Here is a 72,089-nt window from a genome sequence, read left to right as displayed (position 1 = left end):
GAGCAGAATGGAGCAACCTAGGGGTATGTGGGGACCAGAAGGTATTATTAATAGGTACAATTCCATTTGGGGTGACAGCTATATTCTGGAGCTACACAGGAGTGAATGTGCTGCATGTCATGGAACATCATACTTTAAAATGATTAAAACAATAAATTTATGATACATATTTTATCACAACCAAAAGTAAATAAATAAATAAAATCGAAAAGAAAGCAAGCCAAGTCCCTGCCGCATAGGTCACCACTGTATGACACTTTATAACAGTTTCTACCATTAAGGGATGTTGCTTCAGACAGCCCACTTAGTGGCTCTTCTGTGCTATTCAATGGCTGTTGTGACCACCATGAAAATGTCAAGCCAATAAGGCAGGGTTGAGAGACGGCGGCCGTGTGAAGTCTATCTGAAAATGAGAGGATCTCTGGTGACTTGTCAGATGTTTCAGCAGCAACCAAGATTTCACCAAACATCAGGCTCTGGGCTCCAGAAGCTTTATGCTGTTTTAAAGTGTGCTTGGAGAACTGGGAGTCTCCTTATTCACCCATGACCCAGAGGATGCCTTGCCTCCAATGTTTTCTCTAGCTGCCTAAACCTACTGGCCACAACCTATGCAATGACCCAGTTAGTAGACACATAGTAAAACAATAAAAACATCACCAATGAGAAGTAATATGTAGAATTTTATTTATTTCACAAGCATGTGTCCGTTTTACCTGTTTGTTTCCTTTTAGTTATCTTCAAAAATAACTAAAAACATTCAAAGATATCCGAAGTTCCTCAGAATGACTGTCCTTTATAAAATATCCATCCCATACTTTAAAAAAATGCTATTACATTTCATGCAAAGCCCTAAGGATCTGGCTTCGTGGCAGTGTGTGCTCTAAATGGGACCCAGAGGAAGATGGAGCTGTGGATGCAGAGGAAGATGGAGCTGTGGATGCAGAGGAAGATGGAGCTGTGGATGCAGAGGAAGATGGAGCTGTGGATGCAGAGGAAGATGGAGCTGTGAATGCAGAGGAAGATGGAGCTGTGGATGCAGAGGAAGATGGAGCTGTGGATGCAGAGGAAGATGGAGCTGTGGATGCAGAGGAAGATGGAGCTGTGAATGCAGAGGAAGATGGAGCTGTGGATGCAGAGGAAGATGGAGCTGTGGATGCAGAGGAAGATGGAGCTGTGGATGCAGAGGAAGATGGAGCTGTGGATGCAGAAAGAGATCACTGCTAGCTCTGCTCCTACCTTCTGCCAGCCCATTTTCCCGGCAGTTAGCCAATGCTGGTAACAGTGCCCACTCCCTGTAATCTTGCTTCATGAGTCCGAGCTGTAGGCAGCAACTGCCACTCTGAACCATTTCTTCAGACAAGATGAAGATGTTGTTACATGTAGACAGAACACAATTTTCAAATTATTAATTTTAAAAGCTGAAAACTGCCTGGAGCAGATCTGAAACAGGAACATGCAGAAAGACACAACTTCTAGGGGAGGTTTTGCCAAAGATTCTGAAGTCTTCAGAAGATTCAGGATCTGTGGGGTGAATAAAACTTTATATAACTGATAGTGCTCTCAGCAAGTGGACTACATATGTGAAATACACCTGAGCGTGCACACACATCAAAAATGGTTTTGTTTTTGTTTTTGTTTTTTGTTTTGTTTTTTGATTTGCACTTGTTAATATCCAAGCTTTCAATCCCTGAACCACAGTTTCGAGCGTTTTCTACCTGTCCTTCCACTAACATTACATTATTATGTTAACCCATGGGTCACTGCAAACGTGTTTACCTGCTGTCGTGTGCTCTTCCTCTCATATGGACCTCACCATTCTTGGCTTACAGCTTACAGCATCCTTCCTCTTTGGCCCAAGCCCTTCATACTCAAAATAGAAGTCCCTAAAGATGAACACGTGAGAACTGAAGGAGATGCTAACTGGAACTTGTTTTGTTCTCTGGTTTCATTTATTGCAGGCTGGCCTCGAACTCACCATGTAGCTGACGGTAACTTTGAACTCATAGTCGTCCTACTTTCACCTCCCAACTGCTGGGATGGCATGTGTGTACTACCATGTATATGTTCTGCACTGCCTCTATCAGGGCAGCTGTGGGCTGTGGAAAGCCAGTTCCTACTGCTGTCTTCAGTCTTACTAATACTTTCTAATCAATGTTGGTTATTAGCTGTTTTAATATCCCATTCTCAAGTCTGTCTTTAGGGTCTTAACGTCCACATAGACCAGAGCCTCTTTTTAGAGTATGTTCCGTGCCACTTTGAGAAGCATGGCAAGTGCTAGGATTTCAGGGATTCTCCCACCATAAAATTCCCCTTTACAAGATGGAATGTTATAATTTTATAGCTGGCTGTTTGTTGGAGTCTTCATATGGAAAAGCGACCCTAAAACACAAGGGCACTTTAGTACTGTACTATAAATGTTTTCTAGGCTAAGGAAAGCAAAAGGAACTGTTAAAATGAAAGTGTCCGTGCACATATGTGTGAGTGTGCATGAGCATGTGCAAGTGTATGTATGTGTTTGTGCCTAAGTGTGTTTGTGTGTGTGCATGAGTGAGTGTGTGCATGACTGTGTGTGTCAGTGTGTGCAAGAGTGTGTATGAGTGGGTGCATGAGTGTATGTGTGCATGAGTGTGTGTTTGTGTGTCTTGGGTTTGGTTTTGTGGATGTGAGGAAGGAAGAATAGATAAAAAAAAAAGTCGTTCCACATTCCAGACAAATATTCATCATCTAACACTACCTGGCTCTACGGTTTTCCATTCTTTCTAAACTATACACTATGGTCTCTGTGGAACTTCCTACAAGCCATTGCATCTGAGTTGCTCTTGAATTGGGCCATCCAAACTCTTACAAGATAAATTAGAAAAAGGTTAATTTTTTTAAAGGTGGGAGGGGGACTAAAGAAGAATGTTAATTGGCACTAAAGCGATTAGAACAGAGCTTGCTATTCATCTCAGAACCCATCAATATAAATTCGCTCTCCATAGGCTCATAGCACACCCATGACTTTGAGCCAGAATATTTTGCCTCATCCTGAATTTCCTGAGCTAGTAGTCTCTCTCTCTCTCTTTTTTTTTTTTTCTAATATCTGGTCTTTGTCGTCTCTGTCCTGGACACTTGTTTTTGAAATTGTTGCTGCCCCTGTTGTTTCTTTCTCAAATTTATTTATTTATCAGAAGTCATAATTACAGCATTTCAGCCTTCCCTTTCTTTTCCCTGAGTCCTCCTGTATATTCCCTCTGCTCTATTTCAATCATGGCCTTTCCCCATTAGTTGTTGTTACATAATGCATGTATATACATGTATACTTCTAGATACATGACTACTACCTGCACAGTCTGCACAATGCTACTTTGTATATGTTCTCAGGGTGTAGCTTCTGACACATCTCACAGCAAACTCCCTGATCCTCTGGCTCTCACAATCATTCTGCTTGCTCTTCTGCAGTGATCCCTGAGCCCTGGGTTTGGAAGTTGAGGGACTAGGCTCCACAGCCCTGCATTGGTTATTGGTACTTTTTAGTAATTTTTAAATTTAATTAAAATATATTCATATTGTTTCCCCCTCCCTTTTCCTCCAGTGTCCTCTCTTTCAATCCTTCAGGTTTGAAAGAGAAGGTTCCATTTAGGAGAATCCTTCAATGTTCAGAGCTGAGCAATCTGTCTACCTAGGTTTTAGGGGTTCACTCCAAACCACTTTGGTGTTAGAAACAGATGTAATAATCACCTCCAAATATATCTCCTAGGACTAGACACTCTGGGCTTGGTGGAAGGTCCCAAAGAATGTAGCTCAGGGCTGGGCCAACAGTCTACTCCTGAATATCACTAGATTGGAGCTTCCTGTTCCCCAGAGAATCTTGGACACTCCCAGCCTGCAGATGGCTTCCATATATGAATAAATTAGTGGCTGATGAAATTCACCTGTCCATAGCCAATCTCTCTATAGGTCTCCAGGTGAACCCTCTTCTACTTGAATTTGGAAGATATTTTGATTGTATGAATTAATGTTGACACAACTATTCAAATTAATTTCTGGAAGAGTAGAGACTGCTGCTTACATTCATTAAGCTTAAAAGGTTCCAGTAAGGTTCAGTTCCTTAAAATTGTAGCCTGTAGTTTCATGCATAAGAAAGATTTAATTTGCTTAAGAATAAATTACATTGGTGAGTTTGTGATTCTTATTAGAATAAATTAATCTCTAACTGTAATAAATGTCACCTTATGAGTGAAGCAAATTACTTTAGTACCTTGTTAACCCCAAATCTTACTTTTCTAGCTTTGCAGGAAATCTGGAGAGGGCTGGAAACCTTCCAGCCTGTGCACCACTCCCCATTCAGAAGACCAGCGTCGGATCTGCTAAATACCAGGTTGGAACCCGAGAACCTGCATTGGTGACACGTTCCCCCAGAGACTTCTTATATGTGGACAACTTAAGCATTATTCAGAGACAATTCGGTTCCCTGGCATCAAACCATGTGTGAGTCTATGCCTTGAAATTAATAGAATCGCTAGTTAAAAGAAACTGTATATGTTTCTCCTGGCCCTCAGCACCTGTATCTAATTTCCATCCCAGTGCAAAACAGTGTTATCTTTCCTCCACATTTCTACATTCTAGAACTACTATACACCAATTTGGATAAAATACCTTGTTGCCTCATAAAGTCGTAATAGAAAGTGCACTGAGTTGGGGATACAGGACCGGGGCTTGCATCCCAGCCCTGGGCTGGCTTATTAGCTCTACACTTATTGTTGATGTCTTAACTTTGGTTTCAGACAGTATCTTATTCTTCAGGACAAGGGAACTGAGCATTCCCCATTTGCAGAGAATTTTAAGACTCCAATGAGAAGTAGAGAGAATGGAGCCTGAGGTTTTAGCAGTGATCTGTAAGCAGATTGAGTCCAAGCTTTGAATCTCCTATATTCCTGCAGAAGGGGCCTGAGCCTGAGTTTCCTACTCTGACGACATCAGTGTCCTCATTGGTAGCAGAGTCAGAGTCCCTGTCATGTGGAATGCTGGGAGAGAGTTCACATCTCTGAATGGCTCAAGCATAAGGCCTGGGACCTGTGTCAGTAAAATTAAAACAAGACTCCAAGGATGACAAGTTTCCTATAAAAAGGCTAACCAAATAGAAAGAGTTAAGAAAAAAATGTTATTAATAACCCTTCTCCAAAGCCCAGAGAAAGCCACGATGCTCTTCAAACGTCTCTGAAGTCATGACAGAGAGCTTGGGAATCCGTTCTCGGAGTCATCAATTATCCCTTCCACTGTCATAATTAATTCCTATTGTTACACTTAATAATGGCCAACATCATCATCTTGGGGATTATTGTTTTAGTCTATTAAGCTACTTCATTACTCTCGAACAGACTAAGGGAATGTACGTAATTGACTTGTGAAAATTATTCAATTTGCCAAAGAAAATCTTCCAACCTGTAAGAGAGCTGGGTCACAGAAAAAGCCACACTAACTAAATCATGAGGCTCTGCACTTCCTCCTCCCTCTCTCTTAAGGAACTTTTAAAATAAATCGGCTGAATAGACAAGAAAAACATAATTGGATTTCCTCCAGAGTTCGGAGGTTGCCTCATTTATAAAGATGCCCTCCTGTTTTCCGAAGCAGAATCATGACATCTGGGCTGAAGACTCTGAGTGGTTGGGGACAGAAGGCCGAGAGAGGGGCAGACAGCCAGGGGCAGCGTCTGCTCATCCCGACAGGACCTGGGCTGAAAATGGCCTCGCATGAGCAGGGACCACGCTGGTGTGGTGTTGTCCCTTTACCAAGCCTCCTGCTCCATCCGCAGCAGAAATTGGAGGCCCAGGAGAAAGTTTTCTAGTGGTAGAGCAAAAAGAAACTCTACTTCTGGTTCATGAAACTTACAAAATGTTAACAGAGTCCAAGATGTATGGCATTACCAGCACAATCCTTTGTAGGGCTCAGGACAAGCCTGTGGGGTAGATGGCACGTTCTACTCTCCAATTATATGGATAACATGAAATATTCACAGACTAGGAAAATACACTGTGCATCCACAAGGAAGGATGGGAAGACCGTGGGGATGAGGGAACACTATCAGATTGTTGCTTATGGTGTCTCCGATGTGTATGAATGTTAGTTGGATTAACTCCCCTCCTTAAATAAATAGTTTCTCTACATAATTCCAATCTTTAAATAAATATTCAATGATCAAATGAGCCCAAAACTAAGGTGGCCATTCACTTCTTTTCTTGTATGTATATACATGTGGTGTGTGCATGTGTGTTGGGGTGCATATGTGTAAGGATGTGTGTGTGTGTGTGTGTGCGTGTGTGTGCACATGCATGTGCCTGAAAAGCCTGCACTGCAAGTCTTCCTCAGTTGTTCTCCATCTTATTTATGGAGGACACCTCTCAGATACCCAAATATGCCTAGCTGGGTGGCCAGCTTGCTCTAGATCCTCTGTCTCCACTTGCTGAGAGCTAGACTTGTGAGGGCCTGGCACTGCCTCTGCATTCATGTGGATTCTAAGGATGCAGACTCTGGCTCCCATGCTTGCACATCAAGTACCTTAGCCTCTAAAACACACACACACACATCACATACACACACACACACACATCACATCACATCACATCACATCATATCACATCACATCACATACACACATGCACACACACACACACAAATTACATACACACATGCACACACACACACACAAACACACAGGCACACATGGCAAGCCCGACAGTCCAGTTTTTTAATGTATATTTTTCATCTTCATGAGACAATGGCAGAAGTTTATCCATTTAGTCCTTCTCTTGAGTGTTGGATATATATGTGAAAGTAGGGGGAGGGAAGAAAGGAGGGGGAGGGAGGGAGGGAGGGAGGGAGGGAGAGAGAGAGAGAGAGAGAGAGAGAGAGAGAGAGAGAGAGAGAGAATGAGCCTTTTAAAGGTTTCTCAGGCTCTGAGTTCAGTGTTGCCTATTTTTCAGGTTCAGGTCCTGGGAAGAGGCAATGGGATCATTGCAAGAAGGAATCTCAAAGCACAAAACAAAACAAAACAAAACAAAAAACCTAGCATCAGGCGAGCTCCATAGGGGGGGCCTTGAGTTCTATCCAGGATTCTGGGTCCTGAAGGCATTCAGTGTTATCACGTAAGGGGCCTAATGGATCCACCATCAGAGTGACTACAGGCAGTCTTTGCTGCCAGTATCTTGTTTCTGTCTTTTATGTCATCACAAGACGCGGGACCATGAATTCTGCTTTACAGTGAACAAAGCTCGTTTATTGTTTTGTGTCATATGTAATTGTTTTTCTCTAGGACAGTGAAATATGGAGGTGCTTTAGTGTACGATCTTTGTGGTTGGCCTATATTCCTATCCTGGCATCACACACTCCAGCTGCAGCACTGACTGACCACTGTGAGCAGACAGTTGAGCCTTCCCTGCCTCAGATCATTGCCTGGGACCATCAGCTATGCATGTAGAGCTTTCTGAGCCCTCCTAGGGAAAGTCTGACAGTTTAAGGACTAGAAAATCTAGCTTACTTTCCTAAAAATCATGTATTATTGGCCCTCCAGATCACCTGAGGTTAAATTCAGGGCAGACTCACCCAGCTCCCCACATTTCCTTGTTTCTGTGGTGCTCTATGATCGATCCTTCACTCTTAAAGCTCATCTGAGAGAAATCTTTCAACCGTTGCTTAAGAGTCAGCACCTGGAGCTCTGTTCGAGGAAACTGGACTTAAAATACTGTTTTAGTTTAGGTAAATAGAGACTTTCCAGAAACAGCAAGTGCCTTTAAGCACAGAGGGCACAGTAGTGGCACATATACATCGGCAGTAACCAATAGCTCTCTACTTGAACTTAAAAACAACTCAGCGTGGTACTCAGCTCTCTACTCAGTGCTAGTGAAGTCATGGTCATTGGAGGAGAATTTACAACCATGAATTTACTAGTTAGAAATATCCCTAACACAATCTATAATCATTTGTCTTTATACCTATGAATAAATGTAGTCCTCATCCCTCATCAAGGAAACTTCTCTATTCATCAGACAGAGACCATGACAGAAAACTACAGGCAATCAGCATGCAAAGGTGTGCCCCAATAGTCACATCTACACAACACTCCCACAGCTAAGACTCATGGAACATTGCAGAAGAGATGTGTGTGTGTGTGTGTGTGTGTGTGTGTGTGTGTGTGAGAGAGAGAGAGAGAGAGAGAGAGAGAGATTTTATGAATCAGATGATCAGGGAGTCTCCTAGGAATGTCAGAGACCGTACCCATCCAGTCTCACCAACATGACTGCCCGAACATGAGTAGAACAAGGTTGACACTTGTAGACATGCCAAAGTGTTTTGGGAAAAGCCCACGAGGCCTCAGCTCTACACAAAGAACTATAGGCAACAAAGAAAAGCTGAGAGCAGGAGAGGTGGTCTTCCCCAGGGAAAAGCAGACCGATTGGTTGTCCAGTGCCCAACTGTAATCCCTGACAGCATACACACAAATAATGTTACACAGAATGGGTTACATTTAGGAATGCAAGTGTATGTGCATATCCTTATGAGCATGCAATAACAGAAAGAAAAGAAGTCGTTTGAAAGGAGAGCAGGAGGGATATGTGGGATGGTTTAGAAGGAAGGAAAGAGAGAAAGGGAAGACAGAAATGTAATTAAATTATAAGCTCAAAAAAGATTTTTTTATCTATTAAAATAAATCCCACTACACATATCCCATTGATTTATTAATTCATTAACCCATAGGTAGTCACCTATTCATGAAGACAGAGTCACCATGATTCTACAGTAGTCCCTATGTCTGAACAGTATCAGCATATGCCTTTTGGGGACTAAGTTTCCTATGAAACATTTCCCAAAGAGATAGAACCAACCCACGGCAGGTACCTGAGACTTCATCTGGAGGAGGCTGGGGCAGCATAATAGAAGGCAGGAATTCACTGTGGTTGCATGGAGTGGACATGGAGTGGTCACATAGACCTTGCGACAACTTTCAGGTAAAGTGTGATTTTGCTGTTCAGATGGTCCATTGAAAGTGTCCTGAATTTTTTTGGAGCCCCCCAAGAAGCACCAGATGTAAAGCGCTACCATCTGTCACCCTTCAGATACCCCAGCTCCCCCTTCCCATCCCTGTTCCTACTGTGTGAATAACTACACAGGATGGGTAGTGTGTATGGAATACATGACATGAGGAGGTCTTTACATTTCTTCTGCTAAAGCAAGAAGAAATTCCAGTCAACACGCCACAGACATATTTATACATCAATGCTTAATGTAGCCCTTTTCACAGTAGTTAAAGTTATAGCCAACCCAGGTGTTTAACAACAGAGGAATGAATAAAGAAGCTGGGTTATATACATGATGTATGCTTATTCCAGCCATAAAGAATGGAGCTAGGTCATTTGTAGGAAAATGGTTGCAGCTGGAGATATTCATGCTAAGCGAATTAAATCAGAAGAACAAATATCATGTGTTCTCTCACTTGGGTCCTGGATTATATATAGTTATACACATACATGCATGCATACATACATACATATACATACACACATACATATACATATATACATACACATATATACATGTACATACACACACACATATATATACGTAGACAGACATACATACACATATATACATATATACATGCACATATATACACACACATAGATGACATGAAAGTAGATGTGAAACTGTCTAGGGAACAAAAAGGGAAGGAGGCAGGAGAGGACAGCAGCATTTGAGGGATGTGTTAGAAGTCCACTACATACTTGCATCAAAATGGCCTGATGTACCCAGTGTAAAATGTTATTTTTAAAGAAAGAATTTCACACAGTCTCTTAAGCTTCTTAACAAATCCAGCTTTGTTCTTTGTTCTGCTTTGGGTCATTTCTGTGACCTTAGATGAGTCATCAACTAAAACCTTGGGAGTCTCAGCTTCCTCATCTAGAAAATGGGTGAGTGGAGGAGACCAGTGGGATGTAAAAAAAAAAAAAAAAAAAAAAAAAACCCGGGGAGGGGGAGAGATGGGCAAATTGCATCCCACCACATTAATCACAAATAGAAGACTTTTATTACCGTGAGAACCACCTGTGCAAAGATGTAAGCTCACCCGGTGCATGTATCATGCTGCTCACATTCTTTCACACAGGGTTACAAAAATCACAGATTTACCAAGTGCAAGAAGAAAAGAAAAAACTCTCATGACTGATATGCACAGGTAATCTGAGCCTCTTGACAGCACTGCTCATTTTGTCACACTGCATCTGTGGCTAAGGTGTCAGCCTGAGGAATCTCACCATTACACTTAGGAGCCTTGGTGAGTTATGGCTGTCTTCTCCCTGTGAAAACCCAGCTCCCTGGAGAAATGTAATCCAACTTGTCTCCCTTTGCTGAGCATACTCTTTTGCTAGACAAAGTAGTTTTCCTCCTGGGCGAGAAAGAGGCGTGAAGACAGGTTAATGGTTCCTGTTGCTAACCACATGTGCATGTGGCCACGGGAAAGCTCAACACACAGCGGTCTCACTAAGGTCACGCATGAATCATCTCTTCCATCACCTCCAGATATCTGACTCCTTGGTGCACAGCAGGCTGACCAACAATTCATGTTTCAAAACCTTTCCCAGGAGTTCTGTTTTCTTCAAACTGGAAGTTGGGTTTTAGTTTACTTCCCTCTTCAATGTGGTCTCTGTTGAATGGTTTGGTAAGGATCCTTGGGGCATGGAGAAGACTTTAGCGCTGAGTAATCATAGTAGGATGTTCTAACACAAACAAAAACAAAACACTGATGCCAATCATCGGGGAAGTCTTGGACTACACGCCAGTCAAGGCTCTCTTCCACCCAAACTTTCTAGATTATGTTTGCACCCGGATAGCCACAGTGTGGTGAGTGGTGAGCTTTTGACACAGAACCACAATCCTGCAGAACTCCTGGAATTAATTTCACGGATTCTCCCCAGCAGTTAATTAGGCATTATTTGCCGATTTGACCAGCAAGCACTATTGATCATCTATCTCTTCAGGTTACTGTGCTCAGAACAGGGTGCATAGAGTTAAATAAGACAATCTCCTTTTTCTGGCTGACATTCAAAATCTCCTGGAGGAAGAATATGTAAAGAAAAGAGCAGAGCCAAAATAGGACATATATTAAAGGAGAGAAGTAATTCTCCTGGGTAAAAATCAGAAAAGGCTTCACAATGGAGGTGATGTTTGAGGAGGCCTTAGAGGGTGTATAGGAGTCTTCAAGATAAAACAAAAGGAGACTGGCATTCCAGAAAAGAGAAGCAACAAGGACCTCTGCAAATGACATAGGAGTGCATGGAAACTGAGAGGGGAGGCAATATGGGTGATTATGAAAGGAAAGGACATGAGGAACAGCCCTATATGCCGAGACAAGGACTTTGAGTTTAATGTTGCAAGCCATTGTCATATACACTTCAGTAGGATCTTCTTTTCTTTTTTTAAGTTTGTGAGAGATGAGATTGAATCTAAGTTTTAACAAGAACGTGTCGAGAGCTTCTCAGAGACGAGCCGTCTGAGGAATGTCTGAATACAAGAATGAGGTGGGAAAGCATTTCCGTAGCTTTAGACGAGAGCAGATGAGCCTTGAGATTAGGAGCATGATTGCGGAATGAGCCACTTGGGTGATGCTAAATATGTCCTTAACGATGCTCCCAAAGCTCCTTGCTTACTTCAACACAATCCTCACCCTGTTGAGAAACCTGGAACTTCTACAAAGAACCTTCAGTGAGAGGAATTCAGTAAGACATGAGTCATAAGCAAACTGTTGGTTTACAGATGGAAAAAAAAATCATGAAAGTTGATAAGCCCAGGAGAGACCAACTAAAAAGAGAAGGTAATTGAAAAGTACTTAGGGAGCCAACACTAAAAGACAGGCAAACAAAGGTCCAGAAAAGTGTATCCCGAGTAAGCCTGGAATATGAGGGTGAGCATTCCACTGATACTGGAAAGAGAAGGGGACCTTCTGTGTGGGTAAGGTGGTCAAGGTTTGATCCAAAATGCTATCATAAACAGCTGCATTCATCTCAATATTCATTCCAGTTCTTCCATAGTACTTTAATTTTATCCTGGGCATACAATATCCCAGAATAAAAGCTACATTTCAAGACTTGTCATTGAGGGAAATCAGGGTGAGAATGCAAGCAAAGAACCTGGAGGGATGCAGGTACCAACATGGAGCCAATGGAGGCGTGCTGCTTAGTGCCTATTCTTCATAGCTCGCTTAACCTGATTTCTTTTTCTTGAAGATGTATTTTATGTATTATTTTATTTATTTATTTATTTATTTATTTATTTATTTATTTATTTAATGTATGGGCTCTCTGCTGCATGTACATCTGCACTCCAGAAGAGGGTATCATATCCTGTTATAGATGGTCATGAGACACCATGTGGTTTCTGGGAATTGAATTCAGGACCCCTGGAAGAACAGCCAATACTCTTAACTGATGAGCCATCTCTCCAGGGTGCTTTTTTATACACCCTGGCACCACCCAGTGATTGATGCCACCCACAGAGGACTAGATCCTTCCACATCAATCACCAATCAAGAAGATGTCCCACCAGGGGTTTGCCAACAGGCCCCTCATGGGAGCATTTTCTCAACTGAGGTTTCTTTTAATCAAATACCTTTAGCTTCTGTCAAGATGTCAAAATACAAACAAATGTATGAGAATTCTTTAGCATCTGTTACTATAAAATTTCATAGTTATCAAATATCAAGGGTGCCCTCTTTGAAGAACCAGAGTTCATACATGCTGATGGGAATTGAAGATCTTCCTTGCTTTCTCAGATTCTGAGTTCATGAAAAATAAGTGTAAAACACAGAGGTCAAAGTACTATAGTTATTATTGGTAGAACAGATGCAAAGGAATTTATGTTCTATGTCTATGGTAAGTGAGCTTTTAAAACCCAAATTAAATACCAAATTAAAAATTAAGTATAATTTTCCAGCCATCACAAATACACCTGGTTCACTGTAGATCTATTCCATGAACCCCTCTAAGATTGTTACACCAGCAAAGCTCCCTCCACAGATAAGATATAATAGGGCTGAGAAAGACCATTAGCCCCTAACATCACAGATCCAAGCTCACTATAACTGGGTTCCGTCAGAAAAATATTAGTGACACTGGATCTAAAAAGGCCAGATGTTGTTCAGAATTCAAAGTCAATACTAAACCAAGATTGATGGCAAGACAGTAAATGCCCTGGTCCATTCTGCATAAGCTTATCACGGTCTCTCTAGACTATGGAAGTGGGAGAACAGCCTGTTTCTATGGTCCTTCTACTCTTGTATTGAAGAAAAGACCAACCTTCCTACAGGACTGAATCTTCACCTGTCTGTCATTCCATGAGGAAGGACCAAAGTCAAAACCAAGACTGTTTCACATGTAGCTCATGAGTCGATGTGATACCAAAGAGAGGACATGTAGAGCTCTCCACCCACGTGTCAATATAGCAAGTGAGTGATGCTCAACCAAAGGGCTCCATGGATACTCAGAAATGACTGTGGCTTGTACTGGTATATCCTATACAGTGACCCTAGTTCTGCATAGGGTATTTCCATATTAGGATGTCTTATAGCACATAGGCCACGTCCACTTAACAAATGTCTTACCAAAAAATGTTAATTATACTAGTATGTGTGGACTGGAACTTGTATTTCATCCTTCATTCCACAAGAGAGATAAAAACCAAACAGAGCCCAGATTCCATTTTGCACAGCCGTCTTCTCAGTGTGCATCTTACCATGGAGTTCCCCACAGTAATGAGAAAGTTTGGAGGCCAAGACTTCAATTGTTCTTCAGTTGGCAATTCAGCATTTCTGAATAAATCTTGATATGCTTATCTGTTATTCATATAAAAGAATAAATAGTATTGGGCAACTACTGATTCAGACACTGTTCTCAGTCCTAGAGGAGTAGTGATTAAAAACACTAACCTACTCCACTTAGTATTTTACTGGGGAAGGGTGTGAAGAACAATTACAAAATTCTTCTTTATGTCTGAATGAAGAATCTAAGAATCTCAGGAAAGATATTTGTAAAAACAACCCCTTCACCTTCATTTTATACATGGGGAAACTGAAGCTCAATGGGTACAGTGGCAGGACTGGGGCCTGTGTCACTCAAAAGTCAACTCTAGCTGTCCCAATATTGTGCTGTTCTGGATTGCCATCCCTTGTTAAGGAGTTAACAGCCATGAGGTAGGAGTGGAAGTCACATCACCCTTGGTTCGTGAAGCTCGGGTTTGCTTCCTACTAATCTTCAAACTGACCCTAGCCAGTTGGGAAAAATAGTGGACAAACTGGAAGGTGAAGCTCATAGCTCAGGCTTTAAAAATATCTTAATCCATTTGAACAAGTATTTCTTGACCATCTACGGTGTGCCCAGTCAATGCTATGAGCAGTTGGAGATTTCTCGATGAATAGACTAGACATCCTCCCCTCAGGAAAGTTACTGTGTGCTGAAAGAGACAGATGGCATACAACTACAGTACAGATAGAATATGATAAATGCCATAATAAAATTACAAATGCCTGTGGGAGCAGAGAGAGAAATGAATGCCAGCTCCTCCATAAAACGTTGCCTAATTTCCCCAAATGGAATCTGCAGTGAAACTTGAAAGATGGATGGAATGTTAACGGAAGGGGAAAGAAGGGCCTCTCCTCCATGGTGACAGATTTCCTGAAGGTCAAAGGGGAAAACATCCAAGATCCGAAGAAGACAAAGTATTGCAAGATGAGCTTCTTGGTCACTGGACAGTTTTATTCCTGATACACCAGCAGGGGGCATCTCTGTAGCAGGATGGATCAGAGTCCTAGAAATCACAGAAAGATAGCACAGCAGTCACCTTTGCTAAAGTGGGTGTGACACACCGGAAACAGGATCATTCACATGCACACAGTATCTCATGACAGCCCTTTGAAGTATGCTCGACCAGAGAAGGTGGTATTGTTGAGGGGATATGCAACATGCCTGGGATCACACTGATTGATCATGAGGGACAGGATTTGCTGTCTCCATCAATATCCTTGTACATGGTGGTATGATTGTTTCTTTTCTTTGGAGTTGAGAAATTCATTCTAATCAGCATGATTTAAAGAATAAGATGTGCCATCTCTTTAAAAGGTGTGTTTAGGCAACTTGGGTCAGCAAGACTGGGCACTTGCCACACAGACTTGTGTTCCCGTGCTACCCTCGCTGTCCCCTCCAAGGGATTTTAGCTGTGCTTGTTTGCTCAGCCATCCATTAGCTCTTTCAGATTTATTCAAGTTAATCCCCAAGATGCTAAGGACTACTACCTACTGTCTCTAAGGTCAGAAAAGAATCCAATCAACCTCTCAGGAAATCTGTCCTAATCATACTTCTCTTCACCAACCTACTTTTAATGTCTATGTAGCATGTCTTCACATTCTGCATGCTGTGTGAAGAATCCTATCTTGCCATCATCATCATCATCAACAGCATCATCATAGAGAACACATGCCACAGAAACCCACCCTAAATTTCCCTTCCCCAAAGGAAAAAGAAAGACTTACTGACTGATGCCTACCCAGAGGTAAAGATAGTTAATGTTAGCTACTAACTCCTGAGAGTCAGGCATGTTGGACTCAACTTCTACCTCCACTCATGGCATATGGAAGATGTAAGGTCAAAGTCCAACAGGTCTTTTCCATGTTCTATATTCTGAGTTCCATGTTCCATGTTCCGTGTTCCGTGTTCTGTGTTCTGTGGTGTACTCAACTTTTCTGGCCTGCCCTACCTTGGGAGTACAGAGATGTTTGGTATCTGGCTAGGTTCAGGAAGGAGGTGAGACCTGCTACTTCTCATTCTAGCTGCATCATTAAAATGGTGACAGTGAGGTGGATCTCTACATGACTCTGCATATGATCTCAACTGATGGGTGTTTTTACCTCCTGTCCATTTTCAATATGCCCCACAAGTGGACATGGTTTCTCCTACCTACAAGAAGTGTCTAGAATGTGGTAGTGTAGACTAGCGGAAAGGACTGTGGACATGGATGCAGTAGACTCGGTTCTAGGCCAGGTTCTGCTTGAGAAGGTCACTAACACTTTTCAGCTCCATCTCTTTGTGAGATGTAAAAGATGCTGTTAGCCTGCTCATGTTCATCTCATGGGAGAACCATTAAGGCCAGAGTAACCCTAGACGTGAGAGCACAGTATGAAGCACTGTAAATAGCAAAGACTCACTCTTACTGCCATCATTATCATCGTAATGGACACATTTTATTGCTACTGGAAAAGGGTGTTACCACTGGGTAGACATCAATCTGTGTTAGATACTTTTCCCAGCACCCCAGTCCAAGGCACCCAAACCTTGCTGCCAATTGGCACCACGCAGGCATCTACATGAAATCCTGATGTATAGCTCCAATCCCAGAAGTCTGGCTTAGTAAGCACAATGTGAGGTCAGGAATTGGGGGAGCCTGTTAAAGATTCCCAGGGATAAGAAAAGACAATAAAGGTGGATGCTGTAGCCACAGTCTCTCTAACCAATGGAGGAAAGTTTGGAAGAACTCAGAACTAAGGAATCAGTTCTCACCTTCTAAGGAAAAACACCTTCTGGTAGTTCCTTACTCTGCAAAGTACATAGTGCCCAGGTGGGCTGTCACGAACATGGTGATGGGCATTTGCCCTGAGGTGGAGGACAGTGTTCTCTGAATATCCAGGAGATCCAACTGCTGGTCTATTGCTTGGCATAGAACAAACAGGAATGGAAAGGAAATGGGTGTCTTTTTAACAAGCATTACAGCCTTCTAGGTGATATTGGAGTCACTGATTCTGTGAGAGGTGGATCATTTGTGAGTTCAAATATAATGTCAATTCAATACTCCTAAGTCTTGGGCTCCCTAATTGAGAATGTCAGAGCCCCACTGAGACCAACTCCATGTTTCTTTCCTTCTCTGGCCTCGGCCTCCTTTTCCTCCAGTTTAATTTGATTCATTAGAAGATGAGATTAGACATATTCCACTTAAAAATAAAATACAGAACCCTTTCTTTTATGAGGTTCCTTAAGCATTTTCCTGTAAAATCTCCTGACTCGATAGCTTCATGAGTTCAAACCCACTCACTTCTTTTTAACTTGGTTTTCTAAAGAATTTTGAGTGATGAACTCTACAAATGCGACAGTTTCTCTTTCCAGCTGCAGACTGGCACCCACTAATATGGCCTTGACACTTCACATATCTGTCCCCATAGGAAACAGGGGACCAGCACAATAGCCTAGATTCCTAAAGGATGTGGGTATAAGTAGGGACACCTTTTATTTTTCTTTTTTTAATAAATAAATAATTTTTTATTTTAACCCAGAGAATTATCTGGATAATAAAATTAATACATCTTATTTTATTTTTTTTACTGAATATTTTCTTTATTTACCTTTTGAATGTTTTCCCCTTTTCAAGTCTCCTATTCAGACACCCCTACCCTATCCCCCCTGCCTCTATGAGGGTGCTCCCCCTGACTCCAGTCTTCCAGCCCTGGCATTCCTCTACACTGGGGCATTGATCACTCTCAGGCCTAAGGGCCTCTCTTCCCACTGATGCCAACAAGGCCATCCTCTATCACATATGCAGTCGGAGCCATGGGTCCCTCCATGTGTGCTCTTTGGTTGGTGGTCCAGTCCCCAGGAGCTCCAGGGGAGTCTGGCTGGTTGACACCGTTGCTCCATCCGTGGGGTTGCAAACCCCCTCAGTTCCTTCAGTCCCTTCTCCAACTCCTACATTGGGGACCCTGAGCTCAGTCCAAAGGTTGCAAGGGATGCTTTTTCTAATATTAAAGATAGAACAAGTACTGGAGAGGTGGCACAGCAGTTAAGAACACACTATGTGTTCTTGCAAAGGACGCAAATTCAGTTCCCAGTACCCATGTGGGGTAGGTCACAACCATCTATAATCCCAGCTCCGGAGGATCTGATGCCCTTTCCTGACCTCTGCAAGACATTGCTGCTCATGTACACATTCCTATACCATCACAGACACTTACATATACTTGTAATGCAAAATTAAAAGAAAATTTCATATAGGAAAACTGAAGACCAGGCTAGTAGTATACCCTACAGTATCCTGAGATTCAAATCTTGTAGGCTTGTGTTTTTCAAAATCTACTTTAATAAATGTACTTAAATACTTTAACCTCCCTTCTAGCCCACCGCTCACCAGAAGTAGTAGAAAGAAAAAGTTATTAGGGAAAAGAAGGATGCAGACCTGTTTAGAAATAGTTCATTGGGGTGAATCCAATCTGCCTTGACAGGATATCAGCGGTTCAGTTCACAGGAATTAGTGGTAGCTTGATCAACTCACTCACACCATTCATGAATCAGCAATGGCAGTTGGACCCAGAAGAAACTGTGAGACTCTTCCAATCTGTTAGAGTCCACAGAAGTGGCAAGAAACTGCCAGAACACCACCAGAAGTTCTTGGGTGCATTTCTATGATGTCATGACCAAAAATGATCAGCAGAGTGGCAAGGTGAACCAATACCACACAGCATCATCAGCAAAGACTATCGTAGCACAGCCCAACAATGACCAGTAAAGAGTGGCAAAGTGAACCAATATCACACAGTGTCATCCACTGTCTGTTGGTTGTATTTATACACTTTCCAAATATCACATGTTCTCTCAAGCGTCTGCTCTAGCAAAATATCACATGTCCCTTTTCCAGGCTGCTTCCAGAAAAACACCACATGTCTACTGTCAGCAAAACATCTTCCCAAGTGTCTGCATTAGTCAAAACATCCTCTCATAAGACAGTTTCCAGAATAACATCACATGACACAGCTGAGTCTCCAAAGAAACCAGAAACTTCCACTTCCAAATCTAGTTTGCCTGGCTCCCATAATCCATGCAACATCAACCCCTAAGACTTTTCTCAGAACACTAAGGAAGCACACAGCATGTTAGGTTGCCCATACTTCCTTCTTTAAGCCAGACCTTGTCTGCATCTATTTGGTGTTTGACAGTACAACATCCACGTGGTATGTGGTGAGAGTTACATAAATGGGAAAAGTTAGCAACATTAGTTGATTTCCTAACCTGATCAGTCTTATGTCTGATGTCTGTCCAGTCAGTAGATTCTTGACACTCTAGGGGAGCTTGTGTGGGCCAGAATCGCACTAGGTACAAGGGTCCACGGCGCAGACACTTGCCTGGGAGACAGTCTCCTGGAAGCCATCAGTTGGGTTGCCAGGATGTCCATTTTTCCTAGCCCACATAAACCTCAACCCAATGTCCTCATAAACAATACCAGTCCATCAAGAGCAGCATCAAGTACCCCTGTGTACACCGGGCAGCCTATAAGCTGCCCTCAGACTGGTTTAATTTCTAGAATGAAAAGAAGATGAAATCTTGAGGGTTTTTTTTTCCCTAGTTTGAATACAAATAAATAAATAAGGAGAAGAAAAATAAGAACCACAAAAAGAAACCTGAAGTGTCCTTTGATGTCCACTCTGGCTTAATTAGCAGGCTTTTCTCTTGGCCAGTCAGCAACCCCTGGTCTTAAAAGTCCTCCTCTGTAGATAAGTTGGCTTTGAATGGGTTTCTTTTCTCATAAGGAAGAATCCTCAAAACTTTTTTTTTTCTAGTTTTTTGAGACAGGGTTTCTCTGTGTAGCCCTGGCTGCCCTGGAACTTACTCTGTAGACCAGGCTGGCCTTGAATTCAGAAATCCATCTGCCTCTGCCTCCCAAGTGCTGGGATTAAAGGAATGCACCACCACTGCCTGGCTTTCAAAAACTTTTCTCACTCAGATATCCAAAGCAAAGCCGCCGTGCAATTTTCTCACTAGGAAGCAAGAGTCGGACGGAGATCTTGTCCAGGCAGAGAAGGAGCATGCTTACGGATAACTTCAGATAAACACAACCAGAGTGCTGTGAATGGAGAACCACGAACCATAGGACCCTTCTCCACTAACTTCCATAGCTAGGGAAAAACTGCCCAGTCCTCTCTAGTCTACCTTTACAGCATTGTCAGGCTGATGTTGTATCTATGTAGTGATATGTTTCAGCTGTGTACAAGCCTTTATTTCTAAATATGAAGGTTATACAGAAGTGAACTGCTGGAAGCAGAATGCCCGCTGGTACTTGACGCTGCTCTGGCATCATCTCTCCTAATTTAGTCTGGTACCATACCACAGCCCATTTTACAGATGAGGAAATCCAGCTGCTCAGAATGCTTCAGGCTGAGCTGAGATGGCACCTGTCAGAGGCAGCTCAATGAATCACACTGTGTGTGTGTGTGTGTGTGTGTGTGTGTGTGTGTGTGTGTGTGTGAGTGTGTGTGTGTGTGTGTGTGTGCGCGCGCGCCTGTGCATGCACACTACAGAGGTTCCACCACTCATTGTGCCTCATCAGGAAGGATTTAGTTATGCTTAGAGAAACACCATCACTTACTGAACAAATCAAGGACATTTCCCTCTCTGGGAAAGCCACACTCTCTCTTTGCGATACATACTCCCTGACCCAGCTCAGACTATGTATGAATATAGTGCTGTCTCAAGCAGTCCTCTGAGCCACTACCTATTGTTGCTGATCCAAACCAAGTATCCTGTCTCAGTGCCAACTCCTTTCCCAGGCTTGTTTTGAATGACTTTACAGATGTAAAAGTCAAGTCCCATCGTCCATCTGACACAAGTCCTTGTAGATACTTAAGAAGACACTGCCTAGCGCCTCCAGATTCACCAAAAGCATTTCCAGCAACCAGGATTCCACGGGGCTACCAATGCTGCCTTGAAGCTAACTTCATTCATTTGCCCACCACTTTATTGTGCTTTTCAATATTAGTTTTACAATCTTATATTTGTGCCTTCAGGGAATTGCAAACTCCCCCGTGTAGTGCCTAAGGGATTACTATCCTATTCTATTATGAAGGGTAATGCATTATAGAGCTTGGAACATATTACCTTCCTTTAACCAAGCAATTCTTTGTAGATAGTTCTTGGACTCAGTGACTCCCCAGACTTCAGGGCTGGGGGCTGAGTGTTGCTTAGCGATGTGTTCTTGCCTCATTGTTTTTCTGAGGCATGCATACCTTGTGATGGAATATCAAAAGTACAATCTTCTTTAAGTTGGATCCTGGCACGTCTCTGATGTCAGGAACTAGGAGGACCTTGAGGAAAAGACCCACTTTCTGCATTGTCACCTCCTCCTAAGAACAAGAAGAAGGAAATGGAAGGAAGACCAAGATGTTGTGAGCTTGCAGTGTCTGAAACATGAAATTAACACATCTGTGCCTTTCCTCGGTGCCAGAATTTAGGAAATAACAATACGTATACAAAGTGTAGTGGTTTCTTTAGCAGCAATTTGCCAAGTAGTTCTGATTTCTCCTTGATGGCCAGCTGAAGTAAGCATGGGTTTGTTTTATCTTGGCTAAATATTAATTCTTATATCCGCTGTCACATATCCTGCCTGCCTGCCTGTCTGTCTGTGTGGCAGAATGCTTACAGAGAGTTAAAGAGACCTCAGAAGACTTCACGATGATTTGAAGAGTCTTAACTAAGAGGCACAAGCAAAGGGTGACAGAGGGGCTGGAGAGATGACTTGGCAGTTAAGATCCTCATGTCCTGCTCTTCGAGAGAGCCTGGGTTCAATTCCCAGTACCCACGTGATGGCTTATAAATGTAAGTAAGGGATCTGATGCCCTTTTTTGGCATCCATGGGCACCAGGATGCACATGGAATATGAAAACAAAATGCCTACCCATACATAAAAATAAATAAGTAAAAGATGATGGAGAAGCAAAGAGTCTCCGTGGGAATGGTATGGAGGGTGTGTGACAGACAGTCCTCTGTCTGCCAGGGAGGTGGTTGCTATAGCACCAAGCCCAGGCTTCCAGATGAGCTGAAGAAGCTCAGTGGGGGACGATGGAGGCAAAAGAAGAACTGGATCCAGATAAGCATGTGGACAGACAGCAACTCAAGGGGCCTGCAGCACTGGCAAGGACCAGCAGTTCAAGGGGATCGCAGCACTGGCAAGGACCAAGCTCACCTGAAGCCCCCAGGCAGATGGGAGTTTTCTGCCTGTCGGTCCCTTGATACACACAGTGGGTGGTCCCATGGGAGGTCTACGGGTCCACTGTCATTACAGTGTTAGGTGCCCTCCTCTTTATGGGCTCCAGGTGAGAGTTGTTCTGCTCTAGAGTATTTGACAAGTTCTTGGCCCTGGTGTTTTCTGACCTGGTTTGAATGTGCCCCTGTGTTCCCACAGTCCCAACTTGCTGGGACAAATGTATAGGGTGGTGCCCTTTGCGTTTTTAGGAAGGACTGTTTCTGTCAGTCTGTGCCTTGTGGGTTATGTTTGATGGTGCCCTACATATGTGCACCAAGGTGCAGATTCAGATAACCTGGCATTCACACTCAAAATGGAGTCAGTCTCTCAAGAAAAAAGACAGCCGCCCCCCCCCAAAAAAACCCTGCATGTACAAAATGAAGTTATGCAGAACAGAGCAGAGTCTGTTCTGAACACAAGAAAAGACCTCAAGATTTCTTGAAGGTCTCCCTGGTAATATGATCTTTTGCTCACTTTTACCCATCAAAGAGGATAACTAGCCTTCGGTAGATCCTGCTCCCATACAACATGAAAATCTCTAACAGAACCCTGGACTCACCAAAGCTGAAGATACACGAGTTGATTAAGATTAATTTCCCCATTTAAAAAAAATTTTTTGGTGGAGCAGGAGAGGGCACTTCAGTCGTTGTCACCTCAGCACACACCCAAGCCCCAAGCGTGAATGGTTTGATTGCAATCTGGAGCCCCATTGGGCCACATTGCTACAGCTCAGGGGAGCTGGTGAGAGCCGGGCCATAGGGTTCATATCGCCACACCACCATTTCCACCCTATTGTTATACTGTCTGCCTGAGAAGATGAAAATTGTCATTAAGTTTGAGACTGAAGACCAGCTCTCGCTCTACTCCTTTTCTGAGATGACCCCGCTGGCCCTATGACCACTAGAGCAGCAAGAAACATCTGCATTTCCAAAGAAACGTAAGCCAGCGCGGTCCCCAGATTAAAGGGCAATAGACTTCCTGAGACAGGAGATCCTTCCCTCTTGCGGGGGAGGGGGGGGGAGGGGGGCTGGCTGCTGAAGCATGCCGCAGTTTCCTCTCTAGCCCTTGCTGTCCTGTCCAGGCCCAATGTGCAGAGCACCAGCAAGATGAGTGACTGCCTGTGCCCAGTAGCTCCCTCCTAAGACCCAGCACAGAACAGAGCTGTCTAGACACTGATCAGGCCGTTCCTGGGGCTTCCCTTAGCAAAGCCCGGGAGACAGATGCAGCGAGGACAGCAGCTGCAGTGCTGCCTTGTTCGTGACAAATGGGCCTGTCACTCTTCCTATTGATTAACAATATTATGACATTTCCCTTCAAAAAGCGCAGATGTGGCGTGGCTAGTGACAAGGCCTCGTGGCTGGCTCCGGGTGGAAAGGAGGGCTGGCTATTGTTGACACTTCTCCCTATGTGTGGGTTCGGCTTGCAAGGGATTAAGAAACTGAGCATCCTGGAACATTCACAGGTTTTCTTTTCAGTAACCACCAGGTACCCTTTTGAAAACGGGGGGTGGGGGGTGGGGGGGGCAAGAGCATGTGGCAAACGCTTCAGATATCCTGTGGGCCCTTCCTCTGTCTCAGCAGAGCCGCCCTTGAGGCTTCTGACCACATACACCAAGGGGAGGTGGGTCACAGTGCCTCTCCTACTCCGCGAAGGGGATGGAGGGAACTTCAGTTGCTGGCTCATCTCCCTCTCTGTTCCCAACACATTTCCACCCTCTCACCCTGCTCCTCTGGGGCTGAGGGTATATTAAGCGGGGGGAACAAAGCTCATTTCTTTCCTTGTATAAAGCTCCAGGATGGTAATGTGTCTACTTTAATTTGCGAAGCTTCCAGCCGCCGCCCCCATCCATTCCCCACATTAGTCCCACATTAAGAGAAAACAGTGCTCGGAATAAGCCTGTTTAGAGGTGGAAAAAGGGAAAAGTGCATCATGCCGTCCAACATATGGTCCATTTTGAGGTAAATTACAGGTAATTCATGAACATTTCCAGCAGGGAGATTGCCATCTTGGGACTCCTGACTATTATTCCCTTCCATCCTCATTTTTGTGGTTAAAGGCATCACTGGAGCCTTTGAAGCAGAAAAGGCAATGCTCTCCTGCATCCCTTCGTCCCACTGAAGATAGTTATTACTCTGCTGACACACGGGACTGATCTGGCAACTTGATTTAGGCAAAGCTGATGGAAAGCAGGCTGTGAGGGCTACACGTAGCACTGGCTTTACAATGCAGAGGATCTGGGGGTTGCCAAGCGCAACAGCCAAGAAGAGGAATGAAACCTGAGAGAAGTGGAAACAGTCAGGCTGAGAGTGTCCTGTCAGAGAAAGGAAAGGAGGTGATTGCCGGCGGGGGGTGGGGGGGAGTTGGGGGTGCGACAAAGGGATGAGAAATTCTGCTTGCTCAGCCCTGAGGGTCGGATGTAAATTAATAGGGGCTAAATGGGATGTGACCAATTTGTAAGGCATGTGTTTCTCTCTCTGAGATGGGATCTCTCCAGTCCCATGTAATCAGAGCTTGCCGGAGGCTGCCCCAGGACTAGCCTGTACAACCATAACCTTGACCACCTCTCTTAATGGATGCAAGACCTCACAGCTCCTATTACACCCAAGCCCAACAACCTTGTAAATTTACTCCTGTGACGCTAATGTCCTCCCCTCCTTGAGACAAAACCTACACATTGGGTCCTGGCATGTTGGGAACAAAGAAGGGGAGGGGGAGCTGGGGAGAAAGGGGGCTTAAGAGGCATTCAGTATGTTTGGTGGAGGCTTAAGCTCCTTGGAGCAGCCTTTGTGTCTGGATGGGGCAAAAATTATGCAACTTCCATGTCTCCATCACATCAAAGGGGCTCTGGAAGATCTCTCAGAGCTCAAGAGGCGGGCGGCCCAGTTCTCTCCCATCCATGTCTTAAATCACGCTTTTATCTGCCTCCCCATCGAAACTGATGCTAAGTGTCCCTGACACACACATCCTCCAAATAATTTGAACTTGATCTGAGGCTTTCGGCCTTCTTGACTTTAAAAAAAAAGAAAGAAAGAAAGAAAGAAAAGAAAATTCCTATGATTTGCTTGGCAACCATCCACCTCAGCACAGAGGATCTGGGCAGTGATGTTGTTGGTGAGGAGCAGTCGTTGCCATGGCAATGCAGAGTTCAAAGCAAGGGCTCTGAGTGCTGTCAGAACAGGCGATAGTGATAACATGCTGAAGGCTGGTGTCTTCTCTTCTTACGGAGGGACTCGCACCCACAAAATGATGGGGAGGAGGCGGCAGCAAGGCCAGTCACCACTCCAGTTATGTTCATCGTGTCTACTACTCCCTTAATGGGAAATGTGCACCACTGGGAATCTGAAGACCACATCTCAACCTTAACAAGGTAGTTAATCAGTTGGGTGGCTTTAACTTTTGATTACACGTTAGCTTCCTCATCTATAAAAAGAAGGGGTTAGACTAATAAAATTCAATATGCTTGCAGTTGTTAAAATGCCAGGAGCCCATTCCTCTAGGCAATCAGAGAACTTTCTGGATACTTGAGCTGACACTCTAGTGCCCACCACATTTTGTTGATGAAGGCCTTACAAGATGTAGCGATAGACACACCCCTCTGGTTTAGGTCTCACATGCTTGTGCGACAAAGATTTCTTGATTCTGACCATGGTTTGAGGTGTTGAAAGGGTGGAGAAGACAAAAGCCCTGTTCTCCAAAGACATACCTTCCTGGCAGGAGATGTCATGGTTATATAAACCAATGTACTGTGAGTCACTTCATGATGGTCAGGGAAAGGGCCAACCCCACTGAGTCCAGCACAAAACAACGGGAAGCATCAGGGAAGTGGCAGATCCCTGAGGTGGGCTGGGGGAGTGTCACCCACACTTCCTGGAATGAGTGGTGTTTGGGGTGAGATCTGAAGGGTGGGTGGGAGTTAACCAGTCAAAGGCTCATGGGAGGGGAGGGAACAGCCTGTGCAGCTGAGAGGGAATGCAGATAGGACAGGCCTGGAGCTCGAGGGAGCAAGGCCAGCACCTGCTGGGGGCTGGGCCGGGCCACATCCTGCCGATTGCCTTTCTGAAGAGCAGGGAGAGAGAGCAGTGAACGGTTACTAGAGGGTTAAGAATGGAGCTAGCTACTCTTATCTGCATTTGGAAAAGGTCACTCTGGCCATATCCCAACACCCCTTCCCACCATGGCAGTTTTGGGGGAGAAGGTGGTTAGGGGTTGGATTTCAGAGATGAGACCCTCCTTAGATAACTAAATAATCTAGGAGTCACATTTCCCCTTTACTGCAGGTTTTCTGTCTGGATAGTAGAGGCAACTCACATCATTTCACAGTCTTTTCTCCTTTGCCTTGCCTGGGTGGACACAGACTATAATGACTTTCCCAAAGCCAATTGGTTAACCTGCCAAGGGAATCTATGTGACCAGTGGAGAATTGCTATTGATCTATTATTCTTCCCAAGCACCTCCGCGGGCCTGTAGACATTTCCTGTGTCAAGGAGGCCTGGGGGGGGGGGGGGGAGAATGTGTGTATGAAATATCCACTTGGCAAAACAAGTCTTTTCCTCCCAAAAAATTCAGAAATGATCACAGAGCCACCCGCAGAGGGGCACCCAGCTGTATGCCAGCTCTGACATGGAGTCAGGCTCAGCTTTGAAAACTGCAAAGGTAATTGCACCTGCATTATTTGAGATTGTTCTGTGCTTTCAACTCAAAGGTCACCTGGGATGGGCCGGCATTAGGATGCTTGGGAAATTGAGGCAGGCAGTGCTTAAATAGCCACCAGGAGCCTCTGGTTACTTTGTTAAAACATGTTCCTTGAGTTTGTTTGTTTAGTTTTGATAATTACTGTACCCCATATTATATGCTTTCTGCTTTTTCATCATCATCATCATCGTTGTCGTCGTAGGAATCTCATGAGTAGACCCTATTATTACTTTCATTTAACAAGGAGTAATGAAAGAGATTTTGATCCTTTCCTTTGCCTGCCCATGCAGCTTTTGGGCCATCAGGCATACTCCTCCTGCTGTCCAATGCACCCCAGGAGAAGGAACTGAAGAAGCTAGAGAGGGGTGTCTTGCTGCCGACCATCACCTCCCGCTCCATCTCCACATGCACCCTTGTTCTCGGTCTTGCCTCCTTTCCCACTCCTAGAGGGAGGCTGCAAGGCAGGATTTATGACCAAGGAAAAGCTCTCTCACCCCCTTATAAACTTTATGGGCCATGTGGACATGTACAAATCAGATACAAACATGATGGCCAGGGCCAGGGCTCTGTAAATAGTGATATCACTGAGGAAAATCTCCAGGAGAATTTGGTTCCCTCCCAGGAACAGAGGAGGTTCCTGCAGACCGCGTGTGAAGAATGAGGAAGGCTGCTTTGAAGTGCAGCTTGCTCTGAGCCTCTGTTCTTTTCAGCCGCCTTCCCCCTGCAGCTCTTGGAATTCTGGATGCCATAAAAAGAAAGCAGCTGGTCAGGTTTGTTAAAGCAGAAGCAACAGTGTGGCCCTGGAGAGGGTGGCGTCACCATCATGGTGGAAAGCAGGCGTGACCATGGACTGACAGAAAGGAGGCCTTCAGAATCCACCATGCTTCCTGCCCTGCCTGTGCACATGGTGTGCAGGTTCTGAGGTTCCATTCTCCTTGGATGTTCTTGTTGGATAACTTAGGAAGTCGGGAAGTAGCCTTTTATGGATGAGGAAGCCGGAGTGGTGATGCTAGTGAATGAAAAACAGCCACAGCGACGCTGTGTTGCCTGGGCAGTGGTGTGTGGTAACAACCATGGTGCTTAAAAGCAATAGGGGACCCAGTTCTGGTGATACCCAAGTGTTTCGTTGTCTGTGCTCACACTCAAGAAGGCACTGGAATAGAGCTAGTCACTGAGGGTTCAACACCTAGAGACACACTGGAGACATTCTGACACTGTTCCTAGGGCCTGCAGAGGCAGTCATGGTATGAAGTGATATCAGGACTCCTGGGCCTCCACTCTCTGGCATTCACACCCTGTGCAGCTCCTTTCACACCACACCAGAGTGATCCGTATAAAAGAATGTGACCAAAAGGCTAGCGTGTTCAAAATCTGAAGCCCTGGTCTCTACCTTGGGTTCTTTCTCTCCTGAATTACTATACTAAGCAAATGCAGCCTGCGTGCTGTGAGGTCAGCTGGGCGGGCTCTCTGGAAGCCATCAGAGTGGAGGAATGAATTTCCAGTAGGCAGCTAGGGACAAGCAATTGCTTTCCCACAATCACCTGACTGGATGTGAAGGAAGATCCCTCCCTAGGCACGTCTTCAGATGACTGCAGCACTCCTCCATCGGGTGGCTGCTGTTTCAAGGAAGGTTGCGAGCCAAAACTAACAGCTTAGCTGCTTCAAGCATTTCCGAGCAATGGTGAGACTCTAGAAGCTTCGTGTTATCACCTGCCAACTGTGGAGGTATTTGTTACACAGCAAGTGATAACTGATACATGTTACCTGCCGCTGATGATCTATCTGCTTTAGGGTATGAATGAGAACTGTCAAAGGGCAGGGACTGTCATTTCATGACTCATTCATTGCTGTCCTGCTGAGAAAGACGCTTGTCACACAAGAAGTGCATCTCATATACAGATGGTTATATTGTTAATGGCCCTCAAAAGCTGTTTTGCTCTGAAGGAGAAAGAGCCTGTGATGACTTCAGATCTCAGAGTGGAACTGGATCCCGGTAATCTGATCTTGCCATCACCAATTGTCAGCTGTGTTACTTCTGATCTAGTTGTGCCTCACCTTTCCCATCTGTAAAACTGGGTTATTAGCAGATCTACTCACTGGGCTGCTGTGAGGTTAGGTGAGTTTTGACATCAAGTACGACAGCTCCTGGTACAGGATGCATGCTCTAGAAGTACTTACTGGTATTAGCAGGGATTCAGCGACAACCAAGTAAACTAAAAACGACCATATGTAGCAGATCCCCTGATACTAGTGCCTGAGCCCTCTTTCTGTGGGAGGTGGGGTGGGAGCAGCCATCCAAGACCGTGTAGACAGGAAGTGGAGAGTCGGCGTGGGCTTCACAGCTGTGCATGATTCGACTGATAGAAAGAGAGGAGACGAATGAATGAGCACACGGGCTTGGCGGGGACAAATCCTTCCTACTGATGATTTAGGTAATGCTGGCATGGGTGTTTGGAAGATGAGATCATTGGCTTTTAACAAATGCATTTAAAATTTTTATTTATTTATTTTACAGGCTATGTGTGTGTGTGTGTGTGTGTGTGTGTGAGAGAGAGAGAGAGAGAGAGAGAGCGCCAAGTTCATGCTAAGTATGCGCTTGCCCAGTGAGACGCGTGTCCAGCCCGTTTGTGTTATTCACTTAGATCTCTGAGAGCATCACAAAGCCTGTGTGTGAGACCATTGTGCTTGCTCTGTAGGCATGAACTTGAAACTCACAGGATTGAAAGAGTCTGCTGGGTACCATGCAGCCCGTAAGTCCTGGGACCCCCATCTGAAACTCCATTTAAGTCTTCAGTTTGGCCTGTTGTTCAAGGTGGTGCATACCTGGTGATGGAGAGGGCTGCAGGTAGTCAGCAGGTGTCCCTGACAGGAAGTCTGCTCCGAGCACGTTTCTCTAGCCAGTTTTTCCCTGAGATAGACCACAGCAGATCAGAGTCAGGGACCTTTGTGGAGGCCTGGTGCCCTGACCAAGAGGAAAGGGTCAGGTAGCAGTAAGCGCATCCTGACATGGGGTTCCTCTGACACGCTTTAATTGTTGCTGATGGTCTCAAGCAGCTACAGGCCTGGCTGCTCCTTAAGGGGATTTGTATTTGCCGTGGGCGTGGTGAAGTGGGAGACTCTGGCTGTAGAGTGGGGAACGTTAATGATATTGCTTTAGCCTAGTATTCACTCTCCCTGACTATGCAAAGGAAGACAGCCAGGAAGTAATGCCAGAGTAGAGCACACACCACTGGTCGGACTTAGGAAATGATAAAGAGAAGGCATGGCCTTTCCTAATTCCTCTCATGCCAAGGGCTGTTAGAAAACAGCCAAACTACTCAGAAGACAGAAGATGCTAGTTGGACACTCTCAAGGGACACATTAGTAATTGAAAGAAGGGGGCCCAAAGGCAAGGTGTGGTGCCACATACCTCTAATCCCAGAGTTCAGGACGCTGAGATGGGAGGACAGTAACTTCACTGCCAACCTGTGCTACATAGAGAGTTCTAGGCCAGCCTGTGCTACATGCAGAGTTTTAGGCCAACATGTGCTACATAGAGAGTTCTAAGACAGCTTGTGCTACATAGACAGTTTTAGACTAGCCTGTGCTATAGAGAGTTCTAGGTCAGCTGGAGCTGCACGGGAAGAGCCCATCTTAAAATACAGAGAAAGAAAGGAAGACAGAGGGGGTGGGGAACTAAATCACTCAAGCAATGCACACATCCCCTCACTCTTGAAACAACTCTGAAGGGAATCTCCCACCATTCCTTCTGTTCTTCACCAGGGGAAAATCTCAAGCATAAAAGAGTATAAGGAAATTCCCTAAAGTCACGTTGACAGAAAAAGGCAAAGCCATGTCTAGCTCCAGGTTTGGCTAAGTGTAGACTTGGTGCTCTCAACCATTTCCGCCATTTTTGATGCTGCTGTCCTGTGGTTTACATGTCACATGCAAACATGAACTTATCGTCTATCTAAAAATAGTTTCCTCTCAGCTTGCTGGCTTTGTCGCGGTACTGACTCCTCACCATGGGGATTCTCAGCCACAGTTTACTAACCACACAGTGTCCAATTAGACGTCACAATTTCTATCCAAATAATTTTCCTGAGTTGGCAAGACCAGGCCAAGTTCTCGCCTGGGGATAGCCAGTCCCTACATAGGAAAGGGAGCCAGCGCCATCTCCACCTGGCTTGTCACAGCAGAGCACAGACCCAGAAACCATCCCTCTCACATCCCTTCACAACAGAGATCTGCTCTGCTCCATCCAGCTGCCGGCTGCTTACAGTTCGCCTTAGGCAATCTGCTGCAATTTTCCATGTCCCGATCTTATCCTCTATTAAAAAAAAAAAAAAAAGATGGGAAATATAATGAGCTGAAAGAATTCTGATAGCAGATGCAGACATCAAATTACACAGGTAGTAATCACACAGATTAGAAAACGTAATGAATACAGTATTCAAGCTGAATGCAGACAGTAAATGTTTCAGTCTGATACAAGCTACTTGTTAATAAAGTGAGATAACAATTGTCGCCTTATTAAAACTAGAGTCGCCTCTGTTTTCTTAGGGGACACATGTCACCCAGACCTCTGGACTGAAATGAACTGAAACTACACAGAGGACCGAATGGGCCTGGCCCACGTCCTCAGTTTCTGACTGCACTGCACAGCTCTGCAATTATTCATTACAGGCTGTTTTAGAAATTTGTCCTCACGTCCCTGGGCTCTTTTGTGAAAAATGCATTATTCATGGTATGTTATACACAGAATGGTACTGATTTGGGAGTCAGGAAACCTGGGTGTTAGTTCCAACTTCCGTCGTTAGATGTTGGGGCCTTGACTAAGGAAGAGTGTCGTGGGAATATTAAGTGGTCTGCTCCAGGGGTAAGGAGTGAGGGGGCATGTTGTCTACAGAGAACGTCAAACAACAATAAAATTGACTGAAGTCAGTCTGCTTTTTATTATCACCACGTGCCATCCATACAATGAAAAGATGTTCCTAACCCCTCAAATCACTTGGTCTGTGTTTGAAGGAATGCATTTTAACAAATAAATAAATTAGTAAGTACATTTGCTTCAAATTAGCACATTTATATTATTTAAAACAAACATATTTCACAAGGAGATAAATTTACAAATCGCACGGTCATGCACACAAAGGCAACGACAGACAACGTGCACAGGATACTTATGGTGGTTTGGAGCCATGAAAGATCCTTGGAGTTCTGTCTTTGGCCGTATGTCCTGACACACTCTTAAATAATAGATGTGGGATAAACAGTGCTTGCCGGGATTACAAAGACAAGACACAGAACTTGAGTTGATTCAAATCTGTTATTCTCTTCGACAACCTGGAAGTTTTAACCTACAGCGTCCAAGCCCAAACAGCGTGACTTGTGAGGTAGAAGGTCTTTGTTTGGTGAGTTAGACATTTCAGTTCCTTCAGGAAATACTGAATGAATTTTGAATGATAGTTTTAGATGGAGATCCACGTTGCTTTCAAACTAAAGGGGAAAAAAATCAATAAACAAAGGATAACAATAGGTCAAGATCCATCCCATCACTGACAACTTAGTGTGCTCTATAGAGGAGGGTGGCACTAAAGTGATCTGCCGGGACTGTCACAGAGGCTAGGTGACACCGGGCATGTGTTTCTGCCCGTGTACAGCTTGTCTCAGAGTAGAATATCACTTTTCAGGGAAGGTCCTCGGCAGCACTGGTTCTGCCAAGCTTCTCCACCAACAGTTCTAGTTTTAAGTAGGAAATACTGAACCTCCTGTGTCTTCTTGGACATGTGTGCTTGGATTCATGGCTTTAAGGACTCTCACCTAGATTTTAGAGAAAAAAAATATACATTAAACTCAATTATACCCAAGAACCACCAGATCCCTACTTTCTATTCTTAGAGAAAGAGGAGAGTTTTCATTTTGGAGTTGGGAGAGGAGCACTGGTGAGTGATGTTTAGAAAGGAAACATCTTTTGCCATCCTGGAGCCTTTCGGATGAACTTTGGGTTGAGTCTGTGGTTCTCAGATCTGTTGCATGTTGAATCCTCTGGGCAGCTTTGTTGAAAGTCCCACATCCTGGCTGCAGTCTAAAGCGATGACATCCACGTCCATGGGTGTGACCTCTGCATCATTGAGTCTAACATGCAGCTCAGTTGGAGCAGGCATGAGTTTTCTGTATCTTTGGGTCCTTCGCAGATATCAGCATGGATCTCCAGAACTCTGTGTCTCCACCACAACTCACTCCTAAGAACAACTGGGGGCAGGAAGACAAAAAGTTCCATGACCTGCTAGCCCAGCCACACTACAGTGCCAGGCAAAGGGCCTGCTGAGGAGCCCTACTTCCCAGACTACCTTGGTGACCTGAACCAGCGAGGTTGTCTGGAGCCTGTCAGAAAAGAGGATGCCATTAATAATAATAAAAAACAAATGGTCCCGTCAGCCAAAACCCCAGAGAAGTTGAGAAACGGGCTATTTGTGCATGAAGATGGTACCCAGATGCCTTGGATTGTGAGAAAAGCCAGAGTAGAGCAGGCGTGCAGCTGGTTCCCCCATTTCCAGGCTGATTTGTCGATTAACCTCCTGGAATTTTGAGCAGCGGCTCGTTGAGCCTGCTTCTCTCAATAGCCCACATAGGCCTTGCCTCTGGGACACAGTGTGCATTAAAAAGTTAACATTTATCACAGAGTTCAGCGCTCCATCAATATCTCATTGAACAGAGCAAAACAGCTCAGCTTCAGTGAGGCAAACCTTGCGGGAAGATAAATGCTAACATTTTCTTGAAAGCCTCGGCAATTATTCAAAGGCCCACCCCCGTGTCCCACCCTTCACCCCAGGTCTCTTCTCTCTCCTTTTGCCAGGATCTGCACCTACAATCCTTATTCGGCAAAATTCCCAGAGCCATTTTCTGTTTCTCAAACCCGTGGGCAGCGCCGCCGACATCAGCGGATGATCTGTGAGTTTTATCAGCAGCAGAATCGAGTTCTTGAGAACATAGTCTGGCTAGTACTGATTTCACAAACTGTTCCCAAACGGAGCGGCTGTTCCCTGACAACCCCACTTGGAATGAGAGATGCGAATCCTGAGGCCACATAGTTGCCCCCGAAGGCAACTCTGTATCACTCTTGTTCATAACAAAGGCTGTGCTTCCTGTAATGACTATAGAAATAAGTAGCATGGAGTCAGAGGAAGTTTGTCTGCACCCTGAGCATGCTTGCAGTGCGTACAGAGGCAAGCAATGCCGACTGCTTGTTGGACTCAGTCCTCCTCCTCCAGCAGGTAACTCTGTATCATCCCAGCTAGGCCTCCCGCTGCATTCAGTGGTGAATACTCCCTTTAGAAAGGCTGTTAATGCTTGTAACATCTTCTGCAAGTCCTATGCATTTAACCAGTTAGAGTTGGTCACTAACGTCCCACCCGCCAAATCCCATCTGGGGCTCTTTGCATTCATCTGCCATCTTGAAGTAATCTAGCATATGACTACTTCCAGTATGTTTGCTGCAGAATAGTAAGATCAGTTATACACAGAGACATTTTGTGGGGCCAGTAAGATGGTTCAGTGGGTAAAACCCTTCCCATACAAAGCCTGACAGGTTGAGTTCTAGCGGCTGGGGAGACAGGAGATGGATGTACCCTCAGTCACTTGGGACATCTAGTAGCCTGAGCTCTGAGTCTCACCCAATAGCTATGTAACACTCATGATGTCTATCGGGAGCACAGGAACCCCAGCCTCCTTATCAAATATGTCTATTGCAAGAGGCCAGCCCAGAGGCTGGAAGGATTTCATGACATGTAGCGTGTAAATTGCCCAGTAAACTTGGCATAACCCCAAACCCCCCAAACTTCTGGTCAGAACCCAGCTGCTAGGTGAGGAGCCCCTGCCTCATGGTTTGAGTGAATTTGAGACTTCATAGCTGGAAACTCACTGACTGAGAAAAGGGAATCATTTTCCCTTTAAACCTGACAGGTCCCAGACATCAGCTCCATCTACCCACTCTGAAATTATAGTATCATGATCCTACACAAAGGCTTGGGAATATGATGCTATATTTAGGTAAAGATCAAGTTAAATAATTCCATCAGACAATCTTAGAGTGGAGGCCTTATTTTTGAAGTACAGAAAGATGAATTTAAAGAGATCAAAGCTGACCAAATCTGCATTCAAACCACAAAGGATCTTACCTCTCTGCAGACTGACTTTCCTACCTTCCTTCTTTCCTTCCTTCCTTCTTCCCTCCCTCTCTCTCTGTATCTCTCTCTGTGTATCTCTCTCTCTCTCCTTTTTTTAATTTCTTCTTTAAGATCTAAGATTTTTGACACTGAAGGGAAGGAAAGAGATTTCTGAAAGCTACAGCCGACTTTAGTGAGGAAAGCGCCCAGGTGTATGGATTTAATTCCCATCATTGTCTTCTCAAACAGCAATGAAGGAAAAAAGCCTAAAGCCCTTAATGAGCGCAACAAATTGAGGGGCCTGTGTTACTGTTTCCACCAGGGTGTGTTTGGACATCAATCCCTCTACTAAATAACCTAATTGTCACTGGGAAAACAGGTTGGGAGAGGATGGGGAGAGATTATGGTATCTCAAATCTAGCATTCAGCCCCATATTTTCCACAAAACTAAGCAACAATTTCACATTTTTTTTCCTAGCCTCTTTCAAACTCCTTTACAGAATCAAGAGAAAGGAAACCTAGGCCGCCACAGAACCAGGCAGCGTTGAGCAGTATTCAGACAGAGCCCGAGTCCTGTTTCTTATTTATTCTGAACAACTTGCCGTCTGGTAATATTTTTCTGTTCTATTTTTAATGGCTATAAAGTTTCTATCACATTCAGTAATTATCTTCAATCTCAAAAGGAGAGGGGAAATTCTACAATAAGAACAACATGAGACATTCAGTGCGCAGGTGCCAGATAGTGTTGTTTTGTTTAGTGGGGATGAGATTGTAAAAATATGGTTCTTTATAAATGATGTTCTCAAGCTTATTTATAGACACCGTGACACTCCCTCTTAAACTCTTTATTTAATTGCTAACAGAAACGTTATTTCAAAGGGGAATTAGGGCGGTGAAAATATATTTTAAAGTGGTAGAGTCTCCAGAGCGATCCAATTGTTTCTCTCTATCATCAGCTACAGCTACTTAGGAAAAAAGAAGTTGGGAGGTAATTTAAGCCACAGCACACAACAAACAAAAGCGTTTTAAATTTCTCAGGAGCAAGCTGTGCTGTGCTACATCTTGAAGGAGATGGGAAGGGCTATCAAGGAGAATTTATTGTCTGGTGGCCACCTCTAGTTATTTAGTGAAAGTTGAGAGCAAAAAAAAAAAAAAAAAAAAATTCAGTGGTGGCTAAGAACACAGGGGTAAGCTCTGCTTTAAGGAAGTGTGTGTGTGTGTGTGTGTGTGTGTGTGATGGGGGGTGGGCTTTGCCAACAGTTCCATTTTTTAGATAGTACATCTAATGATTATACTAGGGTATTATGGTTACTATTGAAAGACTAAGACATGAACCACAACACTACAATTCACTAATCATGAATACGTATCATGATACAGTCAGGTTAAATGTATCTACCACACTTACCATTCACCATGGAATCCGTGAAAGCTAATTCTTTCCACTTATTGATAATGCCTATCAGATGGACATAAGAAAAGTAAATAAAATATTTTCCCCCAAAGGAAAAAAATCCAAAATCAAAAATACTCTACATCTGTCAAAGCATACGCATACTCGTTAGAGCCTCCTTCAGTTAAGTCATCTCTCTGTTTTGTTCATAATTCAGTATTCTAAGTTCATACTCTATCTGAGAATCAGGCTGATGAGAGTTTACTACAGAAAGGCCTTGGAAATACTATCCCATTCACTTGATAATCAAAAGACACTGTGAGGGGTCTCGGTTGTCAGTAAAGGAGTCTGATAGAGGAGAACGGAGGGCATCAGATGTATCCTCACAGAGTGACCTCAGATTTCTCAGTGCATCTGCAAGGGACATGAGGTAGTCTTTTCTTTGTTCCTGACACAGGCTGTGACTCTAAGGGGCTTGCAGGTCAGCCACTTCTGACTTCTTGGCAGCTGCTAAGCTAGGATTGCCCTGGGAGGACTGGAGGGTGGGGGTGGGAGTGGGAGGCAGACGGGATCCAGAACAGAAACCCAGGCTGGTGAAGCAGAGGGGATGATGGCCCTGCGACACTTTAATGCAGTGCGTTTTCTTCTGCTGACCTGAACATGAGTAAATAAAGATAACCCTGGTCACGAAACATAACCCACTTCCCTTCCAGAGGGACACTGGGGAATTCTGGTCAAACGTGTCCTGCCCACATGAGCTGCCATCCGGCTGAACGTGACAAGTGTCAGTATGTCAGTGTTAGCCACAGCCTGGATGAGCTGCTCCAGGGGAGATCTGCCCTGCTGCCCCAGAGTCCACTAGGAGAGCCTCCACAGACTCTGTTATCAAAGTAGATGAATGGCGACCTACCTCAGTTCTGTTTCTCATTAAATATTTACAGAGGGATTATCCCAAGTTTTGCCCGTTTCTTTGGCTTTTCTGTTTGGTTTTGTTTTCTGGCTTTAACATACAAAACCTCACCTAATAAAAATTGCACCACATTCAAGGCAACGTGTTGAGGGCACTGCGGTTAATGTAGCTTTACTGGTGTTATTTTAAGTGTCTGTACTCTGAATTCCCTTGGAATCCATGCTCTTAACTCCCACAAATATGAACGGACCTCCCACGCCTGTAGGACCCCGCTGTGTATTTATTAGGAAGCAACTCCACTTCTAAATGCTGCACACCGGGCTGCCCCCGCCCCACCGGGTGCTCGAGTTCCTGAACATGCGTGTTTAAAAATGTCCCTTAAAAAAATATGGCTTAGCTGGACAGGCAAAACATTCTGTGTAATCAGAGAGCATGTTTAGGAAACACTGTTTGCGGAGATGAACCGTGCTTTAATGAAACGTCCGAGGGGATAAATAACTCAGTCCCCTTCTCCGGGGTCATGGGTGCTGGCTTCAGCTCTGGTCATAAAACAAAGTGGAGTCGTGGTCCCCGGAAGGGAGCGATGCAAAAACATCAAATGTTTGGCCTGGAAATGCAATGCGAACAGAGACTAAAACCAGGCCCTTTCACTAGCACAACAAATATTAAAATAACCACTTCAAAGGCTTGGGGGGTGGGGGGGGCATACAAAGTTAAAGCCAGAGAGAAAAACCCCTCAGGTGAAGTCTGGTTGGATATCTGAAGGGAGACCTTTCACCGCTGTCTCGAGAAGTTTCACTTAACTGTAAAAGATGATGAGGGTTTAATTTATATTTAAACCAAGGTTAGCATCCCTCTCCTTGTAGGACATTCTTTCCTAAGCCCTGCACTGAGGGTTTTGTTTTGTTTTCTAGGCGGTGCTCCATCAGCTTTAAGGCAACGCTCACCCTAAAGATGGATAGATAGCTATAGCATCACCAACTTTGAACAATGAACTAAATACTGTTGAAAACAGAAATTAAATTTTTGTAGGCTATCCATTTTTATCTGCATTGCTTAATGAGCTCTAGCACCGAAAATTCTGTGTCCCCATAAAAACCTATTCAGCATTCAGTTTTCTCAAACTTTAAACCTCAAAAAAAGTTATGGCATCACTGATGGTGTACTGCCACCGTCTGGTCATTTTGAGAACTGCAGGTAGGTTCCCTTTTCTTCAAAAACTGAGCTGTTTTCACCAACACATGTATCTTTTGGGGAAGAGACTTGTTAGACCTACCTAAGTGTCCTAAGAACACTCAAAGGAATTCTGAAGGCTCCTCTTGTTGCCTCACAGTAGGAAAAATCAGATCCACTTCACACCGGGGGGCCGGGGGGCGGGTTCTCTGAAGATTGCCATTTACAGCAGGGGTATGGGATGAAGAGAAACAAAATTCTTAGTTTACACTTAAAACTTAGACTCGTAACTAGCTAGTACACCTGTGTGTCACCAGACATTAGAATCCCCTTGCCATAGATGAGGATAATAATCATGCCTGACCTGTAGGTACTGGAGGGTAAAGGAGATGATGCCCCGGAGGTGCTTAGCACAGCGTCGCGCTCACGGCAGTGGTCAGCGATGAGAGAGATTATTAAAACTCGTATTTATTTAACTTCCTTTCAAACATACAGATGAGAAATCACAGTGTTGGCAAGGACTTCGAGTGCCTGGATCCTGTCCCAGACAGAAAGTTTCCACGATTTCCTTTACGTCATGGGAACGAGAGGATCTGCCAACCTTTAGAGAAGTAATCTTCCCTCCCAGCTCCCCACAGGCTAGGCTCACAACTGCTCACCCCCAGAGCTACTGCTGAGCAGAGCTGTCCTGCCCTGGCCCCCACCTCCCTCCTCTGCTCTGTTCGGTACACCGGCCCTGGACATCTGTATTTGCACTGCTCTCTCGGGGCCCCCGTTGCCCCTGGGTTCTGTCTTGCTTTGTTTATTTAAATCCCACCTCTCTGGGAGACACGGATCCCATCTTTCTTAAGAGTTTGCCTCCCATCCGCTTCCTTACTGGCCACCACTGGCAAGGGTTCATTTTGCCAGTGATTCCCTGACAGTCACACCCATGAATGGTGGGAATAAGATGTGAGTATCTCTATGCCCTGTGTAGCCACGAGAGTCTCACATCTCTGGTCCTCATCTCTGCAATAAAAATATATGTCAGCACCCATCTCACTATCAAGATGGTGTGTCGGGACACAAATTGGAAACAAAGCCTGCACTCCCCATTCTAAATTAGCAGAGAACAGCCCTTCACAGATTAGAAAGAGGGGGCCTGTCACACGCCTGGGTGGCACTAAAAGACTATTGTAGCTATAAGATAGAAGCCAGACCTCAATCTCTTGTGGCTCTTTTGTCCCCACGTAGCCCCATGTTTAAAGGATTTGTGCATTCTTGCTTCCCACTCCCTCTGTCTCTGGGTGGTAAAGAGGTACCTGGGCATGGACAGAAAAAGTTCAGCACCAGGTGGCGCCTGGGCTGCGGATCGGACTGAACCGGTTGTGCAACACTGCTTCTATTTCAGACACAGTGGCTTTAAGGTTTCTTAACATCACTTTGTTCCTCCATAAAATATAAACTTTTGGCCACACCCCTACCCCACCCCCATCCTATCCCACCCTTGTCTTACCAAGTTCCTGCAGATATCAGAGTCCACTGCATAGTTCTCAGCTCAGTTCTTTGATTTTTTAAAAGTCCCCACCTCAACCAGCAGAGGGCGGTGAAAGACAAACTGAGCTCTGAGTCTCTCTCTCTCTCTCTCTCTCTCTCTCTCTCTCTCTCTCTCTCTCTCCCCCCCCCCCCCCCCACTGCCCCTCGTGCGCATACCTAGGCTGAGGACTGTTGTCCCCTTTAAAGGTGCAAGGAATTTGATGGTAATGTTATCACTCCTGTTACCCCTCTGTATGGCCCATGAAGGGTTCTGAGGCACAGCCAAACACCCTGAGCTGGAGAAGGGAGGGGGTTCAGTGCAGAAGACAGGCCAAGCAGCAGTGCAGCTACTTGGAAGTGAGGTTCAGAGCAAAACAGGAGAGACCCAGGCCTGCACCCCACAGACCTGGGAAGGGTGGCTTACTGAGAAAAGTCTGGGGGAAAATAAAAGACTTGTAGAAAGTTCTGGGTGCAGCCTCCTCGACATGTTTGTGGAGCGGTTGCAGTATATCAAGCAAGTACTACCAATGGACTTAGACCATGCGAATAGAGACACAGAAATGTTACAGATGCACTTTGTGATTCAGATTTATAACTTTCCAATGAGAGTCAGGGCCTGGAACCACCCTCTATTCCCATGGACAGCCCAGTCTGTATAGGGAGGGTGGGCTGAGAGTAGTTGGGAGATGGACTGTCCAAGCAGAGCTCTACTGAATAAACAGAACCATCAGTAGAACCTACAATGTGGCCACAGGGTCACACAGTTCTAGAGTAAATGTGTATAAAGCGGTTCAGAAAGCCTGAACAAGCAAAAGTCATGGGGGACAGCCATGATTTTAAAAGCATAACTAAATACTACATTCCAAAGGACCAGCAGCATTGCAGGTAAGGAATGTGGGCAGACGTGAGGCAAAGTGATGGATTGTCACCACTGTGTCCCAGCAAAGCTGCTTGAGGAGGGAAGCTATTACCTAGATTAGCGGTTAGACGGGTGTTGGTTTAAACTTGTTGTAAGTTTTAGATTTGAACTTGAGAAAAAAGAGTTATGGATTGCAGATGAATATTTGACTCTTCCTTGCAGAGTCAGTGTTAATCCCTGAGAACCTTCACACTCTAATGCTTGCTGGAAAGATCTTCCATCTTCCTTTCCTTCTCTTCCAACATTAGGATCCTCTCTGCATTCACCTGGCAAGGATTACCCAGAGAAACCTGGACCTTCTATTAAACAGCAGCTCTTCAAATGTTTGGACCCTTGCTCTCACAAACAGCCTCTGGTCCCTCAGAGTATCTACCCACCACGCAGCAGCTCTTCATCCTAGGACTGGCATCAGTTCACCAAAGGCCACCTCTTTCTGAGAGATAGTCCTAAAGAGGCTCATCTCCAACCGTGAGGCTCTAAGGAAGGCTCTCTCTCTCTCTCTCTCTCTCTCTCTCTCTCTCTCTCATCAAGCAGCTTCTTGTCTCTAGGAACTGAATCAGTGGGAATCCCTGACCTCTCCAAGGTCACCCTCTGCTCTCCTGGGATGATATCAGAGCACAGGCTCATTTTCTCTATGATACTCCAGTGCAGCATAGAGAAAAGTGCTGTCCATTTTCACAGGATTCTTCTGAGGATTGGACTACTGCTATCATTGAGGGAGGGGGACTAATGGGACAGGATGTAGTAAAACTTGGAGCAAAAAATGAAATGTCAGTGTGGAGATAATCTGCCTGCTTGACCTTCCTACCATCCCCCGAAGGAATCGATAACACATCGTCCTCCCAACTCCGTGTTCAACTAGACTTGTTTTCTGTTGGGGTGGGGCATGTTTTTGTTCTTCTTTAAAGGAGACCACACAAACTGTCAAGATAACCTGGAGATTAGCATGATAGACCCTTCTTATTTCCTAACACCCTAGTGAAGAGGTGACTTCACATGAAAGGCCAGTGATCCAGAGCCACCTCCCTACAGGGTCAGAGACAGAACACCCAGCTAGCAAGATCTGGCCACCAGGCCTTTGGGCTCAGCGACAAACATGACCCATGCTATTAAGTATTGGGAAAGGAATCAATGTTGTGTGCTCTGGCAAGCCCCAGGTTCTGCCAGTAAGGGGGGACAGAAGGAAGGCACGGAGCTGGGGCTCAAGCAGGGAAGGCCCAGCACCTGCCAGGGTTGGCCCATTGCCTGTGATTGTACCCAGTTCTTTGGTCTAGCTTGGTTTGTATTTTATATATATTTTAACTATGCTCATGGCAGCACTGTTCCACTCTAGGCTTATGCAAGGGGCAAAGCAGAAGTAAAGACGAACAAACAGTGCTCTAGAAACCGGCATGCCTCCATTTCTTCCCTCTGCCTCTGTCTCTTTCCCTTTGTCTCGCAGATTTCAATAGCCACCATGACACCTGGTGCTTATACCCTATGCCCTACCCTGTACCCTACACCAAGTGACTGGCCTGGGCTCTGCCTGTGGCTGCCTTTCCTGAGCCATGATGTAAAGCTATGGATGGTGAGCTCATGAGGGGAGCTGAGGTATCCCATGACACCCTACCCTACCCCTGCCTCCTCCCCCAGCTCCATCTCTCCTTTAGGACCGCCTGAATTTCAGTTGAATGTAATGAAAGAAAGTTGGCCCCAGAGGTGTCTCTAAGTGTCTCTGCCCAGAACCACAGAGAATTTTTTTGGCAGAACTTCCAAGGTAGAAGCAAGTTCCTAACAGCCTTTTGGGATGTCAGGGACAATTAGACATCTGCATTCCCTAACCATCCCTTGGGAAGGGGGAGGCCATGTGCCCACCAGACTTCTGCTAAAGTGTTGCTTGGGTTGGATTTGGGTGTTGCCCCTTCTTTCTCTGTCCTTAGGGGTCAAGCAAAGTGGAATACAAGACATCTCTTACTTGGGGCGAGTCTGACAAACCAATGTGTTTACAGGGGAACTTGGGGCTGGTGGCCATGAGATAACAGAGACTCCTGAACCCACAAGTACTGCCGGAGGGGGCAGGGATGATTGAGCCTGTGACAAAAAGATACCCTTTCCATTTTGTTCCAAGAAAGTTGTGAGAGCCTGTGTTTAATCGGTCTTTCACCCTGAGCTTCAAATTCTAAGTCACTAAGAATCAAGTCACAAACAGAGTGTCTTGTCCTTGCTGGAAATGACAACTCCCGTAGCTGGATGTAACAGCCCCCAAGAGGGCTTCTTCCTGGCAGGGGTGAGTAGCCGCCAGCTGTACAGCACTGGGTGAGCCCTAACAGGACCAGCCTTGCAGAAGACCTCAGAGGGGAGAACCCTAAGGTCCACCTGGGCATCTTCGCCTATGGCCTGCCACAATGGTCCCTGTCACACGTGTGGCCCAAGTCTGCTGCTCACAAACAGCAGAAACTGGGTTTGGAGGAGCAGAGTTCCCCCAGTAGAGACAGCTCCTCCCTGTTCTGCCCAGATAGTGGGAAAAGTGGGGGCGAGGGGGTATTGCCATCTCTGCACAGGTGGACAGCGTGCGAGCTGCCCACCTCCCTGCAGTGGAGCTCACTGACAAAAAAAGACAGCTGCAGTTCAACTAAGGGGCAAATGATTCCAAAATGAGCTACAAGTCAGTTTACACAGAGGAGCAGGGCAAACTCTATTAGGTTGCAATCTCTAGTTGGGAAATGTGTTTCTAAAGGGAGTGTGCGTGCCATGGAAACAAAGCCCCAAAGCCCAGTTTCAGCTTATTAGCGCTAAATTGGCCACAGCAAATGAGCACTGCAATTGTCAGTGACCTGAGGTTTTATAAGCACACGGGGACTGTTTGCAGAGATTTTACATGCGCCCTGCCGAGCAGCTGAAGGGAGGCAACTCAGCCTAGGACTCCCATTTCCAAAGCTCAGAACAGCCATGAATCCATCCCATCAGGTACCCTCTGCACAGGGATCTCCCTGGGGCGGAAACCTTTCTGAGATCTGTGCCTTGCACTCGGCTTTCTTAAGAGGGGAAGAACAGCAAGTAAATGGTACAGACAGCAAGATCTGTGGGCAGGAGCCTCCGGGTCAAACCACCGAGAGTAAATCTGGACCAACCCTGTTCTGGCGGGGAAATGCGGGTGGTTCTGAAGTCACTGACAGAGACTTACGAAGGTTCCACTCTGCAGGGAAGCAGGGAAGAATAGCCTCTAGCTTAGATTCCATCTCCCTTGTATTGTTACAGTTTTCTCTTGGTAGATCTCACCCTTCATAGAGTTCATTTATGAAGGGCAGAGATGGAGGCATAAGCTGTTTGCATCATGAACAGAACTAAAACCTGATCGGTTCCATGAAGGTCCTAAGCAAGAGTCTAAAGGGAGAATAAGGTGGGAGCCCACACCAGGAAGAATGATAGAAAAATATCATTTCTGGGGAGAACTCAGAAGACGTAGGCTCTAAGAATCAGAGAAGTGTCTGGGGTGGAAAGATGATGGGTACCCGGTACAGGGGCAGGATTGGTAAGGATGCTTGCAGAGGCAGAAGTAATCCAAGGAGCAGAGGGAAGAAGAGGCAGGCAGGGTGAGTTATGTCAAGGGGCTCATATGTGCAGAGCCTGGGTCTGGGGTCTAGGCTATGCTGATTAATTTTCCATTCTTAAAACTCTTCTTTCCGATTCTAAAACATTGTTCTCCGAGTTCTTCTAGCACTCTAGCCAGTCATGGCATTCCATGCTAGCCCAACAACAACAACTCACACACACGTGTATGCACACATGTTCTCACACATACACACACATGTACACATTTGGACACATGTGCACACACACAGACACACAGACACACATACACAGGCTATTTGGGGTTTGCTGTGACTCAACTCTGGACTAATTGCTCCTTTTCTTGAATCTTCTCATCCCTTTTCCCCTTGAAGCACCAGGCACTCTTGGAGGCTTCTATTAGTGACCCAGAAGTCTATGTTTTCTTTCAAATTCAATTAACTCAGCACACACTCCCAAAACATCTACAATGGAGCAAGAACCCTGTTAGGTGGTAGTAAAATTACATAAAGCACTAGTTTGCCTCCTGAAACTACACTTAGAGATGATATGATGAAGGCCCCTGGAGAAGGAAGAATGGGAAGAAATGTATCTCAGGGGTCTAATGATATGACAACTGATAATCCCAATGGAAAAACAGATTTCCACTAAGGAGAATGGGCTGCTGGGTAAAGCAGCAGGCACTAGACACGTGGAAGGGAGAAACTCTAAGGGATTAGGGGTGGCTCTTTATATCCTCCTTGCTGGCACCCCCACACCTGCTAATTTTGCGTGCCAAGGTTTTGGAAGGCATGAGATGCCATCTCTGTTCTTCAGTGCTCCTTTGTCACAGTGGGAGACAGGGAGCCGTAGGGAGGCATCCACCAATGAGAAGTGAATGGGTTTGTACCAGGAGACTATCTTAACATTGTGGCAGTGGACCTAAGACCATTTATCAGAACAGCTACGGCATGAATGAGAAAGTTAGAAATTGGAGCTTTTCTTGGGTGGACATACTGCTCTTGGAAGTTACTAACATTTTCTAGAATGTTCTGGTGCAAAGGTGAGACTCTCATTGTGAAGGGGTGGAAAATAAGGAGAGCGTCCATATGTGGGAGTGCCCCGACAGGTGCTTTCACACTTGAAAAACTGCACTGAAAGGAAATAGCAACAAAACTGTAACTGTAGCATTTGGAAAAGGAGGGTGATTTCGATGGCCACAGAGCCGATAGGCCATTCTTAGAGAGAAAAAAAAAATGTTGCATCTTATTTGTGTTCTACTCTTCCTAAAGACAGAAAGAAAATGCTTTACTTGTAACCAACATGATTTTGATCAAAGAGGTCTCTAAAAATATGACCAATACTTCTTTGTCTGGTATACATTTATGGATGGGCTTCTCCAGCAGTATGTTGAAACCACCTAGGTAACATCTCAAAGAAGAGTTTGAAGTCTGGGTAGAAGAAGTCTAGTGGCCTAGAACATTCTGGAACAGATCATCTCACCTCAGAACGAGCGACCCTTCAGGAAGACTTATCTATACTTTTTGTTCCACACCTACGTACACTCCCTTAATTCTCCACCAGCTGACGGGTGTAGAGAGCTGCCCTGTGGACTCTGCCTCATCCACCTTTGGCTCAGTTTCACCACCAAACGGATGGTGGGAACGATCCTCTGCTCTTCGCTGCCAGTGTCAGCATCCTTTCTCTTAGTCTCAAGAATGTTTCTGTTTGTGTGTCCTATAATTGCCACAAGAGACTAAGCTGTGTAAACTGCCTTCAATAAACTTTCACAGTAAACAAAATTCCATCATGATCATGCCTTGCTGATGGAGTGCTGAGGAGGTCCAAGAGCTTACAAAGACTGTAAGAGAGCGAGGCATGAATTAGTCCACGGAGTCACTGATTTAACCAGGAGTTTTAACTAGGGAGCTGATATTTTAAGGTACTGTGAGAAAGAGTTGAAACAATAGCAGATATCTAAGCTGAGAGAATGGGGGATTCTGTGTGCACCTTCCATTTCGTTTAGCCACCCTTGTCCCCACCCATCTCTCTCCGCCTCCTCTGGTTCTGTAGGGAGCTGCTCTCTAACAGCTGTGCATCAGGGAGGGTCATCTGTTTACACCCCTCAAGCATACTGTAGCCAAGTACAATCAAGCCACGCTCAGGGAGTCTGAAACAGGACTCTTGCCTGAACCAAAGCTATTTAGGTGCCAAGCACTGCAGGGGGTGGGGTGGGGGCACCATATTCTAGGCATCATTCTGTAGGACCCACTAATTAGACCTGCCACCTTGATAATCAATCAAGTTACAAAGCTGCCCGATACTCTGTAGCTCTTCACAAGAAATGTGTGGAGCCCCAAAGCTTCCTTGTTACCAGCCAGTAAAAAGCTACTCATTGCTACCTAACTTTTTTTCCCCCAAGACTACACCAAGCTTTCCAACTTTGATGTTGAACTATGTTAACAATGGCTGACTTGGAAAGTCCCTGTAGGGTTTGGAAGAAATTAATGTTAGCCCTCCTCTCAACAAAAAAACTAGGGGTTTGCAAAACACACCATATGCTTGTCACTTTGCCAATGAATCAAGATGTTTTTGCAGCCTTCTGAGTCTGAATAATTAATGGTAATGTCTAAAGATTACCCCAAGGCTCAGGGAGTGAGGATGGGGTCTCCGCGGTGTCCAACAAGACTCAACCTCAACTCAACCCAATATTTCATGTGATAAATGGCCAGGCTTCATGAACATCCCCACCACCCCACTCGTCACCATTGTTCATTCATCGCCTGTTCCCATTCCTCCCATTTCTTACACAACTGGATTCTCTGTTTTGCTTCAAGCAAATGTTATTACTTTTTACCCTTCCTCAGATACAGCACTTGTTCCAACTGTCTCCAGCTTCTCCAATGATTATCTTTCTAACTGGTACACTTTGGTATTAGCTGCTTTGCTGCCAGGGGACTAGTTTCCCTTCAATACATTCTTGCCAAACAATTAATCTGAATCAATGAATCCAGCTGAATAGATCAATAGCCTAACTAATTCTGGTGATTATGGCCAACATGGATTTTTCTAAATATTTTAAAAGAACAGATAATTAAGTTCTTATTCTGTAAATTAATATACACCCATGATCATTTTAAATAAATGTTAGCCATATGAACTCTTAGGTAAAAGGAACCCTTCTTTAATTTTTATAATCTTTTGGGGAAATTAGTTTCTAGAGTTCAGTGTCTATTGTTGATTCATTTCTTCTCTCTCAGAAATGCCATAATAAAGTGCTATTCAGTCTTCAACAGAATGGTCCATTTTTCTTGTTTGTGTTTGTTTGTAGACATGGTCTCATGCTATAACCTAGACTTGCCAGGAACTTACCATGAAGTCCAGGATATGATGGAACTCCTGGCAACCTCCACATCCTGGATTCTGGCATTACAGGTGTTCCCAACCATGTCCACTTATTTTTGATTGTTGATTTATCCTTAACTTAATAAAGCATTTAACTTAGGCATAGTGATGCGGGCTGACAGCTGCTCCAGAAGGAAGATCACCTGGACACAGACGTTCCTGGCCAACCTGGGCAACACAGGAAGAATCCTGCTTCAAAACAAAACAAAGAATAGATTTCAAGTAATATTAAATCTTTTCCCATATGTAAGACTAGCCCTCACCTCCAACAGGTCCAGTGACCCTTCTCCATTGTGACATGTTAACCGATGACCGGAGCCATTGGTTTATATGGAAGATGCTACAGAGGGGTTCATTACAGCAAGTACTCCCTAATCCACCAGGACTTTATAGGATAAAACCCCTTATTTCGTTATCTCACTAGATTCCCCAGGAAGTGTTTGTTTCTACGTAAAACTGAAATTGGGTTTGACAGTGTTTTACTGATTGTTCTCATCCTTACTTAGGCAGCAGAAGAGTTAAAGTTGGAACTGGAAGCTCTGGAGCCTATGGCTGGAGCTGGCAAAATCAGGCTGCACCGCAGCATGTATTTGTTCCCATAGCCCTGGAGACTGGGGAATCTAGACCAAAGGTCTGCTCATGGGGTCACACAGGCACTCTTCTGTCTGGGATAGAGAGCTCTCTGGACGCCATACTACAATGACCGTTCTCATCCTAAGATCTACTACCCTCCCCAAGGCTCCAGTCCAACATGTCATACTGTGGGTGGGAGGAGTGGGCTTCAACCTTTCAGGGAACACAGAATTTGGTCTGTAGCTTTTTTGTTCGCCCTGTATATTTGTGCACTGAACCCATAGTTAGGCTAAGTGTTTTATTAAATGCAGAAATTCTTAGCTGGTCAGACACAATGTTGCCAGCACGGGCTAGTAAGTCTGAGACAGTAGGTGAGTGCAATAGGCACTCCTTTGTGCACAAGTAAGTGGGAGTCTAGAGCTAGGGGCCAGAGCCCTCAGACTGTCAGGTGATGGTTGGTAGGTCATCACTTGGCATCTCAAAGCCTGTACTGGCTCACCAGAGAAATAAGAAAATTAGTTAATGACCTCTAGGGTCTAGGGTCATGAGTCTAGGATTCTGGTAACATCAGTAAAAAAACATATTCTAGTACTTATACTATAAGGAAAATTTATTAAGTATGTGATCTCATATATATATATATATATATACATATATATATATATTGAGAGAGAGAGAGAGAGAGAGAGAGAGGGAGAGAGAGAGAGAGAGATCTTTAGATTAAAATTCTTGTCACTTCCCTATAATGTGAAAATGCACATCTTCTGGCTGGCCTACTCCACTATATAGAACCATCTAACCCCCAGTGGAAGATGCACAGAATCTTTGTCGTAAAAGAAAGAATGTCCTCAGGCAATACATAGAGGACTTTTCTTTTATGGATCCACCTTATTTCAAAGAGGGCAAATGGCTTAACTTGTTTACTGAACAAATAAATGACATTTCAAAGAGAAAGAAGTTGATTAGTTTAAGCCTAACATGTACCAAAATGTAGTACAACACCCCTGACAAGAAGACCTTGTAGGTTCGGGGGGGGGGGATATATATGTATGTGCTTGAGTGCATATACAGATGTGAGCATGCGTGTTGAGACCAGGGTTTGATGTCAGCTGAATCCAAATGTCATTCTTCACTCTGTGTTTTGAGACAAAGTTTCTCAGTGAACCAAGGTTCACCAGTTGACAAGTCTGGCTGGCCAGCAAGATCCAGAGATCAGCTTGTCTCTACTCCCCCATCCCAACTCCCACTCCCAGGACTAAGGATCAAGACTCAAGTGATGATGTCAGGCTTTTACATAGTACTTAGGGACCTAACCTCGGGTCCTCATGAATGTACAGAAGGCACTTTACAAACTGAAACATCTCTCCAGTGCCAAGAAGACCCTCTAAAGATAGCCAGGTACTAGACTGTGACTAATACAAATGTATTTTATGTTTGCTCGGGCAGAATACCAGCTGGTTTAAACTTTACCCACCCCAACTTAGGTGGCTCACCACTTGGAATTTTTCACCATTGCTCCTCTTGACTTTCATGACACCTTTGCTTAGAAAGAGCTCATGCCTCATGTATGAGTTGTTGCTGGTGTGATCCTGTAAATCAAGAGTAGTGGATGGTAGGGGTGATGATGGGAGAAAGGGAAGATAAAAAGTGAACAAGGAGAGAAGGTGAACAGAAGGGAAGTTATATGGAACATCAGAGAAGCACCTGGTGACCTAGTCCTCCCTCCAATGTCACCTGAATAAGTGCAGGCAGTGTATTCCCTGGTATTCCCTGAACCAACTGTTCAAATAAAAGTAGGGAAGAAAACTGTTCATCAGTCTTACTCTCCAAAGACCAAAAGCTCACCCTGATAGCACTATTTAGATAGCACTTCCAGGAGGCATGGGTGCAGGCATAAGCAGGATCCCATGATGCTCCCGGGCAGGGGAAAAGGTATAGCGTGTCTAAGCCTGAAGTGAAACCAACACAGGTGAGTCTCTGAAGACCTGAAAGGATGGAAAATGCTTTCAGAAGTGTATTAATGCTAGAAATGAGCACGCAATAAAAGTATGGGCCCTTAGACATGTCGGGGCCAAAATATAGATCATTGAGACCTAAAAAATCAAATCAAAAAACATATTTCATCTAAGTTCCTAAACTTGGACCTGAATACAACTTTAGTCACATGGACTATCCAACCTTTTTATATCTTATTTTCATCTGAGGTGCATGGTTTGTTATTATCAACTATTTCTATACCACTAGTAAACATGAAGAAAGTAGAGACTATAATAAAAGCTGTGGTGTACTATATCGCTTCTTTTTTTTCCTAAAAGTGTTCATATCATTCAGATAAACTTCTGGAGGCCACCATTCCAAATTTCATTTTCATTTTGAAATTGTATTCTTAGTGATATTTTTCTTTCCATTTTTATAGTTTTGAGTCATAACCAGGAAAATAATCTTTAATTATTCTGGAATTTATTAAAATTCCAGAGCATTTTACTTTACATAGCACTGTATTCGTTGCCTTTTATGAAGTTGAATAATTGGGAGAGAAGTCTACAAAAGCTAGGGGTCATCTTCTAGTCATCAACTACCTAGTATTTTGTATACTTGATTCAGAAATTAGGAACTAACTTTGCCCACCTGTAGGGAGTCTGTAATCACAGATACACATGCAAATCCCTATGAGGTCATTAAGAAATGTGTCAACTGAAGTGCCAAGGAGAATATGAGGTTTGAAATAGTCATAGGGGTGATAGTTTTTTGAACATTGTAACGAAATCCATTTCTAATGAAGCTTAGTTTAAAAAAAAATAATAGTTCAACTCTGCTGAAAGCAACCAAGTATCATATACATGTATAAACTAAAGGCTAAGGGAGCCTAACCATAATTCTGCTTATCACATTAAATTATAACATTTTTAATGGAATAGCATCACTGATGGCTTCTTGTAGGACTTAAAAAGTCTGGTTCTCTTTCTTATGCCATCCCTAAAGTGGGGCTTAAAGAAATGCCAGTTCATTTGCAGTTGGGGTTAACGAGATCATTCCACCCCATTTAAAGGAATCTTCTGGACCATGGAAGTCTCGTGTCAACAATGGGGTTTCTCCAAGGTAGAGCTCATGGTTAGTCAATGTTTTACATGTTGGAAATGAAGACAATCGGGCTTCAACTAACACCCAATGAACCAGACCTTCTGCAATAGACGCACAGATCTATATGAGTGTGTATGAAAGCTTGTGGTATGGTGTGTGTGTGTGTGTGTGTGTGTGTGTGTGTGTGTGTGTGTGTGAGAGAGTGTGTGAGACTGTGTGTATGCATGCATGCACACCTATGGGCTAGTACTTTTTAATCTCACTAGATTATTTTTGTGCCTGCAAAGGCTGCAGACCTTACAGGAGGTGCTCTGGGGGGTAACGAGGCAGCTGTTTCCCATTATTTAATCTGGCTCTTAGGCTGATGTCATTCTCTCCAAATCTCCTTAGAAAGGTAATTCCAAAGACTACTTGGCTCCTCTCACAAGGTAGCTTTGCAGAAAGAGCCAGGAGTCAGGAGAGGCTCTGAGGATCTTGGAGACCGAGAAAGAACATTCTGAAGCATGACTGGATTTATATTAACTCCACGTCCCCCTTCTTTGTTCCATGTCAATGATTTAAAAGTTGTAAGAGCCACACATGACTACTGACTTCAGACAGCAAAATGTGTTTATTTTTTCAAATAATAGTAAAACAAACAGCCCTACGCCCACACAGTCTTGTTTTCTATCCCCTGTGAACTGGTGTATGGTGTAGGCCATTTTCTAGCAACTCAAAGTCGGTCAGAATCCTTGCCCAGGATTCGATGTGCTTAAAACAAAGGAAGCCTATGTAAGACTACCCTATGCCCTAGACCTTGGGCAGTTCATCTTGGTAAAGGAAAACGTGTCTTTAATTTTTTTAGAGTGCAAACTATATGCTAGGAAAGAAGAGACAATCGTGAGTGTCCTGGCCAGAATAGGACACAGCTGGTCTGACGTGGAGCCTGTAGGGCTTGAGTCAAGACCCTTTCTATCTGCCCCCGCCCCATCTGTTCTCCTCCAAACCCCAGTCTATCAGCGCATGTCAGAACATGTCTGATAGGAATGCTGATTGATCTATTGGTCTTAGTTGTATTCTTTGACTTTTCCTACTGAGATGCCTTGAAATCAGTTTTAAAAGGTTAGTGTGATAAGCATTTCCCCATAAAGAGAATCGAAGCATTCTCAGACTCTTTTGGAAACAAATGTAGAAGCTAACTTAAGAACACTCATGGAGACGCCACACTCATTGCCTGTCCCCATGCCCAGTCAAGAAAGCAGACTCTAGACTTCTGCTCAAAAAGTCACCAAGGACAGGGTCTGAGACACCTTGGAGACCTTCTCAAGCTCCTGTCTTCCTAGTATCTTACGCTGAGCAAGCCTCAGTGATGCTAACTACTAGTTCCTCCTCTGCCAGGCAGTTGTCTTTCTACCTAAAGAAAGCTTTGGCAAATGCTGGCAGAGTTGGAAAGGTTGAGTAAAATGTAGACTATTAGAATACCATTTATCCTACTAACCAGTCCAGTAGTTCTTTTTTCAAGCCTGAGAAAGAATAAGACCTCATTCTCTGGGGAAGATGTGAGCAAAGGTAATTTTGGAAAAACGTGGCTGAAAGAATAAGAAGGCAAGGCACATTTCTGACACCTTCTGGAGACTAGAGGAGGAAACACCCAGAGATTCTGGTCTCTTGAGTCACAGAGTCAGCAAGTCACCCCCAAAGGATTGAACAGTAGACAGTCCCAACACAGACAGGAGCCCAGCTTGGGTTCATCTGGGCCTTTGAAACAGGATGAAGGTCGTAATAGAATATAAAGTACCTTCAAGTGCCTATTGGAATCCAAGATATGTCCTCTGTGGGGGAACATAACAAAGTCTCAGATCTCAAATTATTGCCACAAGCAATTTTAATGCATATTATTTGGTACATAATTGAAATTAACCAGGCGTTCAATGAAATAAAATCACATAAACAAAAAGCAGGCATAATAGATGACAGGAAAATAGAAATTCTAGTGTCATTATTAGACAAATACTCTTCTACCTTTGAAAAAGGGATAGTGATGGGTATTTGAATAGAGAACGGAAAACCCCTTTAAAAGACACATTTATTTGGTTCCTAATAATATTAAACATGTTTAAATAGGTTTATTTGTCATCCATGTTTCCTCATTTTGATTTGTTATATAACCTTTAAAAATGTAGTTATTTTGTGAAAGCTAGTTAGAAATAGGTAGCAAGTGTGTTCCGATGACAATACCTCCACTCAGCTCTCTCTCCGCCTCTATTACTGTTCCCTTTACAAGTCCTCTTCTCACACTTGTGGCTTCTTGTTCTTGTCATTGCTGCTGCTATTTTGTGAACCACTAAGTTTCATCAAGATCATCTGTATGACCATGAGTTAGAACTATCTACTGGAGTCTGGTAGGCTCACTGTTGGACACACAACTAGACAAAAGGCAGTGACTCTCTTCCAAAATCCTAGCAGGAAAGCATAGGGTCCTGTAAGCTCCTCCCCAATCCATGATTGAGTTTTGGATAAGCCCAGTTTTCTATAGGCCCAATGCAGGCAGTGACAACTAACTGCTCTGAGACTGTGACTGCAGTGGCTGTTCCATGCCTAGGAGGCAGCATTTCACAGCCCTTCTTCCTGTCACCAGACTCAGTGCTAGGTGCAAAGTTTAGGCTGTGGGGTCGGAATTGAGTTGCAGGAATGAAGTAAAGCAAAAGGCAGGACTTGGATCAGAAGGATCAGATGGACAGATGAACAGTGGTTCCAGATGTGTGAACAGAAGGGTAAGCAGACGATGGTTCAGCTAGGCTGGAGGAACAAGGAAAGTTGAAGCTCCTGGGCCAGTGAGTTCTCCTCATAGTCCCTCGATGCACACACACACACACACACATACACACACACTGCAGGTCTGTGGAGGCTGGCCATCACAGTGCTAGGTGTCCATCTCCTTATGACATCCTGGTAAAGAACATGTACTCTTCCCTTGGTCTGATATGTCTGATAAGTTCTCAAACCTCGTTTTTCTGATATGACTTTAATATACCCATGTGGCCCTACAATCTTGATTTATACTGATAGATTTCTAATATGGAACCCTTTCTCTTTTCTTTTGTCAAACTGTGCCATGTGAGTAGTACCAGACATATCATGCCACCCAGGTGTCCACCCAGGGGTCCACTCAGGGGTCCACCCAGGTGTCCACCCAGGGGTCCACCCAGGTGTCCACCCAGCGGCCCATCCAGGTGTCCACCCAGCGGTCCACCCAGGTGTCTACCCAGGGGTCCACCCAGCAGTCCACCCAGGGGTCCACCCAGGTGTCCACCCAGGGGTCCACCCAGGGGTCCATCCAGGGGTCCACCCAGGTGTCCACCCAGGGGTCCACCCAGCAGTCCACTCAGGTGTCCACCCAGGGGTCCACCCAGCGGTCTACCCAGGGGTCCACCCACGTGTGGAGTCATTCCCCATTCTTAAAATGGAGTTAAAAACTATTCATAAATAGAGTCTTTCAGGGCATGTTACAGTCTGAAAGAAAGAAAAACCTAACCAAACCACTGTTTTACACACTACAGAATAACTTAGCATGTGGCACAGACTATTCTCAGCAGCTCTGTAGGTCAGACATTTGGGTCCAGTACAGATTAGTTCTCCTCCTTGGACTTCAGAGAATGAAATCAGGGTTAAACTGAGCTGAGTTCTCATCTGAAAATTCTGTGAAGGAATCTGCCTCCAACCACATTTAAATTGTTAGCAGAATCCAGCTTCTTAACTGCAGCCCAGAGTCTCTGTTTCCTGCTATCGATCAATGGGTCAGGAGCCAGGAAGACTGCTAGGAAAACAGAAGGTCATTTGTGGTAGTTAAAGGTCAGCTTAGCAAGAGGATCTAGCAACCCTAAATATTTATGACTCCAGAAACAAAGCTTGAAAGTTCATGATGCAAAAACTGATTGAACTTCAAGAGATAGACAAACCCAGTTACAGCCAGGGATTGCTACACCCCCCTGAACAGTTGTTAAAAAAAAATGTACATGCAACCAGTAAAGATGTAAGACACTTGAACACTGCCAGCCAACTTGATAGTATTGATATCCAGGCAAAATTCTACTCATGAGCAGGAGAACACACATGCTCCTTAAGTGTACATGAACTGACCAAGGCCAGTCAATACATGAAAACAGTCCAAGGCATACAATGTCTGTCCTCTGACCACCACAGATATTACTTAGAAATCAAAAGAAGAAATATATTTTGGAACATCTCTAAATATTGGGAACAAGATAATGTACTTAATAGTTCATGAAGACAGAAGCAACCCAGGAGTAAATTAAATGTAATTTGTCTTGGATGAGAATGGAAATACAACACATGGGGCTGAGGAGACAAGGAAGAGGGAGAGAACTTGCCTGCTATGCACGGAGTCCTGGGTTTGTCCTCCAGCACCACAACAAATGCAACAAACAAAACTAAGCTTTGTGGGAAGCTTCTAAAGAAGAATTTACAGAAAAAAGTTACAATGGTAGAGAATATGCACCTGGAATAGGAAAACCCTACCCTTAAAAGGGGCCACCGAAGACCAGTGTTCACGATAGATAGATAGATAGATAGATAGATAGATAGATAGATAGATAGATAGATAGATAGATAGATAAATGGGGAAGAATGACAATAAAGCCCGATGTGAGCACAGCTGGTGGGAAATTAAGATCAGAGTAGAAACCAGAACTGGAAGCTAGAACTGGGTGTGTCCCTGTGATAGAGTGCTTGCCTCTCCTTGTGAGGAAACAGGTCCTCTCTCCAAGGCTGAGGGAGGAGGGACAGAAACAGAATTAGGAGATTGGAGATGCAAAGGATGAGGTTAAGGCCTGGGTGAGCTGCTATCAACACAAGCCTATAGCTACTATCTAAGGTAGTTAGAAAATCCATAGGAAATACATGGAGTTTTCAAAGGATTCCAAAACTACTAAATATCACTCTAGAAAAAATCCTTCATAATTATAATTATAGTAATGAATAGAATTTGTAAGATAGCAACTTCCTGTGAATTAAACTCTAGCCTTAGACATTTTCACTAATGATACCACAAAGCAACAAGGAAGAACTCATAGAAATTCTACCAAAATTCAAAGTAGGTGGGACAAGTATCTACTCAGTTTTTTGAGACCAACACTATCTGAAACCAAGACTTGACAAAAACAATATAACAAACCATATCAGAAGATCATTTCTCCCCAGATTCACCTATGGTTCTACTGCTGTGGCTGTTAAAAATCCCAGGATTGATTTTGATTGTAAGAAAATAGATGCTGAGGGGCTGGGAGGTGAGGCAGGGAGTCAAAGCACCTGCTTCGGAGATAACAGGATTCGATCCCTGGAACCCACAAAGTGGACAGAGAAAGTCAGGTCCTGAATTCACGCATGTGAACACACATGTGCATGCATGTGCATGTGTGCATGCACAGACACTAAATAAATAAATAAATAAATAAATAAATAAAAGTAAAAAAGAAAAAGTGTAGTTTGTGAGATTCATATGGAAAAACGAAAGTCTCTCGTAAACACAGATATAGAAGCTCTTAGAAATACTTTAGCAAAGTAAATCCAACACTATATTAAAAGGGCTAATACAACACGACCAAGCAGGCTTCGTTCCAAGGGTCTGCAAGGTCCTGAACAGACACTCAATTGTTTCTGCAGCATTGCAGTTACTCTTTCTCCAGTAACTTCTTCTGCAGTTGCCTCCAGTCCCTTGTCCAGAGCCCAGTAATAAATGTGGGATTATTTTGAATGCTCCATTTAGTTTCACTAATTTACTTGTCTGCCTCGATCCCAATGCTGCACGGCTTTCATTGTTATAAATTTCGATTTAAATAGTATTCCATGCCCAACTTTTTAAAAGTTGACCAATAGCGTTCAAATCAATATAAATCTTCATATTCCTAGTCATGATTAACACCTGTGTGAGTGTCTCAACATATGCACCCAGAGTACTTACCATATATTATTTTTAGAAACTCATAAAACTAGACTGGAAAAGAACACCCTCAAGATGCTGAAGGATTTCTACCACAGAAAAACCTGACAACATATTTTTTATTTAACATTGGCCTGGAGGTCCCAGCTGGTACAATGAGCAAGAAAATAAAGTAGAAGCCGCTACTGACGTGCTACGTGCTTATCTATGTGGATAATCCTACGGAGTTCTCAAGGGACAGGACCAAGTGAACGGTACACAAGACTAACATACAAAATTGAGTCATATTTCTATATACTAGCAATTAAAAGGCAGAAATTGAAATGTGAATACGAATAGTGGACTAAAGATGGAAGGATGCCTCCAACCAAGCCTGGCAATGTAGATTCAGTCCCTGGAACCCACAGGAAGGAACTAATCCTGCAAACTGTCCTCTGGCCTTCACATGCATCCTGTAATGCATGCGCGTACACACACACACACCACCACCACCACCACCACCAACACCAACACCAACAACAACAAGAATAAATAAGATGGATTTATGACATTTTAAGGAAATATGAATCATATTTCCAGTGCTATCAGAAAACATAAAGGATAAATCTAAAAGGTGTGTAGGACTATATCTCAAAAGCCATGAAATATTAGTGTGAAAATCAATAGAAACGTGAGCTGGGGTGTGGTTTAATGGTAGAGTGCTTGCCTAGAATTTACTAGGAAATAATTTGAAAGGGTCCCTCTAAATGGAAATTTAAATTGTATTCGTGGGTAAGAAGACCCAGAATTGATATAATGCCCTACATCTCCCAGTTCATAGATTCATCACTATCACTATTAAAATCCTAGAACTTTTGGTTGTAAAGTAGTAGGTTCTAAAATTCATATGGGAGAGCAAAGGATTGAAATAAACAAGATGGTTTGAGAAGAATTACTTTGGAGTAAATCTGCAAGAGAAACTGCCATTGACATGTGGGTCACTGATTTTCTTTGTCAGTGTGTTCTACCACTGAGGTATAAGCAAGCAACTGAGTTTATTTTGTTTTGATTTTTGAGACAGAGTCTGCATAGGAACTCACTATGACTGACCTGGAACTCACTAGATAGAATACCCTGGCCTCTGACTCACAGAGATCCTCCTGCCTCTGCCTCTGCCTCTGCCTCTGCCTCTGCCTCTGCCTCTGCCTCTGCCTCTGCCTCTGCCTCTGTCTGCTAGCAGGACAGGTATGTGCCACCACGCACCAAGTGCCAAGAAGATACTGCCCTTCCCTATCATAGCCAACAAGTGATCATTTGCTCAGAGAGCGATGCATGTTCCATGTGTGGATAAATATAGCAAACCTAATGAGCGTGTACATTTTAAACAAACCCAGGTTGTTCTAGCCTAGTTACAGCTACATAAAGCTTTTTGAGATGTGCGATTTATCTGCTTCCTATTCCTCTCCCACACTGCACATGTTGAGGCTGTCCTCCTGCCTGCAGTCCTGTGGCCCACCCTTCTCTGCCATCCTGCTGATCGTCTTCCCGTCTCTCTCCCAGCATCCCCTTTGTCTTGGGTTGCACGTCTTTCTGTTTCATGAATTACTCCCCAAGTGAGATGGAACACATTATCCAGGAGTCTTCCCAGAAAAGGGGCAGGTGACATGGACGGTGATGAGAAGATGACTGACAGGAGGACGAGGCTTACTTGTCCAAAACTATCCTCCTGTAAGTGGAATTCTGAAGGGAAAAAAATAGGAACCGGCAGGCAATTGACTCCATCCATCAGCAATGGTTTGCGTTGCTCCTCAGCCATCCCAGGAGAAAGGCTGAAGCTTTGAGAGCAAAAACGACAATGAACAAACAAGAAAACTATCTTTGCTGGCACTGCCTGCAGCTATGATCCCAAAGCTTGGATCCTAGCCCTTAATTGGTGGAAGGGTATGTGATGTTTTTCTGGAGCAAATGCCTGGGAGGCACATGATATTTGGAAAGAGTAGACACATATAACTCAACAGACAGTGGATGGCTTTCTTGCATTGGTTCACCTTGAAACTCTTTGCTGGTCTTTGTTAGGCTTCACTGATGTTGGACTCCGCCAACAACGTTCTCGCATTGGCTCATCTTGCTTTCTCTACCGATCTTTCCTTGTGACTTTGCAGAAAGAAACACACCAAAGAACTTCTGGTGGTATTCCTGACGCCTCTTGCTGCTTCCAGGGACTCATATCAATTGGTGGAGCCTCGGGGTTTCTTCCAAATTGAGTCACTGCTACTGATTTGTGTTTGGAGTTTGCCAAGTGGATTGGAATGCAGCTGTTAATTCATGTTTGGTGTTTTGCTAGTAAACTGGACTGCTGACAATGAAGACTGAAATGACCCCAAAGAACTATTTCTAACAACAACCCCTGTTTCCTATTAACCTTTCTTTTTCCCCTACCTCTGGTGAGTGGTAGGCTAAAAGGGGGGTTAAGGCATTAAAGAACCATAATTAAAGTAGGTTTTAAAAAAATCTAAGCTTATAGCCTATGTTATTTTGAAACTCCCAGGATCAAATTTATCTTTCATTGTTTAGTCTAAAATATACTTTTCCATATTTCTATCAGTTTGTCTTATTTATGCTTACTTACTGCATACATTGACACTCAATGGACTTTTTGTGGATATGTTGATAATGTCATGTAATGTATTTTGATCATAATCCACTCTCCAACCCTGCATCCTCTTTTTATTTGTTTAGACCACTTATTAACTCCAATCTGTGATGCCCATATATGTATGGGGCAGATACACTGGAGCATAATCCATCTGTGAGAAGTCACACCCTTAAAGAAAACTGATGCTCCCTTCCCTGGAAGCCATCAATTGTCAATAGCTTCTCAGTTAAGAGTGGGAGCTCAAGAACCACTTTCCTCTCTATGATAGAGTGTTGAGTGGATTGATGTTGTGCAACTCTTGTGCAGACAAGCAGCTGCCATGAGCTCATAAGAACAGAGGTCCTACCATGTCCATAAGATACTGTTTTGCTCTGATTCTCCACCTCTTAGCCTCTGGTTCTTATCTAGCACCTGTTCTACAGTGGTCCTTGAGCTTTGGGGAGAGAATCATATGTAGATGTCCCATTTGTGACTGACTATTCTATTGACACTTACTCTCTTCCCTAGGACCGACTGTGAGTTTCTGCATTAACTACATCTACTATACCCAGAGAGTTATCTGGTGAGGTGTGAGAGTGGAAGGCCATAAGTTCTCATATGAACTTAGTGAGAAATGTGTACTGTGTTCATCTACTGAATAAGAGTAGCAGGCTCCCCATGTGGCTTGTGAGCTCCCCAACCACAGGGTTTGGGACAGACTTACAGAACTATCTGGTGAGCAGATGAAGTCCTGAGTGAATGTGTATTGTTGGCATGAGCATGGCCAGGTCAAGGGCCCCATTGTCTCAGATCAGTGAGAATGGTAAAGGCTTCTCCGGGTCATGTTTGGGGGATGGCAAAGCCTTCCTCTGGTCTCTGTGTGGATTTTGGCAGTGCCCAGAAAGCACAGACTGCACCTTCCTCTTCCCATATGAATACAGCTGGAGACTGCTTCACTATAGAAAGCTACCACTAAGATTGCCTAACCCCTCCTCCTCATGCTGTGCATAACACGAGCAATGAGTTTCAGGGTTGCATAGTAGGTACCCTATGTAAGCGTGAGCACAGTCCACCCAGTCCCAGCTCTGCTCTATATGTATCTGTTGTTTCTTCAGTTCTAGCATTTCTTCCTTCCTCTGTTGCCCCAGTCATGTGTCCAGGACCAAGCCATGCTGGACATGACAGTACCAGGTATGTGTTTCCTACAGAGAACTTACAAAAATCTCTCTTATTGGAACTATTTTACACAATTGGCACTAATCACACACCAATACTTGAATCATCCTTGGATAATGCTATCAAGTCAATATTTCTGTTTCTCTGAAAATAACTGTGAAAAAGTGATATTTAAAAAAAAAAAAAAGAAAGAAAGAAACTGTCTCTTAGCCAGCCTTCATAAACATTTCTGGGTGCTTGGACTTGCATTGTTTTTGAACTGTGGATGTCCCAGCTGAAGTGATCTGAGAGCCCAGGCCTGTGTGCTGGCAGTGGATGCTCAGGCCAGACCTAGTTACACTGGAGTTAAAGAAGGGCCTGAACTTTGAGGGACCTCAAGCTGTCTAGACTTTTCATAACCTTAACCTTCAGTTCTCAGGAAAATATTTGGCTTTTAATATTTCACAATAACTTATTTCATGTCTATATTCCCCACCCACTTAATATGGCCAGACTTAAAGAGATCAAGTGTGTTCTTTCATAGCCATCCATGCAACACCCAGAGGACAGCACTCATGCAACTGGACAGCCAGGGAGCTTAGTAAATCTTCCACAGACAACAAAATCCATTTTGTAACTTCCTACATACAGCTGAAGAGGCACTCACAGCAAGCATTCACCAATCCACAGACTGTGTGTCTTCAGCAGACGTGGAAAATTCCAGCATTCAACCCTATTCTATAAGTGACCATGGCAGCCTCACAGAGGCGGCTCCTCCAGCTCACCCTCAAGATGGAGTCGGGATTCTCATATGTGATCCACCAAACATATTCTCCTTTGCTTTCTTATCACAACAGTGGATGGACTTCAAGCTCCCTGGCTCCCCCCTACCTCTAGCACCTGCCTTGCCATAAGAGAGAATCAGCCAAGAACAAACTCAGCCAGAGGCACTGTGCAGGGAAGGCATCAGCCAAGACAGAAAAGTCTCCCCTCCTGAGGTGACCAGCTCCACAGATGTCCCGGGCTTCAGAACCCCGCAGTGCCAGTCAAGGGTTTGGCTCTGCCGTGGAGCCTCCTCCACGCTCTTGGCAATGGACCCTTTTTGCTGTTATTCCTACTCATTCTCTTCTGGTGCCTGGCCCAGAGTTTGCTTGTCTTTCATCCAAAGATAAAGTGCAAGTACCGAGAAGGCCAGACAGACGGAGAGAAGGAAAGATGGAACTTATAAAAGGCCTTTGCTTGGCTTCTCCATTATAGCTCATTTGACTCGGTGACACGGTGCCTGTGGATTCCTTGGGTCCTGGGTTGAAAAGAATTATGGGATGATTAATTCTATTATTCTTTCCCATTTCATCTTTGAACTTCATTCACACCATTCCAGGTCTCCTTACTTTCATAATTGGCCCCAAAGTTAGTCTCCCCTAAAAAGCAGCATAATTGAAGGTAGTGTTACTAGAATCTCCTTCTAAGCATGAGGCACGAGAAGGATTTTTATTTGAAATGAAAAGAAGCGGTTGTGTGGGTCTGGGTACTGGGGACAGGAATTCTGACTCTGTTCCCATCAAGGCATTGGTCCGCCTGAGCTCTCTTGTCAGCTTCTACTTCGTCCAAATGTTAGAGAGACATTGCAATGTGCCTTTCAGGAAACAAAGACAGAAGACAAAATGATAAAGAACACTAGTGTGGTTTTTAGTCTGTGTTCATCTGGGAGGCATCCAGAAGAGGCAGTGAGAGACTGAAATGTTTAGTTCGCTTTGGCCGCTGGAGAGGTCAGTCAGGTCCGGCATCAACCCAGGCTTGGTCCCAGTAAGCATCTCAGCAGCTTTTGAAATGCAAAATGTGTGCACTCTTTACTGAATAACACATAGAAGCAAACAACTCTCCAAACACAGTAGGAAGGGAGGTGGCAGGGCTGGGAGTGTGAGACACTCACTGAAGACAAACCAGAGCACAGCGCCAGCAACGCCAGCAGTGACAGCCGCCTCCCGAGCCAGGGAAGTAAAGCACACTTTGGGGATGCTCGAGAGCACGATTTCTTATCATCTGAGAACAATTGCTTTCCTACCCAAGAAATGAATGTAAATGGAGACAGCCACTGCCGCCCGTGTGTTCAGCACGCCACTCAGAAAACCAAGCAGAGAGGCGACATGAGGAGGTGCCAGGGCACTTTATAGATGTGCCTGTGTCTGCAAAGGGCCTGTGAGGACATAATGGAGGCTTCTGAGCCTCCCTTCCTCTCCACCCAGTAGGTGAGGCCCACGAAGTCAGAAACACAAGATGGAATGGACATTTTCTTTCTGTCCTCAAACCACCCGATGAACAGCTGTGTCTTGGGGAAACATGGTGATCTCGGATTGGAAAGTGGCACCCCTGACCCCTGGGTAGAATACAGAAGGTAGGCAGTTGTCAGGTGGGTGTGAATATCTGAACCCAAAACACTAGCTTTGACAGCACATGGACCCTTGAATCTGCTGCTGGGAAGGTTTGCTGCAGTGCCAGCAGACAGTCTGTCTTTCAAATGGAAAGCCCAGTAAGAGCCATCTTTGGTGGAAGGTTTCTGTGGAATGCCTTAATTCTTAAATACACAATGGAACCTAAAATATGTGCTGCCATATTTTGGCACTTACATCTACTGCCTTCTAGACTTTCCCTTAGAGAATATTACCTCTATTCATTTCTATTGGGGAAGTCTGAGAACCCCCCTCCTCCCCCTACACACACACACTACCACCACCATTTCCTATGGCAGTGAGAATAGAGAACTGAAGGTTGCCATTGTGTAAACATTCTCACACCAGAAAAGAGACATCCCATTAATTTCTTTCTTACACTGGAGGTTGAACCTGATCAACTAAGCTCTATCCTCGGCCCTTCATTTTAATTCATTCTATTAGTTTTCTTTGAGACAGGATTGTGTCAAATTTACAATCCTCCTGCATCAGTCTCTTGGGTATCTAGGATTGCAGGCATACTCTACGGCACCTGCCTACCACCAAATTAAATTTATAACAGTTTCAGTACTATATAGAAGAGTATAAAACGTTGATCTAGTTGGGACATTTTAAAGATTATCAGAGCTATCTGCTGCCCTTCCCCAAGGAACTGAGTCATCTTACCCCTTGACACTAGGCTTGGCCATAGACTGTACACAGAAATGGCATGACATGAGTCCTGCTGCCAGACTTTCTTGCCAGTGTGACCTGATAGACTCTCTTCTCTCTGACAGGAGAGCATGCCCAGCAGAGGTTTCTTAAACTGGAGTTCCTAGAATGAAGAAGGCATGGCTCACTGGATATTTGTTTTACTTTCTCAGCTTGGTTTGTCACCCTGACAGATTTCCTGCACTCTCTCCTTGTAATATAATCATGCACAGCCCCTGAGAATTAAGTTATATCGTCTTCCCCGTGCGCAGGCTAAGGAAACATATATTCACATCTACCTTCCATGTGTCAGGTGACAACTTAACACTAATTTCTCTCCTTCCAGCTCTTTAGGGCAATTTCTTCACTCCCTGCCTGCACCTTCTTGATGCTGATCCTCTCAGAGGAACCAATTTGTGGAACTACAAGGGTAGAATCCAGCAAAACCGACTCTGCTTTGATATTTTCAGTAGCAAGATGTTAATAGAGGAGTCAATGCTACCAGGAAGGTCAAGAGGACTCGGATCAGGAAGGCTGAGTCTAAGAAATCTGAGCCCTTGGGTCTCTCTCAGCCTCTGCAGCATGAAGACTCAGTCCTCAGGAGACCTCTGAAGTGGTTGAGATGTTACACTTGGAGTTCATCTCTTAACTCTTAGCTGTCTCCAGCCCGAAAGCAGAAGAGACAGTAAACCTCAGCTTCTCAAACTGTGGGTATCGACCTACATAGAGAATTTGTCACTGAACAGAGCGGGGTGCAAAAAGCTTGGCAACAGTAAAACATGTCCAAACTCTCAAACACCAAAACTTGATTCAAAATCAAATGAATGCTGTGTGTTCCTGCAGCGCTCACCCATGTTGCCCTGTGCAGAGTGGCAGAACAGGGTCTTCTCCCGAGTTTGCCATCGAGTCCACCCTCAAGGATTATAATCTTCCCTAGACCTACCTCATTTCTCCTATCAACAGAAACAGAGGGGCTACATGAGTTCTGTGGCTTGGAAACTTACTTGCTGCTGTGCGACCATTTCTTAACTGAAATACCAGAGGAGCCATTCGCCTGCAGCATCGAAGGAGCCAGCACGCGTCATAGCAGCTCCTGGGCCTATGAGGTACGGTTCAAAAATGCCTGAAACTGTCTGTAAAATATCCACACACCCCCTGAAGTCACGTGATTCTAATCATTTTCCAAGCTTTGACTCTGCTCGAGAGAATGTCAAATGCTTGTCTTTTTAAGAAAGAAAAAAGAATTTAGTGCTCTGGGGACAATTATTGGTTGCAGACATACCTAAGGGAAAAGAGAAGGCGTCTGTTAAACGTGAGACAGCGTCAACGTTTCGAGAGCACTCTAATCTTTGACTTAAAACCTACTTCCCAAATGACTTAACGCTCCAATATGTCTTTCCTCAAATGGTACTCTGCTAGTTGGAATAGTGCCACAGAAGAATGCCCACAAGCACAGTAAAAAGAAAAGTGGGCAGGTGTTTCCATGGGGACAGCAATTAGACGTAACCAGAACCTGTTGACATTGTCATAGGGGGACATAAAACCAACTTTATTCCCAAAGAGGGAGAGAATGTCATAGCATTCACCAGACCTGGCTCTGTTAAGTAGAAGGCCAGCCATGGTTAGGGACCATTTGGCATAACGTAAGAGGCAGTTAGTGCAAGAAGGCTGGGAGAAGAGAATGCATTACTGCTACAACTCTCTTTACAACCATCTTGTTGCCTGGGTTCCAACTGAGCTCCAATGCTTTCCTTTCTACAATATAATGGCTTTATTATTTGGGTTACTATCAAGGCCAGACCATGAAACCTGAATGAAATGGCCTATTGAGATGACAGTAAGTAGGTCAGGAATGCCTAACACGCCCTACCTGAAGCTTTGCAATCTTACTTGGGGTTACTATTTCTGGGATGAAACCTCGTGACCAAAAGAAACTCGGGAAGGAACAGATTTCTTTGCCTCACATATCCCAAACTACAGTTCACTAAGGAAAGCCAAGGCAGGAGTTCAAACTGGGCAGGAACCTAGAGGCAGGGACTGATGCAGAGACCATAGAGGGGAGCTGCTTACTGGGTTGTTCGCCATGATTTACTCAGACTTCTTTCTTATAGAACACAGGACAACTAGCCCAGCATGATACTACACACAATGGGACGACCCTGCTCCATCAATCACTAATTAATATATAATACATAAAATAGTCTTCTATATACATATATTTATACACTTGGATATTATAAGCTTCAGAATTTGAGTTCTGAATCTTGCCAACAATGGCCCTCATGAGATGGTAAACTATAGGATGTACATAAAGGGGCTCCTTATCCTGGAATGTCCTAGTGCAGATACAAACCCCTTGGCATAGAGTTTGGCCGATAGTAGACCATCTTGTATAAACACTGCTATAAGCCATATGAACACTGCTCTCCTCCTGCCCTTTTCCTGACACATTCCGTGTGTTTGTATCTCATACAGTCATTAGTTATCATTGCTCTGATGACAAATTTAATAGCAATGCCTGAACTAGAGAGAATAAAACGTATTGCCTCCAAAGATGAGTATATTCAGACCTCCCTCCCCCTGTTCTAAGATCCGCACTCTGCAAGATGCCAGGAGTTTATGCTCGAAAGACTTTCAGTTGACCACTGAAAAGGCTGCTGAAGTCATTTAGTTTCCAAACCTAAGTTAGTCTATATTTATGGAGGGCTGGTAATCAGATACTACTAGTGATTATGGGGAGTGAAGACAAGTTGTCTACGCTCTTCCTCATTTTCTGGTGGAATATTGTATTGGTAAGCACAAGGTTTTTAAACCAAATCCTACTACTGAGCAACGTCTGATGAAATAAGACCCCAACTCAGAGTTTTCATAATCTCAATTTGGGGTCCTCTAGGGAAAAAGACTAACCACCAGTTCAGGTCCAAGAAGCTCAGAGATTTCCCTCAGCAAGCTTTTTAATTATCAAAGAAGCTCGGAAAAGTAGGTCTTTTTGCCCAGAGGCATTGTTGTGGTTTGAATGTGTTCTTTCCTGGTCTGGAGTTGTCTAGGGGTTGACAGTGAGAATTGAGACCTGTAAAAAGGTGATTGGGCCAGGAAGTCCCCTCTAAAGTTAAAGGGATCAAACCCCATGTATAAAAAGGTGAGGATTGTCAGCTCATCTTTCTGCATTCTGCCATGTGAGGGCACAGCACAAAGGCCCTCACTAGACTTTGCTCTTGGATTTCCAGCCTCCAGACTGTGAGGCACACCCTTCTGTTACTGAAACATTGCCAGCCTCAGGTCTTCTATTACAGCAGTACAGACTCACAGGTTTCTTGTTCAGAAGCCTGGTGCAATACTCACAGATTACCTCAGAGAACAGAGCCTGCTCCCTAAGACCTTGCTTTCTCCTGCCCTCTACGTGGTCCTGCTCCAACTTAGCTCAGTGTCAGTGGACTTTGTTTTATTTCAATGATTCAGACAAGTTATTAACACCCTCGATATATTATAGCCCTTTAGGATACAAGATGAGAAGCATTGATCAGGTTTAAACTCTTAGTTCTGTGTGAGACTAAAAGATTGTGACTAGAAACAAAACCCAAGTTTCCCAGGTAGCCAGTGCCCCAAGGCACACATGTGGGCAAGCACAGATATTCCCAGAACTGAAATCTCTGTCTCTCTGTCTCTCCCTGTCTCTCTCTCTCCCTCCCATCTCCCTCTTCTCTCTCTCTTTGTCTCTCTGTCTCTCTCTCTCTCTGTGTGTGTGTGTGTGTGTGTGTGTGTGTGTGTGTGTGTGCGTGTCTGTGTGTGTGTGCCCTACGTAACAGAAGAATATCCCATTGAGGTATATTGTCTCTCATTCCTAAACAGTCAATCAGTCAATCATTTAGGCAGTCAATCACAGAACTGGACATTGCTTCCCACCAGGAGAGAGACCCAAAAGCTGGGTTGTGACAATTCCCCTGTACATTACTCCCCCAATGTCTACTGTTCTGGGAACTGTTGGGTGCTGCAGACACAAAGATGAACCAGACGGCACCCTGTCTTCCAGCTGCTTGTGTAGTGGTGTGAGGAGCAGATCTGCAGCAGAGTGGCTCTGGGAAGTGATAGAGGGTGTTGAAATAAACAGATGTCTACCTGAGACCATAGGGGAACAAAAAGCTCGTTTGGGGGCAATGATCATGTGAATGCCTCTGAATAGCCACCAATGGACCTTGTTCTTTTTGTCTCTAATAGCCACCAATGGACCCTGTTCCTTTTTCTCTAAAGAAAGAAGTAGCTCAGATTTCAATTGTCCACATTACTCAGAGCTGAAACACAGACTCCATAGACCGGACTAAGGAACAAAAGCCAACTCTTGTGTTTTAGGACATGTCGTGTGAATATTCACATCCCACACCCAACAGCAGCTTGCCTAATTGTGTTTTCTCAAAGCAAATGCCAACATTGGTTTTATCCCCTGAGCACACACCAGCTGCTCAGTAGAAGGAAGCCAGTTCAGCATTAAAAATTGACCGCAAATAGTTAGAGGGCATACGAGCCACAAGCCACAGGCAGATAACATGGTGGGATATAGCATTATTTATAACCAGGGGTCAATTGTCCCAACCTACCCTGCAGCCTGGCTCCCATCTCTGCTGAGGCTGTGGTCCTGTTACAAGTCTTAATTGGCCCCCTTTTATGAATGTATTAGTAGGAGCATAAACAAGGTCATATGGAATCTAGAGGACATTAATGAGACCTGTGTAAATTTACATCACTCAGAATGCAGTTGTTAGATCATTTTCAAGTGAGTAAAACCCAAAATTTGCTTTTTGCTTTGCAATTCATCTTCTCACCAGCAACTGCCCACTGTAAAGGCTCTCTGAGGCCCATAAAGGGACGGGACCTCAACGTGTGTTTCATGGAATAACTGAATCCTATTAAACTGAGGTTTATTTTCACCTTAGAAGCTCTGATGAATAAAACGGAAGATGGAGCCATTTTCATCCAGTAAAACAAACCTTTACTGGAGAGGGGAGAAAAAGGAGAAAGAAACTAAAATGTCAGTTGCTGATGCGTCATTCACCCGCTGCTCAGTAAATAAACATAACATCTATTAGTTGTCATGGAAACACTTGGCCTGACTCTGAGCCTCAAAGCTCCACAATAAAGAAACCCTGATATTTGAAGCTCGACACAAACAACTCCTTTGGCATTTCTCATGAGCTCACCAGCGAGCATTTTCCTCCGTTGCCTTCCTTCCTGGGACATGAATGCATTTGTTTCGGAGAAAAGAGACAAGTATCTTAGAAACCCATCAAAAACATTTGAATGCAGTACCTTGGCCATCTCTGCTCTCGCCGCTCCTCCCCCCACCTCTCTCTTAACCTCTCTGCCTGAGAAGAATTTAAATGGCTTGTTTAGTCACTGCACATTGTGCTTCCTGTGCTCTGTGCTGCATGAAAGGGATTGATTGAAACATTTATAGTAACCGCGTGGGCAGGAGGAACCAGGTTTTCTGCTCAGCATGGAACACTGTTAGATACATAATAAGCAGCCACAATACAGGCGGTAGAGGAGTATCCCGCCATTGTCTCCTCTTCAGGAAAGAATTTTTCGTTAGTATAGACTTGATGTGCATTCCCAACACTCAGTAAGAGAGTGGCAGCTCAGATGTGTGAACACAGATAAAGGATGCTTAAGCCTCCATCCCCGCCCCCCGCCCCCAAGGTAACTAACTGGTCGCAGAAATACTGCTCAAAAAAGTCAGATGATGTTCCTATAGAGTGTTTTTTTCTTAATTCGTGGAATCTCTAGCACGTCACAAAGCAGGAATGGATGAGTTTAAAGGTTTCAGCTGAGCATCACTGAAGTGTCAGGGTCCCCATTGTTAATAATCAACTGGGAACAAGCCCCACCTCACATCTGAAAGCAAGTGCCACATCTGAAAGCAAATGCTCGAATATTCAGCATTTCTAAAGCCCAGGAGAGTTGACAAGCTGGGCATAAATCAGAGTGATTTAAATTCCCGATTCCCTGGCTTTGTTCTAAGGATGCCCCACACACATTTATCCCTAACATCACACTGACCTGGACCAGAGCTGAGGGCCTGAGTGGATTGCAGCAGCTACAGCCCCAAGTATCAGACAGGAATGGCGGTGTCTGCCTCCCTCCAGGCCTCAGAACAACTCCTTCTGAACACTTTGCGACGTTCCATTAAGTCTTCTGAAATGGGCGGAGGGCAGATTTTATTTATCCCGATATTCTAATGGGCCCTTTTCATCTTTGCATGTAACTATCTCTGGATCTTTTCAGCCCTCATTAATTCATCTCTGGATACTCACAATGCTTTCAGCAGCCCCACGATAAGGAACTAATTGAAGAAGGGACACCGAATGGCTTCTGAATGGATAGGGGTTGGTCTCAGCATCTCAAAATGAACTCAGATGGCCCTTGCATCAGAAAGCCAGAGTCACAGGACCCACTGGGCTTCAGCCATCCTGAACCAGAAATCCCTGGGAGATGGTTCCCAGTAGGGAATCTAGGGAAAACCTTCTTAGTGACTGAAAGGAGAGCCCAGGAATCCGCACTGTGTAGTCACAGGGCCAGGCACATGTAGAGACTACTTAACATTCGCAGCGCTGATTTGAATGTGCCATTTGTTATGTGTGTCTCCAGAGAAAAATAACTGTTCACGTTGTCATTTCCCTATGTTTTATAAGTTACATCTCAGTCAGATTTGTCCCTTGCTTGGCAGTGTTCTCCCTTCCAGGAGCTGGTTTGAAGAGCAGCCTGCCTTGCCTCTTGAGAGCTCTATGGAGGGTGCCAGGATGTCATGATGTCACATCATCAGCAGGAGCTGAGGATCGGGACTCAGATCTCCCCTCCCACACGGCCTTGACTTCATCTCCTTCTACACCGATGAGCTTCCTCATAGCTGGAGTTTTGGACACAAATTATTTGTCACATAGGTTCAACCTCCTGGATTCTCTAATGCTGCTGCATCACGGACAGAGGAAGGGAAAGAATTGGTGCATGCTTTTTGGATGGTTCCGAAACCTTTACAGTGGGGCTAGTGAGATGGCTCAGCAGTTAAAAGCACTGGCTGCTCTTCTAGAGGTCATGAGTTCAATTCCCAGCAACCAGCAACCACATGGTGGCTCACAACCATCTATAGGGGAATCTGATGCCCTCTTCAGGCAGGCAGATATGTATGCTATAGAGCACTCATACATTAAATAAATAAAATTAATGAGAGAGAGAGAGAGAGAGAGAGAGAGAGAGAGAGAGAGAGAGAGCGAGCGAGCTAGCTCCAGGGATTGGCTATAAATTCTCTGGGGCCATCCAGGTATGCAAACACTCCTGTCACCTCTCCATGCAAGAAAAGAGTTTCTTTTCTCTAGAAGTTTCCCTAGCAAATTAAGGAAAAGCAGAGTCAATTTCCATCAGAGCATGAAAGCATGGGAAACCTTTAAGCCATGGTACCATCAGCTAACCTTACCTCACTTCTGAGTGCGGCTTGCTTGGCACTGGCCTGGAACCAATCTAGAACCTTGTCATACGCTCCTGTCTGGATTGGTTGCCTAACATATACTCCATCTCTCAGCAAGGAGTCAAGTTGAATTTGTCCCACTTCCAGGTCTGGCTGGAATGTCAGCCTTCCCTAACATCCTTCCAGAACCCTTGCTGGAGAGGTCTGCGAATTCAGAGGGACTTTGGAGACAGGAGGTCTGACTTAATTTTTTCAGTTGTCACTGACAGGCTTAGGTGACCTTGCACAAGCTAGTTACTGTCCCTGAGCCTCAATGTCTTCTTACTGAACGGAGGTGACCATGTCAATTTCATGAACTGTGACAAGATAAAGACATGAA

At 44.4% G+C, this 72,089-nt stretch overlaps 2 long non-coding RNA genes across 4 annotated transcripts, besides 1 other annotated feature; one reads left to right on the top strand and one right to left on the bottom strand.

The window, feature by feature from the left end:
• Positions 23,123–25,593: an enhancer, noted in NCBI's record as "VISTA enhancer mm402". NCBI's record gives its function as "enhancer in: neural tube[8/12] | hindbrain (rhombencephalon)[10/12] | midbrain (mesencephalon)[12/12] | forebrain[12/12] | branchial arch[6/12] | other[8/12]" and the evidence as "EXISTENCE:transgenic organism evidence [ECO:0001131][PMID:17130149]".
• On the top strand, positions 24,208–42,447 carry Gm31455. Of its 3 annotated transcripts, XR_869068.3 has the most exons (5): positions 24,460–25,441; positions 33,605–33,699; positions 35,392–35,521; positions 38,885–39,000; positions 41,072–42,447. It is a non-coding gene; the product is annotated as a predicted gene, 31455 (long non-coding RNA). The 3 variants fall into 3 exon arrangements; XR_003956430.1 differs by lacking the exons at positions 24,460–25,441; positions 41,072–42,447 and adding an exon at positions 24,208–24,406 and having other exon boundaries at positions 38,885–39,960; XR_003956429.1 differs by lacking the exon at positions 41,072–42,447 and having other exon boundaries at positions 38,885–39,960.
• C530044C16Rik (RIKEN cDNA C530044C16 gene) lies at positions 31,818–70,597 on the bottom strand. The gene is made up of 5 exons (NR_045984.1): positions 70,563–70,597; positions 70,309–70,443; positions 49,823–49,918; positions 47,724–47,945; positions 31,818–32,568 (listed from the first exon to the last, which is right to left on the bottom strand). It is a non-coding gene; the product is annotated as an RIKEN cDNA C530044C16 gene (long non-coding RNA).
• Positions 70,598–72,089: the final 1,492 nt, after the last annotated feature.

Source organism: Mus musculus, chromosome 6, assembly GCF_000001635.26.
Source record: "Mus musculus strain C57BL/6J chromosome 6, GRCm38.p6 C57BL/6J".
Lineage (NCBI taxonomy): Eukaryota > Metazoa > Chordata > Mammalia > Rodentia > Muridae > Mus > Mus musculus.
This window is presented reverse-complemented; position numbering and strand designations above follow the sequence as displayed.